This window comes from Leuresthes tenuis, unplaced genomic scaffold (assembly GCF_036924035.1).
Source record: "Leuresthes tenuis unplaced genomic scaffold, fLeuTen1.0.hap1 SCAF_104, whole genome shotgun sequence".
In the NCBI taxonomy this organism is placed as follows: Eukaryota; Metazoa; Chordata; class Actinopteri; order Atheriniformes; family Atherinopsidae; genus Leuresthes; species Leuresthes tenuis.
In genome coordinates this window covers 88,039-160,127 of record NW_027325458.1, presented here as the reverse complement: position 1 = coordinate 160,127, position 72,089 = coordinate 88,039, and the positions used below count along the sequence as shown (strand labels likewise).

Below are 72,089 nucleotides of genomic sequence, written 5' to 3'. Positions count from 1 at the left end.
TGTTTCAGATAAAAAACATGCTTCAAAATGTGATTCTGTGGTAGGAATTAAGTCCACAGTTCTTTGACAATGCATTGTACTCAAAAATGTTTTTTTGTATGCTGACAATCGTTCAGAAAACATCAAATTTGGATCAGTAGGTGAAACAGTCCACTCCATTTATTTCTGACATGTAGCAACAAACTCTCCCACACCTTGTCACTGCCAGTGTGTACGTTTGGCCAAGGAAATGTGAGGGCGAGTACCACAAACATTAAAAAAATCGAAGTGCTCTGGAGTGAGCGACACAGCCAATAAAGTAGGCGCACATATTTTTTCACTTCTTCTCATAGTCATTGTCAGGCCCCAAAGAAATGTGTGATGTGCAGTGCAAATCAGTAGGTTGCATGAAATCAGAAAGGGGTGAAACTAACACTTTTGCTTCTTCCACTAGTTGTTGTGAAAAAGGAGAGCTGGGAAGTTTCCACTCATAAGCATATGTAAGTGCCGATGAATCAAACTGCACTGCTGTGAAAACTTTGTCAGGCTGTAACATAACCTTAACACCCTCTGGTGTAGAAGTTAAAATAATGCCTAATTTACACATGAGATCACAGCCCATCAGGTTAATGGGACACAACTCTGATAACAAAAATGAGTGTTTGAAGGAGAGCTCATCGGGAGTGACAACACGCAATGGGCATTGTCATTTTCTCCTTCACAACCTGGCCTGAGGCAGACATAGAGTAAACGTGGTTTCCACTTAACTTTGGAGGACAATAAAACTCCCCTGACGTCACTACTGATGAACATAAGTTCCCATAATCTGAGAGAAATATCTTTGCTCTAGGACGGAAATAGCATGCAAAACTTTACTACGTGAATCACAGTCGGCAAGCGTTTCTTCACTACACAGAGCAGGAAAAATGTGTGAGTGTGTTTGTGCTATCACCCATTAGTGGAGGCTCCGCTGCCGCGTGACGTCCAGAACCTGCCTCCCACCCTCAGTCAGCCTTTTGCCCAATTTCATCACTTTTCAGCTGTGGACAGTCCTTCTTCCAGTGTCCAGTCTGGCCACAGTAAAAACAAATATTCGGATCATAGCTCTGATCCCACACATCCACGTCTTCGACTTCGGCCTCGTCCTCTGTTTACACCAACTGCGTAATACATGGTCATGGCTGCCAAATGCAGCTCCTTTTCACACTTGTCCCTTTTGGTTGTCTTACGCGTCTCAACTTGGTTATGAGCATGGCGAGCATATCGGCGAACCTCAGCCAAACGAGGACCCTCACACCATCCCACGTAAATGTTCTTTACTTCAGTGGCGACATCTGGCATGAGGCCTTTAATTATTGCATTGCATGCAATACTCTCCCATGGCCCTGATTCATTACCCAAATCCCTTGGTCTCTGATGACCGCTGTGCTTGCTGACTTCCTCAAGGATGCGGTGTACAAAATCATCAGTCCCTTCACCGGGTTTCTGTTTGCAGGTGTAAATGTGGGACATATTGATTTTGGTTGGAAATTGAGTGGTGATGGCTTGACACAGTCTTTGGATGGCTGCTTCATATTGAGCGTTATCATTATGTCCTCGTTCACTGTTGGTAGGTCGCAAATCCAGTTGTAGCATACTGGCCTCTATTTTGCAGAGGTCGGTCAGTTTGAACTTTTTTGCCAATATGCGACGCAATTCAACCCCGGTCGGGCAGAATTGTGCGCAGAAATCTCGCAGCAAAATGGGGTCCAGAAATCTCTGGATCTGGTAAGCATTGTTATGCTTCCATGATGTCAGTCTCAGTCCAGGGTCGATAAACCAGTAATGGTCCAGTGGGAACTGCAACTTTAACCATAGGCATGGTTTGAATCTGGTTTTGTTTTTTCTCACGTTTAGATCTCTGAAGTCCAGATTGTGGGTAAAGGATTTTTGTCACTTGCGTTAAAAGTTCTTGGGCAGGTACGCTGGAGAACCAAACGTCTTCCTTTTCCTCATCATCAGACCTATGTAACTGATGTTGTGAGAATGATGGAATTTCTTCCCGAGGGAGGATGGAAGAAGTCCCTTCTTCCCGAGAGCCAGAGGCTTGTGGCAGGGCTGGCTGTTGTTGTTGCAGGCGTCGTGGAGGGCAGGAGTCCAGGTCTGGATCCGGCACAGCGAGAGCGCTCAGGGTGGGGTAAAGAGGTGCAGAAGGAGAAAAAGTGTTATCAGTGGAATATGGTGGTGGTTTAAAAGAAGATTCAGTCTTAATCAGAGCTGAATTATGTTTTCGTCCACATACTAAATTATTATCATCATTCCGTCATGGCATTTGTTTAACATTTTCCTTTCTTTCTCTTAATACACTTTATTTTTTCCAACATTCTATACCTTTCTTACTTCTTATTTAAACTTAATTTTCTTTTTTTTGCTTCATCTCTTTCTCATATTTGCAAAACTTTTCTTCTAATTTTCTTATTTCTAACATACTAAAAGAACCTTCAGGTGGAAAACCTCTGGACCATATTTCTTTTTCATTTCAACATGCTTAGGTCCCCCGGTAGGGTCAAAAGTCTGAGACCTACTGTTTCCCATTCTCAGACTTGGAATGGGGAAATATATTCCTTCACTCAAAGGACGTCTCCAATGAGGACCTTTAATCTGTACTCACACTTCTTCGGAGTACTTCACACTTCTTCGGACTGCTTCAAAAGTTTCACTTACCCATGAAATCTCTGTCTCACTAATGACACAACCGGGAAACCCTCTTTTATTCAAATAAAAACTAAAAAGCAGTCCTATCGTCTCAGACTATCATATTTAAAAAATGATCCCAGCGCTGGTATTCAGGAAAAGGACCTGCCAGTCCTCTCTCTCAGAAAAGGCCTTGGAGGTATGAGGCTGGAACAGCTACTTCAGTCCAGGCTGGCCATGCACTGCGGTCCGGTCCAGAGACACCAGTCGAGGGATCCTGTTCGTGACGCCAAAATTGTGGACATTGAAGGGCATGTTGAAGGTGTGAATGTCCGACCATAGTTGGTAAAAAGCGGGTAAGAAAAGGTTAAAATACCCGACTCTACACAATCAATAGCGGGAGCGGAGTTGTTCGGCTAAAAGAAGGTGTGAAAGTCCGACCATGGTTTGTAAAAAGCGGGTAAGAAAAGGTTCGAATGCCAAAATATACACCATCAAAAGCGGAAGCCGAGGTGTTCGGCTGCAAGTAGGTGTGAATGTCAGATCATAATTTGCAAAAAGCTGATGAGAAAGGTGTGAATGACCAACAAAAGTTGCTGAAAAATGTGATTCTGTGGTAGGAATTAATTCCACAGTTCTTTGACAATGCATTGTACTCAAAAATGTTTTTTTGTATGCTGACAATCGTTCAGAAAACATCAAATTTGGATCAGCAGGTGAAACGGTCCAATCTGTTTCTTTCTGACATGTAGCAACAAACTCTCCCACACCTTGTCAATGCCAGTGTGTAGGTTTGGCCAAGGAAATGTGAGGGCGAGCACCACAAACATTAAAAAAATCTAATTGCTCTGGAGTGAGCGACACAGCCAATAAAGTAGGCGCACATATTTTTTCACTACTGTTTCCCATTCTCAGACTTGGAATGGGGAAATATATTCCTTCACTCAAAGGACGTCTCCAATGACGGTGTGAATGACCGACAATAATTGCTGGAAAATGTGTTAGAAAAGGTAAGAATGCCAGACCATTCATCATCAAAAGCGGGAGTAGAGGTGTTCCGCTGTAAGATGGTGCGAATGTCCGACCATAGTTGGTAAAAAGCGGGTAAAAAAAGGTTCGAATGCCCGAATATATACCATCAAAAGCGGAAGCGGAGGTGTTCGGCTGCAAGAAGGTGTGAACGTCCGACCAAAGTTTGTAAAAAGCAGGTAAGAAAAGGTGCGAATGCCCGAACATACACCATCAAAAGAGGGAGCGGAGGTGTTCCGCTGTAAGATGGTGCGAATGTCCGACCATAGTTGGTAAAAAGCGGGTAAGAAAAGGTTCGAATGCCCGAATATATACCATCAAAAGCGGAAGCGGAGGTGTTCGGCTGCAAGAAGGTGTGAATGTCCGACCAAAGTTTGTAAAAAGCAGTTAAGAAAAGGTTCGAATATCCAACCAAACAATCAAAAGTGGGAGCAGAGCTGTTCGACTGCAAGTAGGTGTGAATGTCCACCCATAATTCCTGAAAAATGGGTAAGAAAAGGTGCGAATGCCCAACCATACATCATCAAAAGAAGAAGTGGATGTGTTCTGCTACAAGAAGGTTTGAATGTCCGACCATAGTTTGTAAAAAGTGGGTAAGAAAAAGTTCGAATGCCCGAACATACACCATCAAAAGAGGGAGCGGAGGTGTTCCGCTGTAAGACGGTGTGAATGTCCGACCATAATTGGTAAAAAGCGGGTAAGAAAAGGTTAAAATACCCGACTGTACACAATCAATAGCGGGAGCGGAGTTGTTCGGCTACAAGAAGGTGTGAAAGTCCGACCATGGTTTGTAAAACGCGGGTAAGACAAGGTGCGAATGCCCGACAATGTATGATCAAAAGAGGGAGCGGAGGTGTTCGGCTGCAAGGTCTGAATTTCCAACAATAATTTGTAAACACCGTTGAAGAAAAGCCTCGAAAGCCCGACTATACACCATCAAAAGCGGGAGCAGAGGTGTTCAGCTGCAAGAAGGTCTGAATGTCCACCAATAATTACTGAAAAATGGGTAAGAAAAGGTGTGAATGCCCAACTATACATCATAAAAAGCAGAAGTGGATGTGTTCGGCCACAAGAAGGTTTGAATGTCCGACCATAGTTTGTAAAAGGCGGGTAAGAAAAGGTTTGAATGCCCGAACATACACAATCAAAAGAGGGAGCGGAGGTGTTTCGCTGCAAGAAGGTGTGAATGTCCGAGCATAGTTTGTAAAAAGTCGGTAAGAAAAGGTTCGAATGCCAGAACATACACCATCAAAAGAGGGAGCGGAGGTGTTCCGCTGTAAGAAGGTGTGAATGTCCGACCATAGTTGGTAAAAAGCGGGTAAGAAAAGGTTAAAATACCCGACTGTACACAATCAATAGCGGGAGCGGAGTTATTCGGCTAAAAGAAGGTGTGAAAGTCCGACCATGGTTTGTAAAAAGCGGGTAAGAAAAGGTTCGATTGCCAAAATATACACCATCAAAAGCGGAAGCCGAGGTGTTCGGCTGCAAGTAGGTGTGAATGTCCGACCATAGTTTGTAAAAAGCGGGTAAGAAAAGGTTGAAATGCCCGAACATACACCATCAAAAGAGGCAGCGGAGATGTTCCGCCATAAGAAGGTGTGAATGTCCGACCGTAGTTGGTAAAAAGTGGGTAAGAAAAGGTTAAAAAACCCGACTGTACACAATCAATAGCGGGAGCGGAGTTGTTCGGCTACAAGAAGGTGTGAAAGTCCGACCATGGTTTGTAAAACGCGGGTAAGACAAGGTGCGAATGCCCCACAATGTATGATCAAAAGAGGGAGCGGAGATTTTAGGCTGCAAGGTCTGAATTTCCAACCATAATTTGTAAACACCGTTGAAGAAAAGCCTCCAAAGCCCGACTATACACCATCAAAAGCGAGAGCGGAGGTATTCAGCTGCAAGAAGGTCTGAATGTCCACCAATAATTACTGAAAAATGGGTAAGAAAAGGTATGAATGCCCAACTATACATCATCAAAAGCAGAAGTGGATGTGTTCGGCCACAAGAAGGTTTGAATGTCCGACCATAGTTTGTAAAAGGCGGGTAAGAAAAGGTTCGAATGCCCGAACATACACAATCAAAAGAGGGAGCGGAGGTGTTTCGCTGTAAGAAGGTGTGAATGTCCGACCATAGTTGGTAAAAAGCGGGTAAGAAAAGGTTAAATTACCCGACTCTACACAATCAATAGCAGGAGCGGAGTTGTTCGGCTAAAAGAAGGTGTGAAAGTCCGACCATGGTTTGTAAAAAGCGGGTAAGAAAAGGTTCGAATGCCAAAATATACACCATCAAAAGCGGAAGCCGAGGTGTTCGGCTGCAAGTAGGTGTGAATGTCAGATCATAATTTGCAAAAAGCTGATGAGAAAGGTGTGAATGACCGACAATAATTGCTGAAAAATGTGTTAGAAAAGGTAAGAATGCCGGACAATTCATCATCAAAAGCGGGAGAAGAGGTGTTCGGCTGCAAGAAGCTGTGAATGTCCAGCCATAATTACCTAAAAACGGGTAAGAAAAGGTAGTATTGCCAGACCATAAATGATCAAAACAGGGAGCGGAGGTGTTCCGCCGAAAGAAGGTGTGAATGTCCGACCATAATTGGTAAAAAGCGGGTAAGAAAAGGTTAAAATACCCGACTGTACACAATCAATAGCGGGAGCGGAGTTGTTTGGCTACTAAAAGGTGTGAAAGTCCGACCATGGTTTGTAAAAAGCGGGTACGAAAAGGTGCGAATGTCCGACAATATATGATCAAAAGAGAGAGCGGAGGTTTTCGGATACAAGAAGGTTTGAATGTCCCACCATAGTTTGTAAAAAGCGGGTAAGAAAAGGTTCGAAAGCCCGACTATACACCATCAAAAGCGGGAGCAGAGGTGTTCCGCTGTAAGACGTTGTGAATGTCCGACCATAGTTGGTAAAAAGCGGGTAAGAAAAGGTTAAAATACCCGACTGTACAAAATCAATAGCGGGAGCGGAGTTGTTTGGCTACAAGAAGGTGTGAAAGTCACACCATGGTTTGTAAAAACCGGGAAGAAAAGGCTCGAAAGCCCGACTATACACAATCAAAAAGAAGGTTTGAATGTCCATCAATAATTGCTTTAAAACAAGAAAGTAAATTTTCGAATATCAAACCGTACATGATCATAAGCGGGAGAGGAGGTGTTCCGCTGTAAGACGGTCTGAATGTCCGACCATAGTTGGTAAAAAGCGGGTAAGAAAAGGTTAAAATACCCGACTGTACACAATCAATAGCGGGAGCGGAGTTGTTCGGCTACTAAAAGGTGTGAAAGTCCGACCCTGGTTTGTAAAAGCGGGTAAGAAAAGGTTCGAATGCCCGAACATACACCATCAAAAGAGGGAGCGGAGGTGTTCCGCTGTAAGACGGTGTGAATGTCCGATCATAGTTGGTAAAAAGCGGGTAAGAAAAGGTTAAAATACCCGACTGTACACAATCAAAAGAGGGAGCGGAGTTGTTCAGCTAAGAGAAGGTGTGAAAGTCCGACCATGGTTTGTAAAAAGCGGGTAAGAAAAGGTTCGTATGTCCGAATATACACTATCAAAACCGGAAGCGTAGGTGTTCGGCTGCAAGAAGGTGTGAACGTCCGACCAAAGTTTGTAAAAAAGCAGTTAAGAAAAGGTTCGAATATCTAACCAAACATAATCAAAAGCGGGAGCAGAGCTGTTTGACTGCAAGTAGGTGTGACTGTCAGAGAATAATTTGCAAAAAGCTGATGAGAAAGGGTGAGAAATCCCGACTATACACCATCAAATGCGGTAGCGGAGTTGTTCGACTGTGAGTAGGTGTGATTCTCCAACCATAATTGCTGAAAAATGTGTTAGAAAAGGTAAGAATGCCGGTCCATACATCATCAAAAGCGGGAGAGGTGGTGTTCGGCTGCAAGTAGGTGTGAATGTCCATTAATAATTGCTTTAAAACATGAAAGAAAATTTTCGAATATCAAACCTTACATGATCATTAGCGGGAGAGGAGGTGTTCAGCTGCAAGAAGATGTGAATATCCACCCATAATTACTGAAAAATGGGTAGGAAAAGATGCGAATGTCCAACCATAAATCATCAAAAGCAGGAGTGGAGTTGTTCAGCTACAAGAAGGTATGAAAGTCCAACCATGGTTTGTAAAAAGCGGGTAAGAGAAGGTTCGAATACTGAAAAATGTGTTAGAAAAGGTAAGAATGCCGGACCATATATCATCAAAAGCGGGAGAGGTTGTGTTCGGCTGCAAGAAGGTGTGAATGTCCAGCCATAATTACTCACAAACGGGTAAGAAAAGGTACTATTGCCAGACCATATATGATCAAAACAGGGAGCGGAGGTGGTTCAGCTGCAAGAAGGTTTGAATGTCCGACTAAAGTTTGTAAAAAGCGGGTAAGACAAGGTGTGAATGCCCGACAATGTATGATCAAAAGAGGTGCGGAGGTTTACAGCTGCAAGAAGGTCTGAATATCCACCCATAATTACTGAAAAATGGGTAAGAAAAGGTGCGAAAGCCCAACCGCACATGATCATAAGTGGATGAGAAGGTGTTCGACTGCAAGTAGGTGTGAATGTAAGATCATAATTTGTAAAAAGCGGGTAAGAAAAGGTAAGAATGCCCAACCATAAATTATCAAAAGTGGCAGCAGAGTTTCGGCTGGTATTTATCAATGTCTAGATAGATTTCAACAAAAAACAACGTTGTACTTTGCAGTAAAAGAAAGTGCAAATCAAAAGTTTTAGGAATCCGAGAATAAGCTTATTTTCATGAGTTCTGCACGATTTCGGATTTTATGTATAAAATGAATTTCTTCACGCAAACTAAGTTAACACTGCTTTGTCCTTCATATGTACCCATTTCTACATATATTTCAAGCATAAACTTCCTCATATTACCCTGAATGAGAAAGAGCCACACTTGTGATTAAGCCATACCTCCCTTTTGAGGAGTTCTGCATGATTTGGGATTTTATCTATAAAATTAATTCCTTCACTCAAACTATGTTAAAACGGCTTTTACCTTCATATTTATCAATGTCTCGATAGATTTAAACAAAAAAACCACGTTGTACTTTTCAATAAAAGAAAGAGCCAATCAAAAGTTTTAGGAATCCGAGAATAAGCTTATTTTCATGAGTTCTGCACGATTTCGGATTTTATGTATAAAATGAATTCATTCACTCAAACCAAGTTAAAACTGCTTTTTCCTTCATATTTATCAATGTCTAGATTGACTTCAACAAAGAACAACATTGTATTTTGCAGTAGAAGAAAGAGCAAAACTGAAGGATCAGGAATCCGAGAATAAGCTTCTTTTCATACGTTCTGCATGATTTGGGATTTTATGTATAAAATGAATTCCTTCACTCAAACTAAGTTAACACTGCTTTGTCCTTCATATGTACCCATTTCTACATATATTTCAAGCATAAACTTCCTCATACTACCCTGAATGAGAAAGAACCACACTTGTGATTAAGCCATACGCCCCTTTTGAGGAGTTCTGCATGATTTGGGATTTTATCTATAAAATCAATTCCTTCACTCAAACTATGTTAAAACGGCTTTTACCTTCATATTTATCAATGTCTCGATAGATTTAAACAAAAAAACAACGTTGTTTAAATATTTCTAGACATGGTAAATATGAAGGACAAATCAGTTTTAACATAGTTTGAGTGAAGTAATGCATTTTATAAGCAAAATCCCAAATCATGCAGAACTCACGAAATGCTTTTTCTCACTTTTCACTGCTTTTTACAAACTTTGGTCGGACGTTCACACCTTCTTGCATCCGAACACCTCCGCTTCCGCTTTTGATGATGTATATTCGGGCATTCGAACCTTTTTTTACCCGCTTTTTACAAACCATTGTCGGACTTTCACACCTTCTTGCAGCCGAACACCACCTCTCCCGCTTTTAATGATGTATGGTCCAGTATTCTTACCTTTTCTAACACATTTTTCAGCAATTATGGTCGGACATTCACACCTACTCACAGCTGGACACCTCCGCTCTCGCTTTTGATTATACAATGAAGGGACATCGCTCCTTGTCTTACCAGCTTTTTACAAACTTTAGTCGAACATTCACACCTTCTTGCAGCTGAACACCTCCGCTCCCGCTTTTGATGATGTATAGTCGGGCTTTCGAGCCTTTTCTTACCCGGTTTTTACAAATTATGGTTGGACATTCAGACCTTGCAGCCGAACACCTCCGCTCTCTCTTTTGATCATACATTGTTGGGCATTCGCACCTTGTCTTACCCGCTTTTTACAAACTATAGTCAGACATTCACACCTTGCAGCTGAACCTCCGCTCCCTGTTTTGATCATGTATGGTCTGGTAATACTACCTTTTCTTCCCCCGTTTGTGAGTAATTATGGCTGGACATTCACATCTACTTGCAGTCGAACAGCTCTGCTCCCGCTTTTGATTATGTTTGGTTGGATATTCGAACCTTTTCTTAACTGCTTTTTACAAACCATGGTCGGACTTTCACACCTTCTTGTAGCCGAACAACTCCGCTCCCGCTATTGATTGTGTACAGTCGGGTATTTTAACCTTTTCTTACCCGCTTTTTACCAACTATGGTCGGACATTCACACCGTCTTACAGCGGAACACCTCCGCTCCCGCTTTTTATGGTGTATAGTCGGGCATTCGAACCTTTTCTTACCCGCTTTTTCCAAACTATGGCCTTCTTGCAGCCCAACACCTCTGATCTCGCTTTTGATGATGTAAGGTTGGGAATTCAGACCTTGCTTCACCTGCTTTTCACCAAATATAGTCGGACATTCACACCCACTTGCATCCGAAGACCTCCGCCCCAAATTTTGTTGATATTTAGTCGGACATTCGCACCTTACCCGCTTTTGGCAAACTATGGCCTTCTTGCAGCCAAACACCTCTGATCTCGCTTTTGATGATGTAAGGTTGGGCATTCAGACCTTGCTTCACCTGCTTTTCACCAAATATAGTCGGACATTCACACCTTCTTGCAGCCGAACACTTCCGCTTTTAGTGTTCTATGAGGCATTCACATATTTTCTTTCACCGTATTTTATAGATTATGGTTGGAAATTCTCACCCACTCTCATCCGAAGACCTCTCCTCCCGCTTTTGTTAATATATAGTCGGGCATTCGAACCTTTTCTTACCCGCTTTTTACAAATTATGGTCGAACATTCACACCTACTTGCAGCTGAATACTTCCGCTCCACCTTTTAGGTATGTATGGTTGGCATTTGCACCTCTTTTTATACTGATTGCTGAAGATTAAGTTGTTCTTTCTCAAACTACAAATTTTTTTTAATTGTTGAAACTTGATTTGAAGTGGATAAATAAGGAGGACAAACAGTTTTAAGTCAGGCTGATAGAAGGAATTAATTTTATAGCAAAATCTGTACTTCGTCATATGTCGAGAGATGCTTATTGCTGAAGAAGTTCTTTCTCATTCTACAAAGTACAACGTTGTTTATCGTTGAAACTTGATTAGACATGAATAAATATGAAGGACAAAGCAGTCTTAACTTGGTTTGAGTTAAGGAATTCGTTTTATAGGAGAATCCGAATTCGTGCATAACTCATAAAATAGAGCTTATTTTCGGATTCCTGTAGAATGATTCTGGTTCTTTCTCATAATACAAAGTTTGTTGTTTATTGTTGAAACTTCATCAGAAGTGAAGAAATAAATGAATGCCTATCAACAAATTGACCTTCTGTTGACCTTCGGGGAGGTGAGTATCTTCACTAGACTCACCTGTCTGCTCTTCCTCCTCATTTAGCGTAGCTCCACCCTCTGCCTTTGAATTCTCACAGACTTCAACACTGAGTGGTGAGGCCTCTACAGGCCCCTCCCCTTTTTGCTCCTCACTTCCAATCCAAGCTTTTGGCGGGAAGTTTGAATTTATTGGGTCAACCTCTTCACTTTGTTCACCAACTGCCACCTTTGGTCCTTCTCTTTGTTGGCTTGACTGTGGCTTTACCGTCTTTAATTTGTTGGCAAAAGATTTAGGGCAATCTCTGAAGAGGTGATTTAATTCTCCACAGAGATTACATTTCCTGCCATTTGGACACTCTCCAAAAGTTTGCCCAATTTCTCTGCTCTTCCCACATAACACCTTGGTACAAGCCTCAACCAGGTGTCCATGCTCACCACACTTGCGGCAGAACTTGGGCTGACCCTGGTAGTGGATGTAACCTCGGTTTTCAAGGTGGCCAAAGTGTCGCCCACCCGCTGCACTGAGCACTCTTCAGCCCTTTTAAATGGTATAACTTTGCACTCCCGCACGCTCCAGCAAGCACCATTCAAGCAACAACTTTGCACTCCAGCTTCGAACATCGGCACAGTCGCAACAAGTAAGGCGACTCTACTCAGAGAAGTCACTCTGCACAGTAAGAAGATTTCTTTTGCACAGACAGAAAGGGCTTCACCCGCAAAGGTAAAGCCTGCCAAAAATAGAAACAACTCATTAGTGCTGCTCTCCACAGAAATCTTTAGTAAAAGGCGAAAGACTTATGAGAAAGAGTTATGAAGAGAAACCAGAGTACGATTATCCGTCACTGCGGGAGCAGGGCATCAGGCTAGTTGGCATAGCCACCTTCCCCATGGTGAGCTTTGCTTGGTTGAGACGCTTGCCCCCCCCCCTTGCTCCTCGGCTGACCAAGTAGGAACAATCGGGCCCTATTCGATGGCTGCCTTGTCTTTTACTCTGTGCAAAAGACAAGGCAGCAACAAAAACACCACGAGAATCCCGTATTGAGGCTTTGTTCTGATCGCTCATTCGGTGTCGCGTTTCTTTCAAGCAATTCTCCCGGTTAGCCCACACTCGGCTCGCTCCCATAGCCGTGTTAAAGTCTACTTCGCATTCACTCTCTTTTCTCAGCAGACTCTTGGGATTTTATCTATAAAATTAATTCCTTCACTCAAACTATGTGAAAACTGCTTTGTCCTTAATATTTACCATGTCTAGAAAGATTTAAACAAAAAAAACAACGTTGTACTTTGCAGTAAAAGAAAGAGCAAATCTAAAGTTTCAGGAATCCGAGAATAAGCTTACTTTCATGAGTTCTTCACGATTTCGGATTTTGCTATAAAATGAATTCCTTCACTCAAACTAAATTAAAACTGCTAAACCGCTAATCTGTTATATGTAAGGCAGATGTCAAATTCACCGAAATAGGATCAAAGGGTATTCGGCCAATCGAGCTGTAGCAGCTTCGGTAAAAGAGTATAAGTTGAAGAGTTTGTGAATAAAGGTGTGCGCACACATAGTGTGCTGTACGAAAATAGGCAGGGAGCAATGCCGGCTGGGGTATATGTTCTTGTATGTTGTCTGACTGTTTGATTTGAATGTGTTGTGTAAGTGTCCTGTTGAATGTTACATGTTTGGGCTTTGACACGCTTCACTGTGGTTGTTAACTGTGTGGTGTGTCCTGAAATGTTATATGTTTGGGCTGTGTGACATGCTTAATGCTTGTCAGTAGCTACCCACTTATTCATATATAGCAACTGACAACATAAGAAGTCCGGACATACTTTGATAGTAGTTGTAGAAGTATCCTTATTGATAATAGATCACTAATTCATAGTGATAGAACAGTAGATGAACAGGTGCTTGCACATGTCTCACGAAAATAAAATGGGTGTATGATTGCTGACGGCAGAGCAATACTGCCAAACTTATGAGTTCTTGTGGCAAACTTGATTCAGTGTCTTGACGTGTATACGCTGTTTCGCTGACTTGATTGTCACAAGAAACAAAGTGTGTTTGATAAGATCCGACCATTTTATTACGGGAGGATCAGTATGTATGGATTCTGATGTGACTGATAAACCCATTCGTATCTTAAGCATAATCTAATACGTGAGACAACGCCCTGGCACACGATAAAAAAAAAAAAGAGAGAGAGCGGTTTTGTGTCCCACTCTAAAACTATCAGGCAGTCGGTCGAGTTTTTCAAAATCTTTAAAAACATCTAAAATGTCTGATGATAAAAGGTCCCAATAGGTCAGATAGAATTCTGCAGGAAGCCCGTCTAAACCCGGAGCTCGACTTCTCTTAAAACCTGTTAGGCATTTTTTTTACTCTAAAGCAGTAAAATTCTGTTTCAAGTGTGCATTCTCTTTTACGGTTTTGTCAACGAATTTTAAGATTTCTGCCGATGTTTCCAAGTGCACTGGTTTCTCTTTGTACATGTTACTATAAAAGGTATGTACAGTTTCAATCATCTCTTGTGTGGATTTTGTTAAAAACCCATCTTCTCTTTTTAGATTTTGAATACACTCCTTTTTATTTATAACTTTCTTTCTTTTTCACCTTCCTCAATTTCCTGCTCCCTGCTTCTTACAAAAATTCCTTTACTCTTTATTTCTGCTAAAACTGACATTTCCTTTTTGACATCTTTGATTTCTTCTTTAAAGTCTATGCCACACTGATTTAGTTTAAAGTAGCGCTGTAAGCGTTTATGTAGTCCCATCATACATCTATTCTCTTTCCTTTTTTTACGTTTACCTTGCTGTTTAAAAAAAGTCTGGGTCGTTTCCTTCACCATTTCCCACCATTGTGCATGTGTTTCGTAGAGGTCTTGAAGGGTCTGCCACTCTTTATAACATTCCCTGTACTGACTGACTATGATTTCATCCTCCAACAGGGAACAGTTGAGTTTCCACAGACCACTTCCTACCGTCACACCAGAAGGGGGTGAAAGGGTGCAGGAGAGCATAAGGTGGTCTGAAAAGAAAACAGGGGTTAATCTAACATCAGTGGGTGGGCAATCTCTAGTAAAGAAATAATCAATGCGAGAGGCTCTGGTGCCATCATGACTAAACCAGGTGAAGCCCTCCTCTCTGGGATGCATGGTTTTAAAACAGTCAGTAAGCTTAAAATCCCTGCATATGCCCTGAAATAAAATCGAAGTCTTATCCACTTTAAAATCTACCCCTGCTCTTTTTCTATCTTTCCTGCTCAAGATACAGTTAAAATCCCCTCCTACAACTAAAGGTACTTGCCCTAGCATGTAAAGCTGTATATCTTCTAAAAGGTCATACCTTTCATTTTTTCCATTGAAACCATAAATATTTAAGAGGTTAAAGTCTTGCCCCATAAAATTCAAGTGTGCTAAAAGTGCCCGTCCGTCTCTCACCACTGTGCTACCTTTCACCAGAACATGCGGATTTTTAATTAGAATGGCCACACCATCATTTTTATTTTGATTTGAGCCACTCCATATCGATAAATGGGGCCACATTTCCTCCCATTGTCTATGGTTTTTTAAAAAAGGTAGTCCACATTCTTGTATTAAAAACACATCTGATTTTATGGAGTCTAAGAAGGATAAAATACTCTGGGCTCTTGTCTTTGATTTCACACTTCTCACATTTAGTGTTGAGAAGGTGAGAACCATTAAAAGCATAAAGGAAAGTAGGTATGTCATTTTCGTTTTTCTAAGTTATCAAAACAAATTACACACAGGTTATTTCTTGGGAAACTAGCTCTTCCTTCATTTCTTTAGGTGAAAAGTGAGTAGGGTGATCTATATTTCCTTTTCGGACTCTCGGTGTTGGCCTCTGACGCAATGTTGCATTTAACTTTGAGTCCCTGGGGGTTGATTGCAGAGCTGAAGTTAAAAAGGAGACCTCATTTGGTGAGTCGGAGGGGAAGACTCTAGGTTCTTCCACTGAAGAACTGTCTGAAAGGGACCTAACCCTTCCCCTCTTCTCTGATACCACTGGGGAATCAGAGGCTCAGATGCCGTCCTCTTCGGCTGTTGACCTTCGGGGAGGTGAGTATCTTCACTAGACTCACCTGTCTGCTCTTCCTCCTCATTTAGCGTAGCTCCACCCTCTGCCTGTGAATTCTCACAGACTTCAACACTGAGTGGTGAGGCCTCTACAGGCCCCTCCCCTTTTTGCTCCTCACTTCCAATCCAAGCTTTTGGCGGGAAGTTTGAATTTATTGGGTCAACCTCTTCACTTTGTTCACCAACTGCCACCTTTGGTCCTTCTCTTTGTTGGCTTGACTGTGGCTTTACCGTCTTTAATTTGTTGGCAAAAGATTTAGGGCAATCTCTGAAGAGGTGATTTAATTCTCCACAGAGATTACATTTCCTGCCATTTGGACACTCTCCAAAAGTTTGCCCAATTTCTCTTCTCTTCCCACATAACACCTTGGTACAAGCCTCAACCAGGTGTCCATGCTCACCACACTTGCGGCAGAACTTGGGCTGCCCCTGGTAGTGGATGTAACCTCGGTTTTCAAGGTGGCCAAAGTGTCGCCCACCCGCTGCACTGAGAACTCTTCAGCCCTTTTAAATGGTATAACTTTGCACTCCCGCACGCTCCAGCAAGCACCATTCAAGGAACAACTTTGCACTCCAGCTTCGAACATCGGCACAGTCGCAACAAGTAAGGCGACTCTACTCAGAGAAGTCACTCTGCACAGTAAGAAGATTTCTTTTGCACAGACAGAAAGGGCTTCACCCGCAAAGGTAAAGCCTGCCAAAAATAGAAACAACTCATTAGTGCTGCTCTCCACAGAAATCTTTAGTAAAAGGCGAAAGACTTATGAGAAAGAGTTATGAAGAGAAACCAGAGTACGATTATCCGTCACTGCGGGAGCAGGGCATCAGGCTAGTTGGCATAGCCACCTTCCCCATGGTGAGCTTTGCTTGGTTGAGACGCTTGCCCCCCCCCCTTGCTCCTCGGCTGACCAAGTAGGAACAATCGGGCCCTATTCGATGGCTGCCTTGTCTTTTACTCTGTGCAAAAGACAAGGCAGCAACAAAAACACCACGAGAATCCCGTATTGAGGCTTTGTTCTGATCGCTCATTCGGTGTCGCGTTTCTTTCAAGCAATTCTCCCGGTTAGCCCACACTCGGCTCGCTCCCATAGCCGTGTTAAAGTCTACTTCGCATTCACTCTCTTTTCTCAGCAGACTCTTGGGATTTTATCTATAAAATTAATTCCTTCACTCAAACTATGTGAAAACTGCTTTGTCCTTAATATTTACCATGTCTAGAAAGATTTAAACAAAAAAAACAACGTTGTACTTTGCAGTAAAAGAAAGAGCAAATCTAAAGTTTCAGGAATCCGAGAATAAGCTTACTTTCATGAGTTCTTCACGATTTCGGATTTTGCTATAAAATGAATTCCTTCACTCAAACTAAATTAAAACTGCTAAACCGCTAATCTGTTATATGTAAGGCAGATGTCAAATTCACCGAAATAGGATCAAAGGGTATTCGGCCAATCGAGCTGTAGCAGCTTCGGTAAAAGAGTATAAGTTGAAGAGTTTGTGAATAAAGGTGTGCGCACACATAGTGTGCTGTACGAAAATAGGCAGGGAGCAATGCCGGCTGGGGTATATGTTCTTGTATGTTGTCTGACTGTTTGATTTGAATGTGTTGTGTAAGTGTCCTGTTGAATGTTACATGTTTGGGCTTTGACACGCTTCACTGTGGTTGTTAACTGTGTGGTGTGTCCTGAAATGTTATATGTTTGGGCTGTGTGACATGCTTAATGCTTGTCAGTAGCTACCCACTTATTCATATATAGCAACTGACAACATAAGAAGTCCGGACATACTTTGATAGTAGTTGTAGAAGTATCCTTATTGATAATAGATCACTAATTCATAGTGATAGAACAGTAGATGAACAGGTGCTTGCACATGTCTCACGAAAATAAAATGGGTGTATGATTGCTGACGGCAGAGCAATACTGCCAAACTTATGAGTTCTTGTGGCAAACTTGATTCAGTGTCTTGACGTGTATACGCTGTTTCGCTGACTTGATTGTCACAAGAAACAAAGTGTGTTTGATAAGATCCGACCATTTTATTACGGGAGGATCAGTATGTATGGATTCTGATGTGACTGATAAACCCATTCGTATCTTAAGCATAATCTAATACGTGAGACAACGCCCTGGCACACGATAAAAAAAAAAAAAGAGAGAGAGCGGTTTTGTGTCCCCACAGTCCATAATGTAGAAAAGAGAGAAAAAAGCCTTTCTGATTTGGTGTGTGTGCTCATAGTGCAGAGTGTAGAGAAAAGAAAGCCGTTTTGGTGTCACGGGTGTTGTGACTTACACACACACATTTCTAAATTGAGAAAGGAAATTATTTTAGAGGAAGCAGTAGAGTTTAGATCCCACATTTGTTGATAGGCATTCATTTATTTCTTCACTTCTGATGAAGTTTCAACAATAAACAACAAACTTTGTATTATGAGAAAGAACCAGACTCATTCTTCAGGAATCCGAAAATAAGCTCTATTTTATGAGTTATGCACGAATTCGGATTCTCCTATAAAACGAATTCATTAACTCAAACCAAGTTAAGACTGCTTTGTCCTTCATATTTATTCATGTCTAATCAAGTTTCAACGATAAACAACGTTGTACTTTGTAGAATGAGAAAGAACTTCTTCAGCAATAAGCATCTCTCGACATATGACGAAATACAGATTTTGCTATAAAATTAATTCCTTCTATCAGCCTGACTTAAAACTGTTTGTCCTCCTTATCTATCCACTTCAAATCAAGTTTCAACAATTAAAAAAAAATTGTAGTTTGAGAAAGAACAACTTAATCTTCAGCAATCAGTATAAAAAGAAGTGCAAATGCCAACCATACATACCTAAAAGGTGGAGCGGAAGTATTCAGCTGCAAGTAGGTGTGAATGTTTGACCATAATTTGTAAAAAGCGGGTAAGAAAAGGTTCGAATGCCCGACTATATATTAACAAAAGCGGGAGGAGAGGTCTTCGGATGAGAGTGGGTGAGAATTTCCAACCATAATCTATAAAATACGGTGAAAGAAAATATGTGAATGCCTCATAGAACACTAAAAGCGGAAGTGTTCGGCTGCAAGAAGGTGTGAATGTCCGACTATATTTGGTGAAAAGCAGGTGAAGCAAGGTCTGAATGCCCAACCTTACATCATCAAAAGCGAGATCAGAGGTGTTTGGCTGCAAGAAGGCCATAGTTTGCCAAAAGCGGGTAAGGTGCGAATGTCCGACTAAATATCAACAAAATTTGGGGCGGAGGTCTTCGGATGCAAGTGGGTGTGAATGTCCGACTATATTTGGTGAAAAGCAGGTGAAGCAAGGTCTGAATGCCCAACCTTACATCATCAAAAGCGAGATCAGAGGTGTTTGGCTGCAAGAAGGCCATAGTTTGCCAAAAGCGGGTAAGGTGCGAATGACCGACTAAATATCAACAAAAGTGGGGGCGGAGGTCTTCGGATGCAAGTGGGTGTGAATATCCCACCATACAAGTATGGTGGAGAGGAAGCTGTGAATGGCCGACCATAGTAAAAGGCGGGTGAGAGAAGGTGCGAATGTCAAACCATACATAATCAAAAAAGGGAGCAGAGGTGTTATGCTGTAAGAAGGTGTGAATGTCCAACCATAGTTGGTAAAAAGCGGGTAAGAAAAGGTTAAATTACCCGACTGTACACAATCAAAAGAGGGAGCGGAGTTGTTCAGCTAAGAGAAGGTGTGAAAGTCCGACCTTGGTTTGTAAAAAGCGGGTAAGAAAAGGTTCGTATGCCCGAATATACACCATCAAAAGCGGAAGCGGAGGTGTTCGGCTGCAAGATATTGTGAACGTCCGACCAAAGTTTGTAAAAAGCAGTTAAGAAAAGGTTCGAATATCTAACCAAACATAATCAAAAGCGGGAGCAGAGCTGTTCGACTGGAAGTAGGTGTGAATGTCAGATCATAATTTGCAAAAAGCTGATGAGAAAGGGTGAGAATGCCCGACTATATACTATCAAATGCGGTAGCGGAGTTGTTCGGCTGTGACTAGGTGTGAATCTCCAACCATAATTGCTGAAAAATGTGTTAGAAAAGGTAAAAATGCCGGTCCATACATCATCAAAATCGGGAGAGGTGGTGTTCAGCTGCAAGAAGGTCTAAATGTCCATCAATAATTGCTAGAAAACATGAAAGAAAATTTTCGAAAATCAAACCACACATGATCATAAGTGGGAGGGGAGGTGTTCAGCTGCAAGAAGGTGTGAATGTCCACCCATAATACCTGAAAAATGGGTAAAAAAAAGGTGCGAATGCCCAACCATACATCATCAAAAGCAGGAGTGCATGTGTTCGGCTAGAAGAAGGTGTGAACGTCCAACCAAAGTTTGTAAAAAGCAGTTAAGAAAAGGTTCGAATATCCAACCATACATAATCAAAAGCGGGAGCAGAGCTGTTCGACTGCAAGTAGGTGTGAATGTCTGATCATAATTTGCAAAAAGCTGATGAGAAAGGGTGAGAATGCCCGACTATACACCATCAAATGCGGTAGCGGAGTTGTTCGGCTGTGAGTAGGTGTGAATCTCCGACCATAATTGCTGAAAAATGTGTTAGAAAAGGTAAAAATGCCGGTCCATACATAATCAAAATCGGGAGAGGTGGTGTTCAGCTGCAAGAAGGTCTAAATGTCCATCAATAATTGCTAGAAAACATGAAAGAAAATTTTCGAAAATCAAACCACACATGATCATAAGTGGGAGAGGAGGTGTTCAGCTGCAAGAAGGTGTGAATGTCCACCCATAATACCTGAAAAATGGGTAAAAAAAAAGGTGCGAATGCCCAACCATACATCATCAAAAGCAGGAGTGCATGTGTTCGGCTACAAGAAGGTGTGAACGTCCAACCAAAGTTTGTAAAAAGCAGTTAAGAAAAGGTTCGAATATCCAACCATACATAATCAAAAGCGGGAGCAGAGCTGTTCGACTGCAAGTAGGTGTGAATGTCAGATCATAATTTTCCAAAAGCTTATGAGAAAGGGTGAGAATGCCCGACTATACACCATCAAATGCGGGAGCGGAGTTGTTCGGCTGTGAGTAGGTGTGAATCTCCGACCATAATTGCTGGAAAATGTGTTAGAAAAGGTAAGAATGCCGGTCCATACATCATCAAAAGCGAGAGAGGTTGTGTTCGGCTGCAAGTAGGTGTGAATGTGCAGCCATAATTACTCACAAACGGGTAAGAAAAGGTAGTATTGCCAGACCATATATGATCAAAACAGGGAGCGGAGGTGGTTCAGCTGCAAGAAGGTTTGAATGTCCGACTAAAGTTCAAATATATTAACAAAAGCGGGAGGAGAGGTCTTCGGATGAGAGTGGTTGAAAATTTCCAACCATAATGTATAAAATGCGGTGAAAAAAAGGTGTGATAGAACACTAAAAGGTGGAGCGGAAGTGTTCGGCTGCAAGAAGGTGTGACTGTCCGACTATATTTGGTGAAAAGCAGGTGAAGCAAGGTCTGAATGCCCAACCTTACATCATCAAAAGCGAGATCAGAGGTGTTTGGCTGCAAGAAGGCCATAGTTTGCCAAAAGCGGGTAAGGTGCGAATGACCTACTAAATATCAACAAAAGTGGGGGCGGAGGTCTTCGGATGCAGGTGGGTGTGAATATCCCACCATACAAGTATGGTGGAGAGGAAGCTGTGAATGGCCGACCATAGTAAAAGGCGGGTGAGAGAAGGTGCGAATGTCAAACCATACATAATCAAAACAGGGAGCGGAGGTGTTCTGCTGTAAGAAGGTGTGAATGTCCAACCATAGTTGGTAAAAAGCGGGTAAGAAAAGGTTAAAATACCCGACTGTACACAATCAATAGCGGGAGTGGAGTTGTTCGGCTACTAAAAGGTGTGAAAGTCCGACCATGGTTTGTAAAAAGCGGGTAAGAAAAGGTGCGAATGCCCGACAATGTATGATCAAAAGAGGGAGTGGAGGTTTTCGGCTGCAAGAAGGTCTGAATGTCCAACCATAATTTGTAAAAACCGGGGAAGAAAAGGCTCGAAAGCCCGACTATACACCATCAAAAGTGGGAGCGGAGGTGTTCAGCTGCAAGACGGTCTGAATGTCCATCAATAATTGCTAGAAAACATGAAAGAAAATTTTCGAATATCAAACTGCACATGATCATAAGCGGGAGAGGAGGTGTTCAGCTGCAAGAAGGTGTGAATGTCTACCCATAATTACTGAAAAATGGGTAAGAAAAGGTGCGAATGCCTAACCATACATCATCAAAAGAGGGAGCGGAGGTGTTCCGCTGTAAGACGGTGTGAATGTCCGACCATAGATGGTGAAAAAGCGGGTAAGAAAAGGTTAAATTACCCGACTGTACACAATCAAAAGAGGGAGCGGAGTTGTTCAGCTAAGAGAAGGTGTGAAAGTCCGACCTTGGTTTGTAAAAAAGCGGGTAAGAAAAGGTTCGTATGCCCGAATATACACCATCAAAAGCGGGAGCGGAGGTGTTCGGCTGCAAGATATTGTGAACGTCCGACCAAAGTTTGTAAAAAGCAGTTAAGAAAAGGTTCGAATATCTAACCAAACATAATCAAAAGCGGGAGCAGAGCTGTTCGACTGGAAGTAGGTGTGAATGTCAGATCATAATTTGCAAAAAGCTGATGAGAAAGGGTGAGAATGCCCGACTATACACCATCAAATGCGGTAGCGGAGTTGTTCGGCTGTGAGTAGGTGTGAATCTCCAACCATAATTGCTGAAAAATGTGTTAGAAAAGGTAAAAATGCCGGTCCATACATCATCAAAATCGGGAGAGGTGGTGTTCAGCTGCAAGAAGGTCTAAATGTCCATCAATAATTGCTAGAAAACACGAAAGAAAATTTTCGAAAATCAAACCACACATGATCATAAGTGGGAGGGGAGGTGTTCAGCTGCAAGAAGGTGTGAATGTCCACCCATAATACCTGAAAAATGGGTAAAAAAAAGGTGCGAATGCCCAACCATACATCATCAAAAGCAGGAGTGCATGTGTTCGGCTACAAGAAGGTGTGAACGTCCAACCAAAGTTTGTAAAAAGCAGTTAAGAAAAGGTTCGAATATCCAACCAAACATAATCAAAAGCGGGAGCAGAGCTGTTCGACTGCAAGTAGGTGTGAATGTCAGATCATAATTTGCAAAAAGCTGATGAGAAAGGGTGAAAATGCCCGACTATACACCATCAAATGCGGGAGCGGAGTTGTTCGGCTGTGAGTAGGTGTGAATCTCCGACCATAATTGCTGAAAAATGTGTTAGAAAAGGTAAGAATGCCGGTCCATACATCATCAAAAGCGAGAGAGGTTGTGTTCGGCTGCAAGTAGGTGTGACTGTTCGACTAAAGTTTGTAAAAAGTGGGTAAGACAAGGTGCGAATGCCTGACAATGTATGATCAAAAGCGGGAGCGGAGGTGTTCAGCTGCAAGAAGGTCTACATGTCCATCAATAATTGCTAGAAAACATGAAAGAAACTTTTCGAAAATCAAACCACACATGATCATAAGTGGGATAGGAGGTGTTCAGCTGCAAGGTGTGAATGTCCACCAATAATTCCTGAAAAATGGGCAAAAAAAAGGTGTGAATGCCCAACCATACATCATCAAAAGCAGGAGTGGAAGTGTTCGGCTACAAAAAGGTGTGAACGTCCAACCAAAATATGTAAAAAGCAGTTAAGAAAAGGTTCGAATATCCAACCAAACATAATCAAAAGTGGGAGCAGAGCTTTTCGACTGCAAGTAGGTGTGAATGTCAGATCATAATTTGCAAAAAGCTGATGAGAAAGGGTGAGAATGCCCGACTTTACATCATCAAATGCGGGAGCGGAGTTGTTCGGCTGTGAGTAGGTGTGAATCTCCAACCATAATTGCTGAAAAATGTGTTAGAAAAGGTAAAAATGCCGGTCCATACATCATCAAAATCGGGAGAGGTGGTGTTCAGCTGCAAGAAGGTCTAAATGTCCATCAATAATTGCTAGAAAACATGAAAGAAAATTTTCGAAAATCAAACCACACATGATCATAAGTGGGAGAGGAGGTGTTCAGCTGCAAGAAGGTGTGAATGTCCACCCATAATACCTGAAAAATGGGTAAAAAAAAGGTGCGAATGCCCAACCATACATCATCAAAAGCAGGAGTGCATGTGTTCGGCTACAAGAAGGTGTGAACGTCCAACCAAAGTTTGTAAAAAGCAGTTAAGAAAAGGTTCAAATATCCAACCATACATAATCAAAAGCGGGAGCAGAGCTGTTCGACTGCAAGTAGGTGTGAATGTCAGATCATAATTTGCAAAAAGCTGATGAGAAAGGGTGAGAATGCCCGACTATACACCATCAAATGCGGGAGCGGAGTTGTTCGGCTGTGAGTAGGTGTGAATCTCCGACCATAATTGCTGAAAAATGTGTTAGAAAAGGTAAGAATGCCGGTCCATACATCATCAAAAGCGAGAGAGGTTGTGTTCGGCTGCAAGTAGGTGTGAATGTCCAGCCATAATTACTCACAAACGGGTAAGAAAAGGTAGTATTGCCAGACCATATATGATCAAAACAGGGAGCGGAGGTGGTTCAGCTGCAAGAAGGTTTGAATGTCCGACTAAAGTTCAAATATATTAACAAAAGCGGGAGGAGAGGTCTTCGGATGAGAGTGGTTGAAAATTTCCAACCATAATGTATAAAATGCGGTGAAAAAAAGGTGTGATAGAACACTAAAAGGTGGAGCGGAAGTGTTCGGCTGCAAGAAGGTGTGAATGTCCGACTATATTTGGTGAAAAGCAGGTGAAGCAAGGTCTGAATGCCCAACCTTACATCATCAAAAGCGAGATCAGAGGTGTTTGGCTGCAAGAAGGCCATAGTTTGCCAAAAGCGGGTAAGGTGCGAATGTCCGACTAAATATCAACAAAATTTGGGGCGGAGGTCTTCGGATGCAAGTGGGTGTGAATGTCCGACTATATTTGGTGAAAAGCAGGTGAAGCAAGGTCTGAATGCCCAACCTTACATCATCAAAAGCGAGATCAGAGGTGTTTGGCTGCAAGAAGGCCATAGTTTGCCAAAAGCGGGTAAGGTGCGAATGACCGACTAAATATCAACAAAAGTGGGGGCGGAGGTCTTCGGATGCAAGTGGGTGTGAATATCCCACCATACAAGTATGGTGGAGAGGAAGCTGTGAATGGCCGACCATAGTAAAAGGCGGGTGAGAGAAGGTGCGAATGTCAAACCATACATAATCAAAACAGGGAGCGGAGGTGTTCTGCTGTAAGAAGGTGTGAATGTCCAACCATAGTTGGTAAAAAGCGGGTAAGAAAAGGTTAAAATACCCGACTGTACACAATCAATAGCGGGAGCGGAGTTGTTCGGCTACTAAAAGGTGTGAAAGTCCGACCATGGTTTGTAAAAACCGGGTAAGAAAAGGTGCGAATGCCCGACAATGTATGATCAAAAGAGGGAGTGGAAGTTTTCGGCTGTAAGAAGGTCTGAATGTCCAACCATAATTTGTAAAAACCGGGGAAGAAAAGGCTCGAAAGCCCGACTATACACCATCAAAAGTGGAAGCGGAGGTGTTCAGCTGCAAGACGGTCTGAATGTCCATCAATAATTGCTAGAAAACATGAAAGAAAATTTTCAAATATCAAACTGCACATGATCATAAGCGGGAGAGGAGGTGTTCAGCTGCAAGAAGGTGTGAATGTCTACCCATAATTACTGAAAAATGGATAAGAAAAGGTGCGAATGCCTAACCATACATCATCAAAAGAGGGAGCGGAGGTGTTCCGCTGTAAGACGGTGTGAATGTCCGACCATAGATGGTAAAAAGCGGGTAAGAAAAGGTTAAATTACCCGACTGTACACAATCAAAAGAGGGAGCGGAGTTGTTCAGCTAAGAGAAGGTGTGAAAGTCCGACCTTGGTTTGTAAAAAGCGGGTAAGAAAAGGTTCGTATGCCCGAATATACACCATCAAAAGCGGAAGCGGAGGTGTTCGGCTGCAAGATATTGTGAACGTCCAACCAAAGTTTGTAAAAAGCAGTTAAGAAAAGGTTCGAATATCTAACCAAACATAATCAAAAGCGGGAGCAGAGCTGTTCGACTGAAAGTAGGTGTGAATGTCAGATCATAATTAGCAAAAAGCTGATGAGAAAGGGTGAGAATGCCCGACTATACACCATCAAATGCGGTAGCGGAGTTGTTCGGCTGTGAGTAGGTGTGAATCTCCAACCATAATTGCTGAAAAATGTGTTAGAAAAGGTAAAAATGCCGGTCCATACATAATCAAAATCGGGAGAGGTGGTGTTCAGCTGAAAGAAGGTCTAAATGTCCATCAATAATTGCTAGAAAACATGAAAGAAAATTTTCGAAAATCAAACCACACATGATCATAAGTGGGAGAGGAGGTGTTCAGCTGCAAGAAGGTGTGAATGTCCACCCATAATACCTGAAAAATGGGTAAAAAAAAGGTGCGAATGCCCAACCATACATCATCAAAAGCAGGAGTGCATGTGTTCAGCTACAAGAAGGTGTGAACGTACAACCAAAGTTTGTAAAAAGCAGTTAAGAAAAGGTTCGAATATCCAACCATACATAATCAAAAGCGGGAGCAGAGCTGTTCGACTGCAAGTAGGTGTGAATGTCAGATCATAATTTGCAAAAAGCTGATGAGAAAGGGTGAGAATGCCCGACTATACACCATCAAATGCCGTAGCGGAGTTGTTCGGCTGTGAGTAAGTGTGATTCTCCAACCATAATTGCTGAAAAATGTGTTAGAAAAGGTAAGAATGCCGGTCCATACATCATCAAAAGCGGGAGAGGTGGTGTTCGGCTGCAAGTAGGTTTGAATGTCCATTAATAATTGCTTTAAAACATGAAAGAAAATTTTCGAATATCAAACCTTACATGATCATTAGCGGGAGAGGAGGTGTTCAGCTGCAAGAAGATGTGAATATCCACCCATAATTACTGAAAAATGGATAGGAAAAGATGCGAATGTCCAACTATAAATCATCAAAATTAGGAGTGGAGTTGTTCAGCTACAAGAAGGTATGAAAGTCCAACCATGGTTTGTAAAAAGCGGGTAAGAGAAGGTTCGAATACCCGAATATATACCATCAAAAGCGGAAGCGGGGGTGTTCGGCTGCAAGAAGGTGTGAACGTCCGACCAAAGTTTGTAAAAAGCAGTTAAGAAAAGGTTTTAATATCCAACCGAACATAATCAAAACCGGGAGCAGAGCTGTTCGACTGCAAGTAGGTGTGAATATCAGATCATAATTGCTGAAAAATGTGATAGAAAAGACTAGAATGCCGGACCATATATCATCAAAAGCGGGAGAGGTTGTGTTCGGCTGCAAGAAGGTGTGAATGTCCAGCCATAATTACTCACAAACGGGTAAGAAAAGGTACTATTACCAGACCATATATGATCAAAACAGGGAGCGGAGGCGGTTCAGCTGCAAGAAGGTTTGAATGTCCGACTAAAGTTTGTAAAAAGCGGGTAAGACAAGGTGTCAATTTCCGACAATGTATGATCAAAAGAGGAGCGGAGGTTTTCGGCTGCAAGAAGGTCTGAATGTCCACCCATAATTACTGAAAAATGGGTAAGAAAAGGTGCGAAAGCCCAACCGCACATGATCATAAGTGGATGAGAAGTTGTTCGACTGCAAGTAGGTGTGAATGTAAGATCATAATTTGTAAAAAGCGGGTAAGAAAAGGTAAGAATGCCCAACCATAAATTATCAAAAGCGGCAGCAGAGTTTCGGCTGGTGTTTATCAATGTCTAGATAGATTTCAACAAAAAACATCGTTGTACTTTGCAGTAAAAGAAAGTGCAAATCAAAAGTTTTAGGAATCCGAGAATAAGCTTATTTTCATGAGTTCTGCACGATTTCGGATTTTATGTATAAAATGAATTTCTTCACGCAAACTAAGTTAACACTGCTTTGTCCTTCATATGTACCCATTTCTACATATATTTCAAGCATAAACTTCCTCATATTACCCTGAATGAGAAAGAGCCACACTTGTGATTAAGCCATACCTCCCTTTTGAGGAGTTCTGCATGATTTGGGATTTTATCTATAAAATTAATTCCTTCACTCAAACTATGTTAAAACGGCTTTTACCTTCATATTTATCAATGTCTCGATAGATTTAAACAAAAAAAACACGTTGTACTTTGCAATAAAAGAAAGAGCCAATCAAAAGTTTTAGGAATCCGAGAATAAGCTTATTTTCATGAGTTCTGCACGATTTCGGATTTTATGTATAAAATGAATTCATTCACTTAAACCAAGTTAAAACTGCTTTTTCCTTCATATTTATCAATGTCTAGATCGACTTCAACAAAGAACAACATTGTATTTTGCAGTAGAAGAAAGAGCAACACTGAAGGATCAGGAATCCGAGAATAAGCTTATTTTCTTATGGGCAAGTGGGAACTGCTTTGTCCTTCATATTTATCAATGTGTAGATGGATTTCAACTTCTTCTACTGCAAAGTCCAATGTTTTTCTTTGTTGAAGTCGATCTAGACATTGATGAATATGGAAGGACAAAGCAGTTTTAACATAGTTTGAGTGAAGTAATGCATTTTATAAGCAAAATCCCAAATCATGCAGAACTCACGAAATGCTTTTTCTCGCTTTTCACTGCTTTTTACAAACTTTGGTCGGACGTTCACACCTTCTTGCATCCGAACACCTCCACTTCCGCTTTTGATGATGTATATTCGGGCATTCGAACCTTTTTTTACCCGCTTTTTACAAACCATTGTCGGACTTTCACACCTTCTTGCAGCCGAACACCACCTCTCCCGCTTTTGATGATGTATGGTCCAGTATTCTTACCTTTTCTAACACATTTTTCAGCAATTATGGTCGGACATTCACACCTACTCACAGCTGGACACCTCCGCTCCCGCTTTTGATCATACAATGTCGGGACATCGCTCCTTGTCTTACCAGCTTTTTACAAACTTTAGTCGAACATTCACACCTTCTTGCAGCTGAACACCTCCGCTCCCGCTTTTGATGATGTATAGTCGGGCTTTCGAGCCTTTTCTTACCCGGTTTTTACAAATTATGGTTGGACATTCAGACCTTGCAGCCGAACACCTCCGCTCTCTCTTTTGATCATACATTGTTGGGCATTCGCACCTTGTCTTACCCGCTTTTTACAAACTATAGTCAGACATTCACACCTTGCAGCTGAACCTCCGCTCCCTGTTTTGATCATCTATGGTCTGGCAATACTACCTTTTCTTCCCCCGTTTGTGAGTAATTATGGCTGGACATTCACACCTACTTGCAGTCGAACAGCTCTGCTCCCGCTTTTGATTATGTTTGGTTGGATATTCGAACCTTTTCTTAACTGCTTTTTACAAACCATGGTCGGACTTTCACACCTTCTTGTAGCCGAACAACTCCGCTCCCGCTATTGATTGTGTACAGTCGGGTATTTTAACCTTTTCTTACCCGCTTTTTACCAACTATGGTCGGACATTCACACGTCTTACAGCGGAACACCTCTGCTCCAGCTTTTGATGGTGTATAGTCGGGCATTCAAAGCTTTTCTTACCCGCTTTTTACAAACTATGGTCGGACATTCAAACCTTCTTGTATCCGAAAACCTCCGCTCTCTCTTTTGATCATACATTGTCGGACATTCGCACCTTTTCTTACCCGCTTTTTACAAACCATGGTCGGACTTTCACACCTTCTTGTAGCCGAACACATCCGCTCCCGCTATTGATTGTGTACAGTTGGGTATTTTAACCTTTTCTTACCCGCTTTTTACCAACTATGGTCGGACATTCACACCTTCGTACAGCGGAACACCTCCGCTCCCTCTTTTGATGGTGTATGTTCGGGCATTCAAACCTTTTCTTACCCGCTTTTTCCAAACTATGGTCGGCTATTCACAGCTTCCTCTCCACCATACTTGTATGGTGGGATATTCACACCCACTTGCATCCGAAGACCTCCGCCCCAAATTTTGTTGATATTTAGTCGGACATTCGCACCTTACCCGCTTTTGGCAAACTATGGCCTTCTTGCAGCCAAACACCTCTGATCTCGCTTTTGATGATGTAAGGTTGGGCATTCAGACCTTGCTTCACCTGCTTTTCACCAAATATAGTCGGACATTCACACCTTCTTGCAGCCGAACACTTCCGCTCCACCTTTTAGTGTTCTATCACACCTTTTTTTCACCGCATTTTATACATTATGGTTGGAAATTTTCAACCACTCTCATCCGAAGACCTCTCCTCCCGCTTTTGTTAATATATTTGAACTTTAGTCGGACATTCAAACCTTCTTGCAGCTGAACCACCTCCGCTCCCTGTTTTGATCATATATGGTCTGGCAATACTACCTTTTCTTACCCGTTTGTGAGTAATTATGGCTGGACATTCACACCTACTTGCAGCCGAACACAACCTCTCTCGCTTTTGATGATGTATGGACCGGCATTCTTACCTTTTCTAACACATTTTTCAGCAATTATGGTCGGAGATTCACACCTACTCACAGCCGAACAACTCCGCTCCCGCATTTGATGGTGTATAGTCGGGCATTCTCACCCTTTCTCATCAGCTTTTTGCAAATTATGATCTGACATTCACACCTACTTGCAGTCGAACAGCTCTGCTCCCGCTTTTGATTATGTATGGTTGGATATTCGAACCTTTTCTTAACTGCTTTTTACAAACTTTGGTTGGACGTTCACACCTTCTTGTAGCCGAACACATGCACTCCTGCTTTTGATGATGTATGGTTGGGCATTCGCACCTTTTTTTTACCCATTTTTCAGGTATTATGGGTGGACATTCACACCTTCTTGCAGCTGAACACCTCCTCTCCCACTTATGATCATGTGTGGTTTGATTTTCGAAAATTTTCTTTCATGTTTTCTAGCAATTATTGATGGACATTTAGACCTTCTTGCAGCTGAACACCACCTCTCCCGATTTTGATGATGTATGGACCGGCATTTTTACCTTTTCTAACACATTTTTCAGCAATTATGGTTGGAGATTCACACCTACTTGCAGCCGAACAACTCCGCTACCGCATTTGATGGTGTATAGTCGGGCATTCTCACCCTTTCTCATCAGCTTTTTGCAAATTATGATCTGACATTCACACCTACTTCCAGTCGAACAGCTCTGCTCCCGCTTTTGATTATGTTTGGTTAGATATTCGAACCTTTTCTTAACTGCTTTTTACAAACTTTGATCGGACGTTCACAATATCTTGCAGCCGAACACCTCCGCTTCCGCTTTTGATGGTGTATATTCGGGCATACGAACTTTTTCTTACCCGCTTTTTACAAACCAAGGTTGGACTTTCACACCTTCTCTTAGCTGAACAACTCCGCTCCCTCTTTTGATTGTGTACAGTCGGGTAATTTAACCTTTTCTTACCCGCTTTTTACCATCTATGGTCGGACATTCACACCGTCTTACAGCGGAACACCTCCGCTCCCTCTTTTGATGATGTATGGTTAGGCATTCGCACCTTTTCTTACCCTTTTTTCAGTAATTATGGGTAGACATTCACACCTTCTTGCAGCTGAACACCTCCTCTCCCGCTTATGATCATGTGCAGTTTGATATTCGAAAATTTTCTTTCATGTTTTCTAGCAATTATTGATGGACATTCAGACCGTCTTGCAGCTGAACACCTCCGCTCCCACTTTTGATGGTGTATAGTCGGGCTTTCGAGCCTTTTCTTCCCCGGTTTTTACAAATTATGGTTGGACATTCAGACCTTCTTGCAGCCGAAAACTTCCACTCCCTCTTTTGATCATACATTGTCGGACATTCGCACCTTTTCTTACCCGCTTTTTACAAACCATGGTCGGACTTTAACACCTTTTAGTAGCCAAACAACTCCGCTCCCGCTATTGATTGTGTACAGTCGGGTATTTTAACCTTTTCTTACCCGCTTTTTACCAACTATGGTTGGACATTCACACCTTCTTACAGCAGAACACCTCCGCTCCCTGTTTTGATTATGTATGGTTTGACATTCGCACCTTCTCTCACCCGCCTTTTACTATGGTCGGCCATTCACAGCTTCCTCTCCACCATACTTGTATGGTGGGATATTCACACCCACTTGCATCCGAAGACCTCCGCCCCCACTTTTGTTGATATTTAGTCGGTCATTCACACCTTACCCGTTTTCTTGCCGCCAAACACCTCTGATCTCGCTTTTGATTATGTAAGATTGGGCATTCAGACCTTGCTTTTCCTGCTTTTCACCAACTATATATATAACATTCACACCTTCTTGCAGCCGAACACTTCCGCTCCACCTTTTAGGTATCTATCACACCTTTTTTTTTCACCGCATTTTATAGATTATGGTTGGAAATTCTCGACCACTCATCCGAAGACCTCTCCTCCCGCTTTTGTTAATATATTTGAACTTTAGTCAGACATTCACACCTACTTGCAGCCGAACACCACCTCTTTAGCTTTTGATGATGTATGGTCCGGCATTCTTACCGTTTCTAACACATTTTTCAGCAATTATGGTAGGACATTCACACCTTCTTGCAGCTGAACACCTCCTCTCCCACTTATGATCATGTGCGGATTGATTTTCGAAAATTTTCTTTCATGTTTTCTATTAATTAAAAATGGACATTTAGACCTTCTTGCAGCTGAACACCTCCGCTCCCGCTTTTGATCATACATTGTCAGGCATTCGCACCTTGTCTTACCCGCTTTTTACAAAATTTAGTCGAACATTCACACCTTTTTGCAGCCGAACACAGTTTTTTGCAGCCGAATTTGGGCATTCGAACCTTTTCATACCCACTTTTTACCAACTATGGTCGGACATTCACACCGTCTTACAGCGGAACACCTCCGCTCCCTCTTTTGATGGTGTATGTTCGGGCATTCGAACCTTTTCTTACCCGCTTTTTACAAACTATGCTCGGACATACAAACCTTCTTGTAGCCGAACACATCCACTCCTACTTTTGATGATGTATGGTTGGGCATTCGAACCTACTTGTTGCCCGCTTTTCATTAATTATGGGTGGACATTCACACCTTCTTGCAGCGAAACACCTCCGCTCCCTCTTTTGATTGTGTATGTACAGGCATTCGAACCTTTTCTTACCTGCCTTTTACAAACTATGCTCGGACATTCAAACGTTCTTGTGGCCGAACACATCCACTTCTGCTTTTGATGATGTATAGTTGGGCATTCACACCTTTTCTTACCCATTTTTCAGTAATTATTGGTGGACTTTCACACCTTCTTGTAGCCGAACAACTCCGCTTCCGCTATTGATTGTGTACAGTCGGGTTTTTTAACCTTTTCTTACCCGCTTTTTACCAACTATGGTCGGACATTCGCAGCATCTTACAGCGGAACACCTCCGCTCCCTCTTTTGATGGTGTATGTTCGGGCATTCGAACTTTTTCTTACCAACTTTTTACAAACTATGGTCGGACATTCAAACCTTCTTGTAGCAGAACACATCCACTTCTTCTTTTGATGATGTATGGTTGGGCATTCGCACCTTTTCTTACCCATTTTTCAGGAATTATGGGTGGACATTCACACCTACTTGCAGTCGAACAGCTCTGCTCCCACTTTTGATTATGTTTGGTTGGATATTCGAACCTTTTCTTAACTGCTTTTTACAAACTTTGGTCGGACGTTCACAACTTCTTACAGCCGAACACCTCCGCTTCCGCTTTTGATGGTATATATTCGGGCATTCGAACCTTTTCTTACCCGCTTTTTACCAACTATGTTCGGACATTCACACCGTCTTTCAGCGGAACACCTCCGCTCCCTCTTTTGATGGTGTATGTTCAGGCATTCGCACCTTTTCTTACCCGCTTTTTACAAACTATGCTCGGACATTCAAACCTTCTTGTAGCCAAACACATCCACTCCTGCTTTTGTTGATGTATGGTTGGGCATTCGAACCTACTTGTTGCCCGCTTTTCATTAATTATGGGTGGATATTCACACCTTGTCGCAGCCAAACACCTCCGCTCCCTGTTTTGATCATGTATGGTTGGACATTCGCACCTTTTCTCACCCGCTTTTTGCAAACTATGGTCGGCCATTCACAGCTTCCTCTCCACCATACTTGTATGGTGGGATATTCACACCCACTTGCATCCGAAGACCTCCGCCCCCACTTTTGTTGATATTTAGTCGGTCATTCACACCTTACCCGTTTTCTTGCCGCCAAACACCTCTGATCTCGCTTTTGATTATGTAAGATTGGGCATTCAGACCTTGCTTTTCCTGCTTTTCACCAACTATATATATAACATTCACACCTTCTTGCAGCCGAACACTTCCGCTCCACCTTTTAGGTATCTATCACACCTTTTTTTTTCACCGCATTTTATAGATTATGGTTGGAAATTCTCGACCACTCATCCGAAGACCTCTCCTCCCGCTTTTGTTAATATATTTGAACTTTAGTCAGACATTCACACCTACTTGCAGCCGAACACCACCTCTTTAGCTTTTGATGATGTATGGTCCGGCATTCTTACCGTTTCTAACACATTTTTCAGCAATTATGGTAGGACATTCACACCTTCTTGCAGCTGAACACCTCCTCTCCCACTTATGATCATGTGCGGATTGATTTTCGAAAATTTTCTTTCATGTTTTCTATTAATTAAAAATGGACATTTAGACCTTCTTGCAGCTGAACACCTCCGCTCCCGCTTTTGATCATACATTGTCAGGCATTCGCACCTTGTCTTACCCGCTTTTTACAAAATTTAGTCGAACATTCACACCTTTTTGCAGCCGAACACAGTTTTTTGCAGCCGAATTTGGGCATTCGAACCTTTTCATACCCACTTTTTACCAACTATGGTCGGACATTCACACCGTCTTACAGCGGAACACCTCCGCTCCCTCTTTTGATGGTGTATGTTCGGCCATTCGAACCTTTTCTTACCCGCTTTTTACAAACTATGCTCGGACATACAAACCTTCTTGTAGCCGAACACATCCACTCCTGCTTTTGATGATGTATGGTTGGGCATTCGAACCTACTTGTTGCCCGCTTTTCATTAATTATGGGTGGACATTCACACCTTGTCGCAGCCAAACACCTCCGCTCCCTGTTTTGATCATGTATGGTTGGACATTCGCACCTTTTCTCACCCGCTTTTTGCAAACTATGGTCGGCCATTCACAGCTTCCTCTCCACCATACTTGTATGGTGGGATATTCACACCCACTTGCATCCGAAGACCTCCGCCCCCTTTTGGCAAACTATGGCCTTCTTGCAGCCAAAAACCTCTGATCTCGCTTTTGATGATGTAAGGTTGGGCATTCAGACCTTGCTTCACCTGCTTTTCACCAAATATAGTCGGACATTCACACCTTCTTGCAGCCGAACACTTCCGCTCCACCTTTTAGTTTTCTATGGGGCATTCACACCTTTTTTTACACCGCATTTTATAAAAACACCACAGGAACACCGTATTGAGGCTTTGTTCTGACCGCTCATTCGGTGTCGCGTTTCTTTCAAGCAATTCTCCTGGTTAGCCCGCACTCGGCTCGCTCCCAGAGCCGTGTTAAAGTCTGCTTTGCATTCACTCTCTTTTCTCAGCAGATTAAAAGAAACTTCCATCCTGCACCGCTGTTTGCTTTTTCACAAGAGCAGAGGAGAGCGCACCGTTCCCAGCGGCACTGCAGTACCGGGTCGATGCTTGGAGTGAACGGAGCAAGCTCCTTTTTCAACTCCTATTGATAAAAATCCATTTAATATGTAGTCCTTGCATAGACATATCACATATTAAACTGATAAGAACAGATACTACACTTGATCTTAGCCAAAAGGCCGAGAAGCGATATCTGTCCACTGGTTCACGTCCGAGGGCCCTTCCTGGCACAATGCGCACTTGTAGCGGTGTTCTTTTTATGGCCATAGTGTCACTTTGCACCTCCGCCCACCCGCTGCACTGAGCACTCTTCAGCCCTTTTAAATGGTATAACTTTACACTACCACACGCTCCAGCGAGCACCATTCAAGCAACAACTTTGCACTCCAGCTTCAAACATCGGCACAGTCGCAACAAGTAAGGCGACTCTACTCAGAGAAGTCACTCTGCACAGTAACAAGATTTCTTTTGCACAGACAGAAAGGGCTTCACCCGCAAAGTTAAAGCCTGCCAAAAATAGAAACAACTCATTAGTGCTGCTCTCCACGGAAGTCTTTAGCAAAAGGCGAAAGACTTGTACATTATGAAGAGAAACCAGTGTATGATTATCCATCACTGCAGGAGCAGGGCATCAGCCTAGTTGGCATAGCCACCTTCCCCATGGTGAGCTTTGCTTGGTTGAGACGCTTGCCCCCCCCCCCTTGCTCCTCGGCTGACCAAGTAGGAACAATCAGGCCCTATTCGATGGCTGCCTTGTCTTTTAATCTGTGCAAAAGACAAGGCAGCCACAAACAACACGGGAACACCGTATTGAGGCTTTGTTCTGACTGCTCATTCGTATCTTAAGCATAATCTAATACGTGAGACAACGCCCTGGCACACAATCAAAAAAAAAAAGAGAGAGAGCGGTTTTGTGTCCCCACAGTCCATAATGTAGAAAAGAGAGAAAAAAGCCTTTCTGATTTGGTGTGTGTGCTCACAGTGCAGAGTGTAGAGAAAAGAGAGAAAAGAAAGCCGTTTTGGTGTCACGGATGTTGTGACTTACACACACACATTTCTGAATTGAGAAAGGAAATTATTTTAGAGAAAGCACTAGAGTTTAGATCCCACATTTGTTGATAGGCATTCATTTAATTTATCTTTTAATCAGTTTTAAAGTGAATACTAACTGAGAAATGAAAAAGGTGAAGAGTTTAGAAGCTTGGTTCAAGAGCAAAACTTGGTTTATGATCAGCTGAGTCTCTAAACAGAACAGCAAAGGGCTTCATCGAACATTTAAAAAAGATTCAGATTGTTAGAATATCCAGAATTTATAGGAATGGTGGTGATTACTCTTATTTTCTAGAATGGAAATAACTGCACCATGTCTGTTTTATGAATTTAAGGGGCTAAAAAGTTTTGTTCTCGTTTTTCTATGATTAACCGAATGTATGTGAGAGTCCAAACAGACAGAAGGGTTACGGCCGAGCGCTGGACCTTCCAAAAAAGATGAGACAGGCTGGACCTGTGCCATACTAGTTAAGACCTGCCTGTGGATAACAGGTTCATTAAACTCTCACATACACAAACTCACACACGTTCGCACACATACACCCATTCACACACACATTCTTGAACTTGCTGCAAGATTAAACATTTGCATTAACTGACTCCAGCAACTCTGAGTCTCATTGAGAGACTTTTCTCAACAATTGGGTTCTCAAACCAGATCTCAACGTTTTTTCCGCTTTCCAGGGTCGGAGCTGAAACCGTGCACGGGGGAGTCCAGTACTCCTAATGAAAGACCCCCTGCTGAATTGCGGTAATTAGGGGCCAGTGTCCACTGAAAGGGGGAAAAAGGGACGAGATCGTACTTTTGAATCAATGGCCAGAAGCCATTGGCAGTGCAGGCATCAACAATAATGGTGTTATTTCACCCATTAACACTTAAGGTACCTCATGCAGTGGCTGTGATATGGTTACTTAACAAAATATCTTTACCAGACATCTCTCCTACATAACAGTTCTTCTTTCACAGCCACACCTTGTTGTCGAGAGATGTGCTACACTTAATCCATCCACACTGCTACCTACCCCACAGATGGAAAGCCTCATGATTGCATGTCAGAAATAACCATCAGTGTTTTACCCAGGCCAGACTTAACTGATATACGTTATGAAAATGCAGAAATAACTATATTTATTCAACAGGTCAAGCAAAAAACCCTGATGGCACAAATGCTACAGGATTTGCAGTAGTAACAGAAACTGAAGTTTTCTTAAAACAACCACTACCAAAAAATTACTCGAATTGGTAGCTTTAACTGAAGCTTGTAAATTAAATAACAAAAAGGTTGTTAACCTTTACACTGACAGTCAGTATGCCTTCTCAACTGTACATGTGTTAACACAGCATTGGAAAAACAGGTATGTAGACATCCACAGCTAAATGTATAAACTACAAATATTTTAGCATTATTAGATGTTATTCAATTGCCATCTACAATAGACTCGTATGAATGACCGGAAGGAAAACCATACTGCCAAAGAATTTGTTTAAATATGCTGCAGTATTGAGCCACGGACCATGTCATGTCTCAACAGGAGGGATGGAAGCAATAATGAACCAGGTTTTTACAGCATATGGTTTTACTAATTATTGAATTTTTTTTTTAGAATAAATAAATTAATAAAGTTTTGTCTAGCAGGTCAAATATGTGCAAAATACATTCCACAGGGCAATCTAAGACCAAAACGAAGATAATTCCCTAAGCCAGTGTATCTTTTTCAACATATTTGTTTGGATTTCATTATTTCATTATTGTGTAGATTTCATTGAACTAAATAAATGTTAAGGGAAACGATTCTGCTCAGTGACAACAGAGGTTTTTACCAAATGGTCTGAAATATTTCCATGTGCACAAGCAGATGCACTCTCAGTAGCAAAATCACGCGTAAAATAACTCATTTCTAGATTTGAAATTCCTGAAAAGATCTTCAGTGATAATTTGACACACTTTGTAAACAATGTCATCTCACTGATGGCAAAGAACTTAAAATAGACCTTAGAAACCACTGTGATATAGAAGGTTTCGCTAACACATTGGAAATGTTTTACTATTTACATATGCATGTGCAGTGAAGAATTGCTTGCTGCTGATAAATGCAAAGAAGAACAGCTTACACATAGATGCTCACATATAGGCTGCTGAATGCAATGAAGACCTGCTTATCCAGTAAAGTTCAATGTCAATGTGTAATATTCAATTAGGATTTGCAAAACAGTGAAGTTAAACAATGAATGGGTCCATAGTCGGTATGAGAAGACTACAGGAATATTTACCTGGGTGTACGTTCAAACAGAGATGAGAAAATTGCGATAAATTATTGTTTGTTTGTTTGTTAGTATGTATATGAATGTTATGTGTATAAACTGTGTTGAGTTATAGTTACTCAGTAGTGTCTCAGTGAAACAACCGACGGGGGAAGCCTTGCGGTGACAACAAAAGCAGTGTTTTACTGATCAGTCAAGTTGCTCCAGTGTACTCCATACAAACTGGTTGGCTACTGAAGGGATAGAAAATGGGGAATACTTGTTTTAAAGCAAACAAGGAATTAGATGGGAAAAATACATGTTTTAACGGGACCCAGACAATATTATATAGATGTCGCCACTGAAGTAAAGAACATTTACGTGGGATGGTGTGAGGGTCCTCGTTTGGCTGACGTTCGCCGATATGCTCGCCATGCTCAGAACCAAGTTGAGACGCGTAAGACAACCAAAAGGGACAAGTGTGAAAAGGAGCTGCATTTGGCAACCATGACCATGTATTACGCAGTTGGTGTAAACAGAGGACGAGGCCGAAGTCGAAGACGTGGACGTGTGGGAGAGGAGGTCAAAATGGGCCACGCCAGAGCTATGATCCGAATATTTGTTTTTACTGTGGCCAGACTGGACACTGGAAGAAGGACTGTCCACAGCTAAAAAGTGATGAAATTGGGCAAAAGGCTGACTGAGGGTGGGAGGCAGGTTCTGGACGTCACACGGCAGCGGAGCTTCCACTAATGGGTGATAGCACAAACACACTCACACATTTTTCCTGCTCTGTGTAGTGAAGCAACGCTTGCCGACTGTGATTCACGTAGTAAAGTTTTGCATGCTATTTCCGTCCTAGAGCAAAGATATTTCTCTCAGAATATAGGAACTTATGTTCATCAGTAGTGACGTCAGGGGAGTTTGATTGTCCTCCAAAGTTAAGTGGAAACCACGTTTACTGTATGTCTGCATCAGGCCAGGTTGTGAAGGAGAAAATGACAATGCCCATTGCGTGTTGTCACTCCCGATGAGCTCTCCTTCAAACACTCATTTTTGTTATCAGAGTTGTGTCCCATTAACCTGATGGGCTGTGATCTCATGTGTAAATTAGGCATTATTTTAACTTCTACACCAGAGGGTGTTAAGGTTATGTTACAGCCTGACAAAGTTTTCACAGCAGTGCAGTTTGATTCATCGGCACTTACATATGCTTATGAGTGGAAACTTCCCAGCTCTCCTTTTTCACAACAACTAGTGGAAGAAGCAAAAGCGTTAGTTTCACCCCTTTCTGATTTCATGCAACCTACTGATTTGCACTGCACATCACACATTTCTTTGGGGCCTGACAATGAAGAAGAATGAGAAGAAGTGAAAAAATATGTGCGCCTACTTTATTGGCTGTGTCGCTCACTCCAGAGCACTTCGATTTTTTTAATGTTTGTGGTACTCGCCCTCACATTTCCTTGGCCAAACGTACACACTGGCAGTGACAAGGTGTGGGAGAGTTTGTTGCTACATGTCAGAAAGAAATGGAGTGGACTGTTTCACCTGCTGATCCAAATTTGATGTTTTCTGAACGATTGTCAGCATACAAAAAAATATTTTTGAGTACAATGCATTGTCAAAGAACTGTGGACTTAATTCCTACCACAGAATCACATTTTGAAGCATGTTTTTTATCTGAAACAGATTTGTCTTCGATACCCATGTTGGCTGAAGTGCCCAATGATCTTTGGGCTAAGAGCAAATATGATGTGGGGTTGATAAAAGGCTGTGAACCAGTAATTGTCACCCCTAAATCAGACTTTTGTCCATGTAAAAAACAATACCCTTTTAAGCCTGAAGCAATTAAAGGGATTAAACCTGTTTTTCAATCTTTTCAGAAAACAGGCGTTATTGTTCCTTTTGAAAATTCACCTGTGCTTACTCCATTGTTTCCTGTTAAAAAGATTAAAGATGCTGGCCAGCCAGATGAATGGCGTTTTGTACAGGACCTCCAAGCGGTGAATGCTGCAGTTCAGCCACATGCTCCTACTGTGCCCAACCCACACACTATTTTGTCTCAAATTACATCAGATGCACAGTTTTTCTCAGTGGTTGACTTGTCGCCAGTGCACCCTGATAGCCCATTTTGGTTTGCTTTTTAGTTTGAAGGGAGATCTTGGACTTTTACCCGGTTATGCCAGGGGTACTGTGAAAGTCCCACTATTTACAATGCTGCCCTCAAAGCTAGTCTGGATTAACTTCAATCAACCACAGGCTCTGCTCTTTTGCAGTATGTGGATGACATCCTTTTATGTAGTCCATCTAAACAACAGTGTGAAAAAGACCAAATGACTCAAATAACTTTCTTGCTTTCAAAATTTTTCCTCTAGTGACGCTGACTTAGAGAGGGATGAAGATAATCATGTTTAATTGTTCATGTTTTGATTGTTTATCATTGGACCCTTTATTACTATGATGCCTGCATTTTAAACTCACGTTGTGTGCAAATGCAGGCTGATGTTTTACAGATAAAGTTATTATTTTCCTTGTTTCTTTTGGGTTGATTAATATAATGGTATTATTATAATCAAAAGGGAGGAATGTAATGGAAAATAATTCTTATATGCATTGTATTGAGTGTTACTGTGTATAACCTGCAAATGACCGAGCTGCAAGGTACCACCCTGCCCTGTTTTCTTAAATTCCTCTTTACAATGGTGGGCTTGTTATAATGAGATAGGTGCACTTTAGGGGGGACAGGGTTAGGCTGGTATTTACGAGTGTGTCTGGGTAACCTCAACTGATGGTTGGGGAGGAAAGTTAGAAGAACAATCAATTATACCCAAAAACAGATGACGTGATGAGCGGGCAATATAACTGTGTGTTTTTGCTTCAGTGGTCAGAGCAACTCTGTATTCTGTACTGTGTTGTTCTCTCTTGCAAGATATTATTATTAAAGCCTCTTATCTCCTCACAAGAAAATAACTGACTCCCCAAATGCAAGTGTCAGGACAAATGATCAAACTTCTCCAAGCTTCAGTCTGCAGAGAGGTACAAGACAGGGTTGCCCACTTTCTCCCTCACTTTTTGCTATTTTCATCGAACCTTTAGCAGCTGCTATCAGACAAGATAGAAATATTAAAGGCATCCAACCCCAAAATATTGAGCATAAAATAAGTCTTTATGCTGATGATGTATTACTTTTCCTTCAGAACTCACAGACGTCTCTCACTCACACGATCACACTCATAAATAAATTCTCAGCACTTTCTGACTACTCTATCAATTGGTCTAAGACCACAGTTCTGCCCATTAACTGTAGGGTCCAGAATATACCTGCGATCACTTTACAGTCAGGAAATATTAGATATTTAGGCATAAACATTTCCTCCAGGCTCTCAGAGCTAACAAAGCTAATTTATGTGCAATTATTAAAGACAGTAGAGGACAATCTCTCTCGTTGGAAGTCCTTACCTATATCACTTATGGGGAGAGTTACAACCATTAAAATGATGATACTACCAAAAGTTAACTATTTGTTCTCAATGATCCCCATAAAACCAACCTGCTACTTGGTTTAAGTCACTAGATTCATGCATCTCCAAATTTCTGTGGAAAAACAAACCACCGCGTATTAGTTTAAAAACCCTACAGAAGACCAAGGACAGTGGTGGATTAGATTTACCTAATTTTCAGCACTATTCCTTAGCCAATAGGTTACGGTATATATCAAAATGGTTTAAACCTAGCCCAATAGATGAACATGGATAAATATAGAACAAGCATTGTGTGATAATCTGTAAATCTCTGACCTGCCACTTATTAGTCAAAACGTAAAAAATCACAAATGTTTCAAAAGCATTAACATCAGCACCTCTCTGACAGCCTGGTGGGAATTTCTTAAAATAACAAAGTCTTCACTTGTCCCGTGTAAGCTTACACCCATCTGGAACAATCCTGACATCCTGCAAAACAAAAAAATGCTAAACTTTACTCTATGGAAGATCAAAGGAATCAAACATCTGGAACATATAATCCAAAATGGACATTTTATTTCATTTGATGAGCTCATATCACAACATGAGATAGGCAGCAATAAATTCCTAGAATATCAACAACTTAAGTCTATAATAACAAAGAAATATATCCTCCACCAACCAGACTTACAACTCCCAATTAGGGTAGCAGAATTTCTAAGCATCTGCACCCCAAAACTACTATCAAAAATATATAAATTATTGTCTAAGATAGATGACACAATGTCTCTACCGTCCTCAAAATGGGAGGCAGATTTATCCATCAGTTCTAGTCATAGCTTCTGGCCACAAATATGTTTGAACACCTTCAGAATGACTCAAAATCCTAATTTACAGCTCATACAATACAAAATTCTTCATAGAACACACTATACAGGACAAAGGATGTTCAGGATGGGTCTAACACACTCAAACATCTGCTCACATTGCACAGATAACACACCTGATGATTATGCACACGCTTTGTGGTTTTGTGCGCCTGTCCAGAAGTTCTGGCTTGAAGTCTGTGCGGACCTGTCAACATGGCTAAAGTGTAGCATTCCTGCATGCCCCACACTGTGCATACTGGGTGACTTAGACAACATCAACGTGGAATTTAGCTTAGCACACATGATCCTCACAGTGTTATGTATAGCAAAGAAAACTATTCTCATGAACTGGAAAGCGAAGAACAATCTGTGTATTAACCAGTTTAGAAATCGCTCTGGGCGGTTGGGTGTGTGCTGGGGGGGGCTGTGTGGCTTCGGGCGTCTGGTGGTCTCTCGGGTCGTGGGGACCGGGTTGGTCATTGTTGGGGGGGACTGTGTGTCGGGCTTGGAGGGCAGTTTTGGGGGCTTGCGGGTGGGGCTGTCTTGCGGTGTGGGGCGGGGTCCCTTAGGGGCCTTGGGGTGGTGGCTGCTGGCTCTGTACCGGGTGACCGGGCCGCTCTGGCGTGGGTGGTGGAGCTGGGCCTGGACCTGGTGGCTTGCCGCTGCCTTGCGCCCGGGGCGGGGCCCTGCCTGTGCCTGGGGGGTCTGGGTTGCCCTGGACATGCCACAGTATGCGTGGGTTGGTGCAGGTCCTGGTGCCGGCCTTGTTGCTCTGGGAACTCCAAGGTGTCCGCAGGTGGTTGTTTTTTTTAGGGTGTTGGGGCGTGCGGTGAGGAGGAGGGGGTCTGTATGGGGGTGTGCTTTTCCCCAGTTGGGGGGGGCCTGGGGGGTTCTGGGTGATGGTGGGTCTCAGGCCCGGGCTGCTGCGACTGGTGTAACCGGGTGATTTGTTTGTTTGTTTGTTTGATTTTTGTTGTTGTTTGTTTGTTTTTGTAGAGGTCCTCCGGGATGGGGTTGGGTTGAGTGGGGTGGGGCGGGATGGGTTCCTTCTGGGGGTACAGTAGCTCCCGGAATATGGTGACTGCAGGCCCCGAGCCTGGTGGACATCAGGCCCTCCTGCCCTGTGTTGGGTCCCAGGTAGCGGGGATGCCTATTGCAGCCAGTCTCTGGCTGCCCTCTCTGGGGTGGGAGGGACAAGGAGGATGAATTAATTATTCTGCTAGTTTATATATTGTAAACATAAACAATAAACATTTATAAAACTTCCCTTGGCAAAGCAAATCTGTTTGGCATAAAGGTATTCAGACTACAATTCTAGTGCAGCAAGTTCAAGAATGTGTGTGTGTATGGGTGTATGTGTGCGAACGTGTGTGAGTTTGTGTGTGTGAGAGTTTAAAGAACCTGTTATCCACAGGCAGGTCTTAACTAGTATGGCACGGGTCCAGCCTGTCTCATCTTTTTTGGAAGGTTCAGCGCTCGGCCGTAACCCTTCTGTCTGTTTGGACTCTCACATACATTCGGTTAATCATAGAAAAACGAGAACAAAACTTTTTAGCCCCTTAAATTCATAAAACAGATATGGTGCAGTTATTTCCATTCTAGAAAATAAGAGTAATCACCACCATTCCTATAAATTCTGGATATTCTAACAATCTGAATCTTTTTTAAATGTTCGATGAAGCCCTTTGCTGTTCTGTTTAGAGACTCAGCTGATCATAAACCAAGTTTTGCTCTTGAACCAAGCTTCTAAACTCTTCACCTTTTTCATTTCTCAGTTAGTATTCACTTTAAAACTGATTAAAAGAAAAATTAAATGAATGCCTATCAACAAATGTGGGATCTAAACTCTAGTGCTTCCTCTAAAATAATTTCCTTTCTCAATTCAGAAATGTGTGTGTGTAAGTCACAACACCCGTGACACCAAAACGGCTTTCTTTTCTCTCTTTTCTCTACACTCTGCACTGTGAGCACACACAACAAATCAGAAAAGCTTTTTTCTCTCTTTTCTACATTATGGACTGTGGGGACACAAAACCGCTCTCTCTTTTTTTTTTTTTGATTGTGTGCCAGGGCGTTGTCTCACGTATTAGATTATGCTTAAGATACGAATGGGTTTATCAGTCACATCAGAATCCATACATACTGATCCTACCGTAATAAAATGGTCGGATCTTATCAAACACACTTTGTTTCTTGTGAAAAGTCAGCCAAACAGCGTATACACGTCAAGACACTGAATCAAGTTTGCCACAAGAACTCATAAGTTTGGCAGTATTGCTCTGCCGTCAGCAATCATACACCCATTTTATTTTCATGAGACATGTGCAGGCACCTGTTCATCTACTGTTCTATCACTATGAATTAGTTTATCTATTATCAATAAGGATACTTCTACAACTACTATCAAAGTATGTCCGGACTTCTTATGTTGTCAGTTGCTATATATGAATAAGTGGGTTGCTACTGAAAAGCATTAAGCATGTCACACAGCCCAAACATATAACATTTCAGGACACACCACACAGTTAACAACCACAGTGAAGCATGTCAAAGCCCAAACATGTAACATTCAACAGGACACTTACACAACACATTCAAATCAAACAGTCAGACAACATACAAGAACCTATACCCCAGCCGGCATTGCTCCCTGCCTATTTTCCTACAACTCACTATGTGTGCGCACACCTTTATTCACAAACTCTTCAACTTATACTCTTTTACCGAAGCTGCTACAGCTCGATTGGCCAAATACCCTTAGATCCTATTTCGGTGAATTTGACATCTGCCTTGTATGTAACAGATTAGCGGTTTAGCAGTTTTAATTTAGTTTGAGTGAAGGAATTCATTTTATAGCAAAATCCGAAATCGTGAAGAACTCATGAAAGTAAGCTTATTCTCGGATTCCTGAAACTTTAGATTTGTTCTTTCTTTTACTGCAAAGTACAACGTTGAGCAGCACTAATGAGTTGTTTCTATTTTTGGCAGGCTTTACCTTTGCGAATGAAGCCCTTTCTGTCTGTGCAAAAGAAATCTTGTTACTGTGCAGAGTGACTTCTCTGAGTAGAGTCGCCTTACTTGTTGCGACTGTGCCGACGTTCGAAGCTGGAGTGCAAAGTTGTTGCTTGAATGGTGCTCGCTGGAGCGTGTGGTAGTGTAAAGTTATACCATTTAAAAGGGTTGAAGAGTGCTCAGTGCAGCGGGTGGGTGGAGGTGCAAAGTGACACTATGGCCATAAAAAGAACACCGCTACAAGTGCGCATTGTGCCAGGAAGGGCCCTCGGACGTGAACCAGTGGACAGTTATCGCTTCTCGGCCTTTTGGCTAAGATCAAGTGTAGTATCTGTACTTATCAGTTTAATATGTGATATGTCTATGCAAGGACTACATATTAAATGGATTTTTATCAATAGGAGTTGAAAAAGGAGCTTGCTCCGTTCACTCCAAGCATCTACAAGAAGGTGTGAATGGCCGACCATTTTTTGTAAATAGCGGGTAAGAAAAGGTGCGAATGCCCGACAATACACCATCAAAAGCGGGAGCAGAGGGGTTCAGCTGCAAGAAGGTCTGAATTTCCAACCATAATTTGTAAAAACCGGGGAAGAAAAGGCTCGAAAGCCCGACTATACACCATCAAAAGCGGGAGCAGAGGGGTTCAGCTGCAAGAAGGTCTGAATTTCCATCAATAATTGCTAGAAAACATGAAAGAAAATTTTCGAATATCCAACCGCACATGATCATAAGTGGGAGAGGAGGTGTTCAGCTGCAAGAAGGTGTGAATGTCCACCCATAATTCCTGAAAAATGGGTAAAAAAAGGTGCGAATGCCCAACCATACATCATCAAAAGCATGTGTGAATGTCAGATCATAATTTGCAAAAACCTGATTGTGTGCAGCTGAACACCTCTGCTCCCGCTTTTGATGGTGTATAGTCGGGCTTTCGAGGCTTTTCTTCAACGGTGTTTACAAATTATGGTTGGAAATTCAGACCTTGCAGCCGAACACCTACGCTCCCTCTTTTGATCATACATTGTCGGGCATTCGCACCTTGTCTTACCCGCGTTTTACAAACCATGGTCGGACTTTCACACCTTCTTGTAGCTGAACAACTCCGCTCCCGCTATTGATTGTGTACAGTCGGGTATTTTAACCTTTTCTTACCCGCTTTTTACCAATTATGGTCGGACATTCACACCGTCTTACAGCGGAACACCTCCGCTCCCTCTTTTGATGATGTATGGTCCGGCATTCTTACCGTTTCTAACACATTTTTCAGCAATTATGGTAGGACATTCACACCTTCTTGCAGCTGAACACCTCCTCTCCCACTTATGATCATGTGCGAATTGATTTTCGAAAATTTTCTTTCATGTTTTCTATTAATTAAAAATGGACATTTAGACCTTCTTGCAGCTGAACACCTCCGCTCCCGCTTTTGATCATACATTGTCAGGCATTCGCACCTTGTCTTACCCGCTTTTTACAAAATTTAGTCGAACATTCACACCTTTTTGCAGTCGAACACAGTTTTTTGCAGCCGAATTTGGGCATTCGAACCTTTTCATACCCACTTTTTACCAACTATGGTCGGACATTCACACCGTCTTACAGCGGAACACCTCCGCTCCCTCTTTTGATGGTGTATGTTCGGGCATTCGAACCTTTTCTTACCCGCTTTTTACAAACTATGCTCGGACATTCAAACCTTCTTGTAGCCGAACACATCCACTCCTGCTTTTGATGATGTATGGTTGGGCATTCGAACCTACTTGTTGCCCGCTTTTCATTAATTATGGGTGGACATTCACACCTTGTCGCAGCCAAACACCTCCGCTCCCTGTTTTGATCATGTATGGTTGGACATTCGCACCTTTTCTCACCCGCTTTTTGCAAACTATGGTCGGCCATTCACAGCTTCCTCTCCACCATACTTGTATGGTGGGATATTCACACCCACTTGCATCTGAAGACCTCCGCCCCCACTTTTGTTGATATTTAGCCGATCATTCGCACCTTACCCGCTTTTGGCAAACTATGGCCTTCTTGCAGCCAAAAACCTCTGATCTCGCTTTTGATGATGTAAGGTTGGGCATTCAGACCTTGCTTCACCTGCTTTTCACCAAATATAGTCGGACATTCACACCTTCTTGCAGCCGAACACTTCCGCTCCACCTTTTAGTTTTCTATGGGGCATTCACACCTTTTTTTACACCGCATTTTATAAAAACACCACAGGAACACCGTATTGAGGCTTTGTTCTGACCGCTCATTCGGTGTCGCGTTTCTTTCAAGCAATTCTCCTGGTTAGCCCGCACTCGGCTCGCTCCCAGAGCCGTGTTAAAGTCTGCTTTGCATTCACTCTCTTTTCTCAGCAGATTAAAAGAAACTTCCATCCTGCACCGCTGTTTGCTTTTTCACAAGAGCAGAGGAGAGCGCACCGTTCCCAGCGGCACTGCAGTACCGGGTCGATGCTTGGAGTGAATGGAGCAAGCTCCTTTTTCAACTCCTATTGATAAAAATCCATTTAATATGTAGTCCTCGCATAGAGGACATATCAGACATTAAACTGATAAGAACAGATTTTTTTTTTTTTTATTTTTTATTACAAAACTTCCAAGAAACATTTAGAACAACATGACAAACCAATCAAAGCAATGCTTTACATGTCCGACACAAAAACCATACAAACATAAGAAACAACCACAAAGAAACACTACCCGCTCATGAAAATAAAGTCTTCCATCGCTCTCTTGCAGCGTGATACCCGTACTTTTCCTCCTCCATTCTTCTCATGCGTCCAATCTCTGCCCTCACCCTTGCCACCACCCTTCCCACCTGCCAGTCCACATTGTTTTTAATCAACGCCGTCCTTGCATCCCACAGCGCCACCTTTCCCATAGACAGAACCAACCATAACAGAAAACCCTCCCTACCTTTCCCCCTTAAACCCAAGCCCAGCATTATCATGTCATACTTTAAAGACCCCAATCTTGGAAAAAAAAGAACCAACTCAACCCACACTTTTGTTGCAAACCCACATTCCCAAAACACATGCTCAATTGTCTCATCAGCCCCACACCCCTCCCTTGGGCACAAACTCCCCCGTGTCAACCCGTGTCTATTTAAAACTTCCCTGACTGGCAACCTCCTGTGTAAGGCGAGCCAATTTATATCCCTCGCCCTGTTTGTGAGACCTTTCTGCTGTGTGAAAACCCACCCTTGTTGCCCCACCCCATACACCCCCACCGGCCCCCTTTTTTCCACCAGAGCCCTGTACAGGCGCCGGTGACTGAAGCACAGGTCCCCCTCCTGACACTCTGGGTGCTTTTTCCCCCAGCATACCACCTGCCTATAATACGGGGGTAAGACATCCCCCTTTGGCTTTCGATTGTCCCATAACACCAATCTCCTGAAGGGGAATGACAACCAAAACAGCAAAAGTGCCTGAAAATGATGGCCACTGGTCTGTTGCACAGACCTGCACAAAAAGGAAAAGAAAACCACATCCAACTTAAGTGGGATGTCCGGCACACCCCTCCCTCCCATCCGAACTTCCTGGTACATCCACTCCCTTCTCACATATTCATACCCCCCCCATACAAAGGAAAAAACATCTCTCATGAAACTTCTCCTATATTGAGGAGGTAAAGGAAAAACATACGCTAGGTATACCAAAAATGGCAAAATATCAGCCTTCAAAACCAGCACTCTACCACTTAAGGAAAGTTGCCGGGATTTCCACAGCCCCATCCGCGAACGGGCTGCAGCCAGACGCCTTCCCCAATTTAATGCTGCACTCCCTTCTCCCTGAAACTCTACCCCCAGGACTCTCACTGGGCCCTGGCACTGGGGCAGACCAGCTAGGCCTCCCACCCTACCAGCCCATGGTCCAAAAAACTTAATGGTGGACTTCCCTAAGTTCACCTTGGCCCCCGACACTATTGAAAAACTCTCCACCACTTTCAACAGCCGTGTGACCGACCTCTCTGTTGTCAAAAAAAAGGTCATGTCATCCGCATACTGCATCACTGTCAACTTGTCCGGACCTGCTCCAGGAAGGTGCAGACCCACCACACCCGGGTCCCCCCGCACCACCGAACCCAGCGGCTCCATGTAAGCCACAAAGAGCAGCGGGGAGAGTGGGCATCCCTGCCTCACCCCAGTTCTCTGTGCCACCACTGTACCCAAGTGCCCGTTCACCATAACTCTGCTCCCCACCCCCTTGTACATGATCTCCAACCACTCTATAAAACGGGGCCCAAATCCCATCCTCTCCAAAACTGCAAAAAGAAACCTGTGGTTCACCCTGTCAAACGCTTTCTCCATATCTAACCCCACCAAACTCATATTGATCCCCCGCTCCTCCACCCAATGAATACAGTCCCTCACCAATCCCAGATTCCACTGTATTAGCCTTCCCTCCACCCCACACGTCTGATCCTCATGGATTACATGAGGTAGAGCCTTCCGAAGACGACCAACTAGGACTCGAGCCACAATTTTGTAGTCCACACAGAGCAACGTGATCGGCCTATAGCTTTCCATTCGCTCCCTGTTTTGATCATGTATGGTTGGACATTCGCACCTTTTCTCACCCGCTTTTTGCAAACTATGGTCGGCCATTCACAGCTTCCTCTCCACCATACTTGTATGGTGGGATATTCACACCCACTTGCATCCGAAGACCTCCGCCCCCACTTTTGTTGATATTTAGCCGATCATTCGCACCTTACCCGCTTTTGGCAAACTATGGCCTTCTTGCAGCCAAAAACCTCTGATCTCGCTTTTGATGATGTAAGGTTGGGCATTCAGACCTTGCTTCACCTGCTTTTCACCAAATATAGTCGGACATTCACACCTTCTTGCAGCCGAACACTTCCGCTCCACCTTTTAGTTTTCTATGGGGCATTCACACCTTTTTTTACACCGCATTTTATAAAAACACCACAGGAACACCGTATTGAGGCTTTGTTCTGACCGCTCATTCGGTGTCGCGTTTCTTTCAAGCAATTCTCCTGGTTAGCCCGCACTCGGCTCGCTCCCAGAGCCGTGTTAAAGTCTGCTTCGCATTCACTCTCTTTTCTCAGCAGATTAAAGAAACTTCCATCCTGCACCGCTGTTTGCTTTTTCACAAGAGCAGAGGAGAGCGCACCGTTCCCAGCGGCACTGCAGTACCGGGTCGATGCTTGGAGTGAACGGAGCAAGCTCCTTTTTCAACTCCTATTGATAAAAATCCATTTAATATGTAGTCCTTGCATAGACATATCACATATTAAACTGATAAGTACAGATTTTTTTTTTTTTTTTTTTTTTTTTTTTTTTTATTACAAAACTTCCAAGAAACATTTAGAACAACATGACAAAACAGTCAAAGTAATGCTTTACATGTCCGACACAAAAACCATACAAACATAAGAAACAACCACAAAGAAACACTACCCGCTCATGAAAATAAAGTCTTCCATCGCTCTCTTGCAGCGTGATACCCGTACTTTTCCTCCTCCATTCTTCTCATGCATCCAATCTCTGCCCTCACCCTTGCCACCACCCTTCCCACCTGCCAGTCCACATTGTTTTTAATCAACGCCGTCCTTGCATCCCACAGCGCCACCTTTCCCATAGACAGAACCAACCATAACAGAAAACCCTCCCTACCTTTCCCCCTTAAACCCAAGCCCAGCATTATCATGTCATACTTTAAAGACCCCAATCTTGGAAAAAAAAGAACCAACTCAACCCACACTTATGTTGCAAACCCACATTCCCAAAACACATGCTCAATTGTCTCATCAGCCCCACACCCCTCCCTTGGGCACAAACTCCCCCGTGTCAACCCGTGTCTATTTAAAACTTCCCTGACTGGCAACCTCCTGTGTAAGGCGAGCCAATTTATATCCCTCGCCCTGTTTGTGAGACCTTTCTGCTGTGTGAAAACCCACCCTTGTTGCCCCACCCCATACACCCCCACCAGCCCCCTTTTTTCCACCAGAGCCCTGTACAGGCGCCGGTGACTGAAGCACAGGTCCCCCTCCTGACACTCTGGGTGCTTTTTCCCCCAGCATACCACCTGCCTATAATACGGGGGTAAGACATCCCCCTTTGGCCTTCTATTGTCCCAGGACACCAATCTCCTGAAGGGGAATGACAACCAAAACAGCAAAAGTGCCTGAAAATGATGGCCACTTGTCTGTTGCACAGACCTGCACAAAAAGGAAAAGAAAACCACATCCAACTTAAGTGGGATGTCCGGCACACCCCTCCCTCCCATCCGAACTTCCTGGTACATCCACTCCCTTCTCACATATTCATACCCCCCCCATACAAAGGAAAAAACATCTCTCATGAAACTTCTCCTATATTGAGGAGGTAAAGGAAAAACATACGCTAGGTATACCAAAAATGGCAAAATATCAGCCTTCAAAACCAGCACTCTACCACTTAAGGAAAGTTGCCGGGATTTCCACAGCCCCATCCGCGAACGGGCTGCAGCCAGACGCCTTCCCCAATTTAATGCTGCACTCCCTTCTCCCTGAAACTCTACCCCCAGGACTCTCACTGGGCCCTGGCACTGGGGCAGACCAGCTAGGCCTCCCACCCTACCAGCCCATGGTCCAAAAAACTTAATGGTGGACTTCCCTAAGTTCACCTTGGCCCCCGACACTATTGAAAAACTCTCCACCACTTTCAACAGCCGTGTGACCGACCTCTCTGTTGTCAAAAAAAAGGTCATGTCATCCGCATACTGCATCACTGTCAACTTGTCCGGACCTGCTCCAGGAAGGTGCAGACCCACCACACCCGGGTCCCCCCGCACCACCGAACCCAGCGGCTCCATGTAAGCCACAAAGAGCAGCGGGGAGAGTGGGCATCCCTGCCTCACCCCAGTTCTCTGTGCCACCACTGTACCCAAGTGCCCGTTCACCATAACTCTGCTCCCCACCCCCTTGTACATGATCTCCAACCACTCTATAAAACGGGGCCCAAATCCCATCCTCTCCAAAACTGCAAAAAGAAACCTGTGGTTCACCCTGTCAAACGCTTTCTCCATATCTAACCCCACCAAACTCATATTGATCCCCCGCTCCTCCACCCAATGAATACAGTCCCTCACCAATCCCAGATTCCACTGTATTAGCCTTCCCTCCACCCCACACGTCTGATCCTCATGGATTACATGAGGTAGAGCCTTCCGAAGACGACCAACTAGGACTCGAGCCACAATTTTGTAGTCCACACAGAGCAACGTGATCGGCCTATAGCTTTCCATTCGCTCCCTGTTTTGATCATGTATGGTTGGACATTCGCACCTTTTCTCACCCGCTTTTTGCAAACTATGGTCGGCCATTCACAGCTTCCTCTCCACCATACTTGTATGGTGGGATATTCACACCCACTTGCATCCGAAGACCTCCGCCCCCACTTTTGTTGATATTTAGCCGATCATTCGCACCTTACCCGCTTTTGGCAAACTATGGCCTTCTTGCAGCCAAAAACCTCTGATCTCGCTTTTGATGATGTAAGGTTGGGCATTCAGACCTTGCTTCACCTGCTTGTCACCAAATATAGTCGGACATTCACACCTTCTTGCAGCCGAACACTTCCGCTCCACCTTTTAGTTTTCTATGGGGCATTCACACCTTTTTTTACACCGCATTTTATAAAAACACCACAGGAACACCGTATTGAGGCTTTGTTCTGACCGCTCATTCGGTGTCGCGTTTCTTTCAAGCAATTCTCCTGGTTAGCCCGCACTCGGCTCGCTCCCAGAGCCGTGTTAAAGTCTGCTTCGCATTCACTCTCTTTTCTCAGCAGATTAAAGAAACTTCCATCCTGCACCGCTGTTTGCTTTTTCACAAGAGCAGAGGAGAGCGCACCGTTCCCAGCGGCACTGCAGTACCGGGTCGATGCTTGGAGTGAACGGAGCAAGCTCCTTTTTCAACTCCTATTGATAAAAATCCATTTAATATGTAGTCCTTGCATAGACATATCACATATTAAACTGATAAGTACAGATTTTTTTTTTTTTTTTTTTTTTTTTTTTTTTTATTACAAAACTTCCAAGAAACATTTAGAACAACATGACAAAACAGTCAAAGTAATGCTTTACATGTCCGACACAAAAACCATACAAACATAAGAAACAACCACAAAGAAACACTACCCGCTCATGAAAATAAAGTCTTCCATCGCTCTCTTGCAGCGTGATACCCGTACTTTTCCTCCTCCATTCTTCTCATGCATCCAATCTCTGCCCTCACCCTTGCCACCACCCTTCCCACCTGCCAGTCCACATTGTTTTTAATCAACGCCGTCCTTGCATCCCACAGCGCCACCTTTCCCATAGACAGAACCAACCATAACAGAAAACCCTCCCTACCTTTCCCCCTTAAACCCAAGCCCAGCATTATCATGTCATACTTTAAAGACCCCAATCTTGGAAAAAAAAGAACCAACTCAACCCACACTTATGTTGCAAACCCACATTCCCAAAACACATGCTCAATTGTCTCATCAGCCCCACACCCCTCCCTTGGGCACAAACTCCCCCGTGTCAACCCGTGTCTATTTAAAACTTCCCTGACTGGCAACCTCCTGTGTAAGGCGAGCCAATTTATATCCCTCGCCCTGTTTGTGAGACCTTTCTGCTGTGTGAAAACCCACCCTTGTTGCCCCACCCCATACACCCCCACCAGCCCCCTTTTTTCCACCAGAGCCCTGTACAGGCGCCGGTGACTGAAGCACAGGTCCCCCTCCTGACACTCTGGGTGCTTTTTCCCCCAGCATACCACCTGCCTATAATACGGGGGTAAGACATCCCCCTTTGGCCTTCTATTGTCCCAGGACACCAATCTCCTGAAGGGGAATGACAACCAAAACAGCAAAAGTGCCTGAAAATGATGGCCACTTGTCTGTTGCACAGACCTGCACAAAAAGGAAAAGAAAACCACATCCAACTTAAGTGGGATGTCCGGCACACCCCTCCCTCCCATCCGAACTTCCTGGTACATCCACTCCCTTCTCACATATTCATACCCCCCCCATACAAAGGAAAAAACATCTCTCATGAAACTTCTCCTATATTGAGGAGGTAAAGGAAAAACATACGCTAGGTATACCAAAAATGGCAAAATATCAGCCTTCAAAACCAGCACTCTACCACTTAAGGAAAGTTGCCGGGATTTCCACAGCCCCATCCGCGAACGGGCTGCAGCCAGACGCCTTCCCCAATTTAATGCTGCACTCCCTTCTCCCTGAAACTCTACCCCCAGGACTCTCACTGGGCCCTGGCACTGGGGCAGACCAGCTAGGCCTCCCACCCTACCAGCCCATGGTCCAAAAAACTTAATGGTGGACTTCCCTAAGTTCACCTTGGCCCCCGACACTATTGAAAAACTCTCCACCACTTTCAACAGCCGTGTGACCGACCTCTCTGTTGTCAAAAAAAAGGTCATGTCATCCGCATACTGCATCACTGTCAACTTGTCCGGACCTGCTCCAGGAAGGTGCAGACCCACCACACCCGGGTCCCCCCGCACCACCGAACCCAGCGGCTCCATGTAAGCCACAAAGAGCAGCGGGGAGAGTGGGCATCCCTGCCTCACCCCAGTTCTCTGTGCCACCACTGTACCCAAGTGCCCGTTCACCATAACTCTGCTCCCCACCCCCTTGTACATGATCTCCAACCACTCTATAAAACGGGGCCCAAATCCCATCCTCTCCAAAACTGCAAAAAGAAACCTGTGGTTCACCCTGTCAAACGCTTTCTCCATATCTAACCCCACCAAACTCATATTGATCCCCCGCTCCTCCACCCAATGAATACAGTCCCTCACCAATCCCAGATTCCACTGTATTAGCCTTCCCTCCACCCCACACGTCTGATCCTCATGGATTACATGAGGTAGAGCCTTCCGAAGACGACCAACTAGGACTCGAGCCACAATTTTGTAGTCCACACAGAGCAACGTGATCGGCCTATAGCTTTCCATTCGCTCCCTGTTTTGATCATGTATGGTTGGACATTCGCACCTTTTCTCACCCGCTTTTTGCAAACTATGGTCGGCCATTCACAGCTTCCTCTCCACCATACTTGTATGGTGGGATATTCACACCCACTTGCATCCGAAGACCTCCGCCCCCACTTTTGTTGATATTTAGCCGATCATTCGCACCTTACCCGCTTTTGGCAAACTATGGCCTTCTTGCAGCCAAAAACCTCTGATCTCGCTTTTGATGATGTAAGGTTGGGCATTCAGACCTTGCTTCACCTGCTTTTCACCAAATATAGTCGGACATTCACACCTTCTTGCAGCCGAACACTTCCGCTCCACCTTTTAGTTTTCTATGGGGCATTCACACCTTTTTTTACACCGCATTTTATAAAAACACCACAGGAACACCGTATTGAGGCTTTGTTCTGACCGCTCATTCGGTGTCGCGTTTCTTTCAAGCAATTCTCCTGGTTAGCCCGCACTCGGCTCGCTCCCAGAGCCGTGTTAAAGTCTGCTTCGCATTCACTCTCTTTTCTCAGCAGATTAAAGAAACTTCCATCCTGCACCGCTGTTTGCTTTTTCACAAGAGCAGAGGAGAGCGCACCGTTCCCAGCGGCACTGCAGTACCGGGTCGATGCTTGGAGTGAACGGAGCAAGCTCCTTTTTCAACTCCTATTGATAAAAATCCATTTAATATGTAGTCCTTGCATAGACATATCACATATTAAACTGATAAGTACAGATTTTTTTTTTTTTTTTTTTTTTTTTTTTTTTTATTACAAAACTTCCAAGAAACATTTAGAACAACATGACAAAACAGTCAAAGTAATGCTTTACATGTCCGACACAAAAACCATACAAACATAAGAAACAACCACAAAGAAACACTACCCGCTCATGAAAATAAAGTCTTCCATCGCTCTCTTGCAGCGTGATACCCGTACTTTTCCTCCTCCATTCTTCTCATGCATCCAATCTCTGCCCTCACCCTTGCCACCACCCTTCCCACCTGCCAGTCCACATTGTTTTTAATCAACGCCGTCCTTGCATCCCACAGCGCCACCTTTCCCATAGACAGAACCAACCATAACAGAAAACCCTCCCTACCTTTCCCCCTTAAACCCAAGCCCAGCATTATCATGTCATACTTTAAAGACCCCAATCTTGGAAAAAAAAGAACCAACTCAACCCACACTTATGTTGCAAACCCACATTCCCAAAACACATGCTCAATTGTCTCATCAGCCCCACACCCCTCCCTTGGGCACAAACTCCCCCGTGTCAACCCGTGTCTATTTAAAACTTCCCTGACTGGCAACCTCCTGTGTAAGGCGAGCCAATTTATATCCCTCGCCCTGTTTGTGAGACCTTTCTGCTGTGTGAAAACCCACCCTTGTTGCCCCACCCCATACACCCCCACCAGCCCCCTTTTTTCCACCAGAGCCCTGTACAGGCGCCGGTGACTGAAGCACAGGTCCCCCTCCTGACACTCTGGGTGCTTTTTCCCCCAGCATACCACCTGCCTATAATACGGGGGTAAGACATCCCCCTTTGGCCTTCTATTGTCCCAGGACACCAATCTCCTGAAGGGGAATGACAACCAAAACAGCAAAAGTGCCTGAAAATGATGGCCACTTGTCTGTTGCACAGACCTGCACAAAAAGGAAAAGAAAACCACATCCAACTTAAGTGGGATGTCCGGCACACCCCTCCCTCCCATCCGAACTTCCTGGTACATCCACTCCCTTCTCACATATTCATACCCCCCCCATACAAAGGAAAAAACATCTCTCATGAAACTTCTCCTATATTGAGGAGGTAAAGGAAAAACATACGCTAGGTATACCAAAAATGGCAAAATATCAGCCTTCAAAACCAGCACTCTACCACTTAAGGAAAGTTGCCGGGATTTCCACAGCCCCATCCGCGAACGGGCTGCAGCCAGACGCCTTCCCCAATTTAATGCTGCACTCCCTTCTCCCTGAAACTCTACCCCCAGGACTCTCACTGGGCCCTGGCACTGGGGCAGACCAGCTAGGCCTCCCACCCTACCAGCCCATGGTCCAAAAAACTTAATGGTGGACTTCCCTAAGTTCACCTTGGCCCCCGACACTATTGAAAAACTCTCCACCACTTTCAACAGCCGTGTGACCGACCTCTCTGTTGTCAAAAAAAAGGTCATGTCATCCGCATACTGCATCACTGTCAACTTGTCCGGACCTGCTCCAGGAAGGTGCAGACCCACCACACCCGGGTCCCCCCGCACCACCGAACCCAGCGGCTCCATGTAAGCCACAAAGAGCAGCGGGGAGAGTGGGCATCCCTGCCTCACCCCAGTTCTCTGTGCCACCACTGTACCCAAGTGCCCGTTCACCATAACTCTGCTCCCCACCCCCTTGTACATGATCTCCAACCACTCTATAAAACGGGGCCCAAATCCCATCCTCTCCAAAACTGCAAAAAGAAACCTGTGGTTCACCCTGTCAAACGCTTTCTCCATATCTAACCCCACCAAACTCATATTGATCCCCCGCTCCTCCACCCAATGAATACAGTCCCTCACCAATCCCAGATTCCACTGTATTAGCCTTCCCTCCACCCCACACGTCTGATCCTCATGGATTACATGAGGTAGAGCCTTCCGAAGACGACCAACTAGGACTCGAGCCACAATTTTGTAGTCCACACAGAGCAACGTGATCGGCCTATAGCTTTCCATTCGCTCCCTGTTTTGATCATGTATGGTTGGACATTCGCACCTTTTCTCACCCGCTTTTTGCAAACTATGGTCGGCCATTCACAGCTTCCTCTCCACCATACTTGTATGGTGGGATATTCACACCCACTTGCATCCGAAGACCTCCGCCCCCACTTTTGTTGATATTTAGCCGATCATTCGCACCTTACCCGCTTTTGGCAAACTATGGCCTTCTTGCAGCCAAAAACCTCTGATCTCGCTTTTGATGATGTAAGGTTGGGCATTCAGACCTTGCTTCACCTGCTTTTCACCAAATATAGTCGGACATTCACACCTTCTTGCAGCCGAACACTTCCGCTCCACCTTTTAGTTTTCTATGGGGCATTCACACCTTTTTTTACACCGCATTTTATAAAAACACCACAGGAACACCGTATTGAGGCTTTGTTCTGACCGCTCATTCGGTGTCGCGTTTCTTTCAAGCAATTCTCCTGGTTAGCCCGCACTCGGCTCGCTCCCAGAGCCGTGTTAAAGTCTGCTTCGCATTCACTCTCTTTTCTCAGCAGATTAAAGAAACTTCCATCCTGCACCGCTGTTTGCTTTTTCACAAGAGCAGAGGAGAGCGCACCGTTCCCAGCGGCACTGCAGTACCGGGTCGATGCTTGGAGTGAACGGAGCAAGCTCCTTTTTCAACTCCTATTGATAAAAATCCATTTAATATGTAGTCCTTGCATAGACATATCACATATTAAACTGATAAGTACAGATACTACACTTGATCTTAGCCAAAAGGCCGAGAAGCGATAACTGTCCACTGGTTCACGTCCGAGGGCCCTTCCTGGCACAATGCGCACTTGTAGCGGTGTTCTTTTATGGCCATAGTGTCACTTTGCACCTCCGCCCACCCGCTGCACTGAGCACTCTTCAGCCCTTTTAAATGGTATAACTTTACACTACCACACGCTCCAGCGAGCACCATTCAAGCAACAACTTTGCACTCCAGCTTCGAACATCGGCACAGTCGCAACAAGTAAGGCGACTCTACTCAGAGAAGTCACTCTGCACAGTAACAAGATTTCTTTTGCACAGACAGAAAGGGCTTCACCCGCAAAGGTAAAGCCTGCCAAAAATAGAAACAACTCATTAGTGCTGCTCAACGTTGTACTTTGCAGTAAAAGAAAGAGCAAATCTAAAGTTTCAAGAATCCGAGAATAAGCTTACTTTCATGAGTTCTTCACGATTTTGGATTTTGCTATAAAATGATTTCCTTCACTCAAACTAAATTAGAACTGCTAAACCGCTAATCTGTTACATACAAGGCAGATGTCAAATTCACCGAAATAGGATCTAAGGGTATTTGGCCAATCGAGCTGTAGCAGCTTCGGTAAAAGAGTATAAGTTGAAGAGTTTGTGAATAAAGGTGTGCGCACACATAGTGAGTTGTAGGAAAATAGGCAGGGAGCAATGCCGGCTGGGGTATATGTTCTTGTATGTTGTCTGACTGTTTGATTTGAATGTGTTGTGTAAGTGTCCTGTTGAATGTTACATGTTTGGGCTTTGACATGCTTCACTGTGGTTGTTAACTGTGTGGTGTGTCCTGAAATGTTATATGTTTGGGCTGTGTGACATGCTTAATGCTTTTCAGTAGCAACCCACTTATTCATATATAGCAACTGACAACATAAGAAGTCCGGACATACTTTGATAGTAGTTATAGAAGTATCCTTATTGATAATAGATAAACTAATTCATAGTGATAGAACAGTAGATGAACAGGTGCCTGCACATGTCTCATGAAAATAAAATGGGTGTATGATTGCTGACGGCAGAGCAATACTGCCAAACTTATGAGTTCTTGTGGCAAACTTGATTCAGTGTCTTGACGTGTATACGCTGTTTCGCTGACTTGTCACAAGAAACAAAGTGTGTTTGATAAGATCCGACCATTTTATTACGGGAGGATCAGTATGTATTGATTCTGATGTGACTGATAAACCCATTCGTATCTTAAGCATAATCTAATACGTGAGACAACGCCCTGGCACACAATCAAAAAAAAAAAGAGAGAGAGCGGTTTTGTGTCCCCACAGTCCATAATGTAGAAAAGAGAGAAAAAAGCCTTTCTGATTTGGTGTGTGTGCTCACAGTGCAGAGTGTAGAGAAAAGAGAGAAAAGAAAGCCGTTTTGGTGTCACGGGTGTTGTGACTTACACACACACATTTCTGAATTGAGAAAGGAAATTATTTTAGAGAAAGCACTAGAGTTTAGATCCCACATTTGTTGATAGGCATTCATTTAATTTTTCTTTTAATCAGTTTTAAAGTGAATACTAACTGAGAAATGAAAAAGGTGAAGAGTTTAGAAGCTTGGTTCAAGAGCAAAACTTGGTTTATGATCAGCTGAGTCTCTAAACAGAACAGCAAAGGGCTTCATCGAACATTTAAAAAAGATTCAGATTGTTAGAATATCCAGAATTTATAGGAATGGTGGTGATTACTCTTATTTTCTAGAATGGAAATAACTGCACCATGTCTGTTTTATGAATTTAAGGGGCTAAAAAGTTTTGTTCTCGTTTTTCTATGATTAACCGAATGTATGTGAGAGTCCAAACAGACAGAAGGGTTACGGCCGAGCGCTGGACCTTCCAAAAAAGATGAGACAGGCTGGACCTGTGCCATACTAGTTAAGACCTGCCTGTGGATAACAGGTTCATTAAACTCTCACATACACAAACTCACACACGTTCGCACACATACACCCATTCACACACACATTCTTGAACTTGCTGCAAGATTAAACATTTGCATTAACTGACTCCAGCAACTCTGAGTCTCATTGAGAGACTTTTCTCAACAATTGGGTCCTCAAACCAGATCTCAACGTTTTTTCCGCTTTCCAGGGTCGGAGCTGAAACCGTGCACGGGGGAGTCCAGTACTCCTAAAGAAAGACCCCCTGCTGAATTGCGGTAATTAGGGGGCAGTGTCCACTGAAAGGGGGAAAAAGGGACGAGATCGTACTTTTGAATCAATGGCCAGAAGCCATTGGCAGTGCAGGCATCAACAATAATGGTGTTATTTCACCCATTAACACTTAAGGTACCTCATGCAGTGGCTGTGATATGGTTACTTAACAAAATATCTTTACCAGACATCTCTCCTACATAACAGTTTTTCTTTCACAGCCACACCTTGTTGTCGAGAGATGTGCTACACTTAATCCATCCACACTGCTACCTACCCCACAGATGGAAAGCCTCATGATTGCATGTCAGAAATAACCATCAGTGTTTTACCCAGGCCAGACTTAACTGATATACGTTATGAAAATGCAGAAATAACTATATTTATTCAACAGGTCAAGTAAAAAACCCTGATGGCACAAATGCTACAGGATTTGCAGTAGTAACAGAAACTGAAGTTTTCTTAAAACAACCACTACCAAAAAATTACTCGAATTGGTAGCTTTAACTGAAGCTTGTAAATTAAATAACAAAAAGGTTGTTAACGTTTACACTGACAGTCAGTATGCCTTCTCAACTGTACATGTGTTAACACAGCATTGGAAAAACAGGTATGTAGACATCCACAGCTAAATGTATAAACTACAAATATTTTAGCATTATTAGATGTTATTCAATTGCCATCTACAATAGACTCGTATGAATGACCGGAAGGAAAACCATACTGCCAAAGAATTTGTTTAAATATGCTGCAGTATTGAGCCACGGACCATGTCATGTCTCAACAGGAGGGATTGAAGCAATAATGAACAAGGTTTTTACAGCATATGGTTTTACTAATTATTGAATTTTTTTTTTTAGAATAAATAAATGAATAAAGTTTTGTCTAGCAGGTCAAATATGTGCAAAATACATTCCACAGGGCAATCTAAGACCAAAACGAAGATAATTCCCTAAGCCAGTGTATCTTTTTCAACATATTTGTTTGGATTTCATTATTTCATTATTGTGTAGATTTCATTGAACTAAATAAATGTTAAGGGAAACGATTCTGCTCAGTGACAACAGAGGTTTTTACCAAATGGTCTGAAATATTTCCATGTGCACAAGCAGATGCACTCTCTGTAGCAAAATCACGCGTAAAATAACTCATTTCTAGATTTGAAATTCCTGAAAAGATCTTCAGTGATAATTTGACACACTTTGTAAACAATGTCATCTCACTGATGGCAAAGAACTTAAAATAGACCTTAGAAACCACTGTGATATAGAAGGTTTCGCTAACACATTGGAATTGTTTTACTATTTACATATGCATGTGCAGTGAAGAATTGCTTGCTGCTGATAAATGCAAGGAAGAACAGCTTACACATAGATGCTCACATATAGGCTGCTGAATGCAATGAAGACCTGCTTATCCAGTAAAGTTCAATGTCAATGTGTAATATTCAATTAGGATTTGCAAAACAGTGAAGTTAAACAATGAATGGGTCCATAGTCGGTATGAGAAGACTACAGGAATATTTACCTGGGTGTACGTTCAAACAGAGATGAGAAAATTGCGATAAATTATTGTTTGTTTGTTTGTTAGTATGTATATGAATGTTATGTGTATAAACTGTGTTGAGTTATAGTTACTCAGTAGTGTCTCAGTGAAACAACCGACGGGGGAAGCCTTGCGGTGACAACAAAAGCAGTGTTTTACTGATCAGTCAAGTTGCTCCAGTGTACTCCATACAAACTGGTTGGCTACTGAAGGGATAGAAAATGGGGAATACTTGTTTTAAAGCAAACAAGGAATTAGATGGGAAAAATACATGTTTTAACGGGACCCAGACAATATTATATAGATGTCGCCACTGAAGTAAAGAACATTTACGTGGGATGGTGTGAGGGTCCTCGTTTGGCTGACGTTCGCCGATATGCTCGCCATGCTCAGAACCAAGTTGAGACGCGTAAGACAACCAAAAGGGACAAGTGTGAAAAGGAGCTGCATTTGGCAACCATGACCATGTATTACGCAGTTGGTGTAAACAGAGGACGAGGCCGAAGTCGAAGACGTGGACGTGTGGGAGAGGAGGTCAAAATGGGCCACGCCAGAGCTATGATCCGAATATTTGTTTTTACTGTGGCCAGACTGGACACTGGAAGAAGGACTGTCCACAGCTAAAAAGTGATGAAATTGGGCAAAAGGCTGACTGAGGGTGGGAGGCAGGTTCTGGACGTCACACGGCAGCGCAGCCTCCACTAATGGGTGATAGCACAAACACACTCACACATTTTTCCTGCTCTGTGTAGTGAAGCAACGCTTGCCGACTGTGATTCACGTAGTAAAGTTTTGCATGCTATTTCCGTCCTAGAGCAAAGATATTTCTCTCAGAATATAGGAACTTATGTTCATCAGTAGTGACGTCAGGGGAGTTTGATTGTCCTCCAAAATTAAGTGGAAACCACGTTTACTGTATGTCTGCATCAGGCCAGGTTGTGAAGGAGAAAATGACAATGCCCATTGCGTGTTGTCACTCCCGATGAGCTCTCCTTCAAACACTCATTTTTGTTATCAGAGTTGTGTCCCATTAACCTGATGGGCTGTGATCTCATGTGTAAATTAGGCATTATTTTAACTTCTACACCAGAGGGTGTTAAGGTTATGTTACAGCCTGACAAAGTTTTCACAGCAGTGCAGTTTGATTCATCGGCACTTACATATGCTTATGAGTGGAAACTTCCCAGCTCTCCTTTTTCACAACAACTAGTGGAAGAAGCAAAAGCGTTAGTTTCACCCCTTTCTGATTTCATGCAACCTGCTGATTTGCACTGCACATCACACATTTCTTTGGGGCCTGACAATGACTATGAGAAGAAGTGAAAAAATATGTGCGCCTACTTTATTGGCTGTGTCGCTCACTCCAGAGCACTTCGATTTTTTTAATGTTTGTGGTACTCGCCCTCACATTTCCTTGGCCAAACGTACACACTGGCAGTGACAAGGTGTGGGAGAGTTTGTTGCTACATGTCAGAAAGAAATGGAGTGGACTGTTTGACCTGCTGATCCAAATTTGATGTTTTCTGAACGATTGTCAGCATACAAAAAAATATTTTTGAGTACAATGCATTGTCAAAGAACTGTGGACTTAATTCCTACCACAGAATCACATTTTGAAGCATGTTTTTTATCTGAAACAGATTTGTCTTCGATACCCATGTTGGCTGAAGTGCCCAATGATCTTTGGGCTAAGAGCAAATATGATGTGGGGTTGATAAAAGGCTGTGAACCAGTAATTGTCACCCCTAAATCAGACTTTTGTCCATGTAAAAAACAATACCCTTTTAAGCCTGAAGCAATTAAAGGGATTAAACCTGTTTTTCAATCTTTTCAGAAAACAAGCGTTATTGTTCCTTTTGAAAATTCACCTGTGCTTACTCCATTGTTTCCTGTTAAAAAGATTAAAGATGCTGGCCAGCCAGATGAATGGCGTTTTGTACAGGACCTCCAAGCGGTGAATGCTGCAGTTCAGCCACATGCTCCTACTGTGCCCAACCCACACACTATTTTGTCTCAAATTACATCAGATGCACAGTTTTTCTCAGTGGTTGACTTGTCGCCAGTGCACCCTGATAGCCCATTTTGGTTTGCTTTTTAGTTTGAAGGGAGATCTTGGACTTTTACCCGGTTATGCCAGGGGTACTGTGAAAGTCCCACTATTTACAATGCTGCCCTCAAAGCTAGTCTGGATTAACTTCAATCAACCACAGGCTCTGCTCTTTTGCAGTATGTGGATGACATCCTTTTATGTAGTCCATCTAAACAACAGTGTGAAAAAGACCAAATGACTCAAATAACTTTCTTGCTTTCAAAATTTTTCCTCTAGTGACGCTGACTTAGAGAGGGATGAAGATAATCATGTTTAATTGTTCATGTTTTGATTGTTTATCATTGGACCCTTTATTACTATGATGCCTGCATTTTAAACTCACGTTGTGTGCAAATGCAGGCTGATGTTTTACAGATAAAGTTATTATTTTCCTTGTTTCTTTTGGGTTGATTAATATAATGGTATTATTATAATCAAAAGGGAGGAATGTAATGGAAAATAATTCTTATATGCATTGTATTGAGTGTTACTGTGTATAACCTGCAAATGACCGAGCTGCAAGGTACCACCCTGCCCTGTTTTCTTAAATTCCTCTTTACAATGGTGGGCTTGTTATAATGAGATAGGTGCACTTTAGGGGGGACAGGGTTAGGCTGGTATTTACGAGTGTGTCTGGGTAACCTCAACTGATGGTTGGGGAGGAAAGTTAGAAGAACAATCAATTATACCCAAAAACAGATGACGTGATGAGCGGGCAATATAACTGTGTGTTTTTGCTTCAGTGGTCAGAGCAACTCTGTATTCTGTACTGTGTTGTTCTCTCTTGCAAGATATTATTATTAAAGCCTTTTATCTCCTCACAAGAAAATAACTGACTCCCCAAATGCAAGTGTCAGGACAAATGATCAAACTTCTCCAAGCTTCAGTCTGCAGAGAAGTACAAGACAGGGTTGCTCACTTTCTCCCTCACTTTTTGCTATTTTCATCAAACCTTTAGCAGCTGCTATCAGACAAGATAGAAATATTAAAGACATCCAACCCCAAAATATTGAGCATAAAATAAGTCTTTATGCTGATGATGTATTACTTTTCCTTCAGAACTCACAGACGTCTCTCACTCACACGATCACACTCATAAATAAATTCTCAGCACTTTTTGACTACTCTATCAATTGGTCTAAGACCACAGTTCTGCCCATTAACTGTAGGGTCCAGAATATACCTGCGATCACTTTACAGTCAGGAAATATTAGATATTTAGGCATAAACATTTCCTCCAGGCTCTCAGAGCTAACAAAGCTAAATTATGTGCAATTATTAAAGAGAGTAGAGGACGATCTCTCTCGTTGGAAGTCCTTACCTATATCACTTATGGGGAGAGTTACAACCATTAAAATGATGATACTACCAAAAGTTAACTATTTGTTCTCAATGATCCCCATAAAACCATTTGCTACTTGGTTTAAGTCACTAGATTCATGCATCTCCAAATTTCTGTGGAAAAACAAACCACCACGTATTAGTTTAAAAACCCTACAGAAGACCAAGGACAGTGGTGGATTAGATTTACCTAATTTTCAGCACTATTCCTTAGCCAATAGGTTACAATATATATCAAAATGGTTTAAACCTTGTTGTTGTCACAGTTCCCAGAGACGTTGTAATCGTTGAGGATTCTATATTCACCCCCTCATTAGAGGCACGTGTTGCAGATTGATGACACTGAATCTTCTTCTCTGTTCATTGCTGGCATCATTCCCAGCATCGTAAGTGTTCGTGGCATTGTTAGCCTCTTCTTCTGGATCTTGATATCGAGCATCCTTTTGTATTTCTGGTTTGTAAGTCCTCTCTCTTCGTTCACCGGAGTCTTCGTCTCTTTGTCCTTGAGTTTGGTGATTTTTTCTTCTTTTGATGCCTTGACACAGTGTGACAGGTGATACCACGTGGGAGATCCTTTAACTTGGACTGCTGTCCCTGTGCTGCGAAATGGCTGTGCTGCTCAAATGGTCTCTCCTTCATCATATACACAGTTATTTATACATCACCTTCCACCATGAAGTGTTGTCCCTTTTTGTTTCTCTCTTTGTTCTTAAAATGCTGTTATGCATGTCTAAACCAATCCATTAAACTAGATCATTTTGGCAGTAAAGCGATCTACAATGTGCTTGGTCGCAAAGCTGCTCATCTGTGGTAAACAGCTCTTCAGAAAGGCATTCTTCAATTGATTTCACTAATTTTATGTAATAATTTTGTGATTTCCTACAAAACTACACTTCTTCTCCCATCTGTCTGAGTATTTAATATTGTCTGGGTCCCGTTAAAACATGTATTTTTCCCATCTAATTCCTTGTTTGCTTTAAAACAAGTATTCCCCATTTTCTATCCCTTCAGTAGCCAACCAGTTTGTATGGAGTACACTGGAGCAACTTGACTGATCAGTAAAACACTGCTTTTGTTGTCACCGCAAGGCTTCCCCCGTCGGTTGTTTCACTGAGACACTACTGAGTAACTACAACTCAACACAGTTTATACACATAACATTCATATACATACTAACAAACAAACAAACAATAATTTATCGCAATTTTCTCATCTCTGTTTGAACGTACACCCAGGTAAATATTCCTGTAGTCTTCTCATACCGACTATGGACCCATTCATTGTTTAACTTCACTGTTTTGCAAATCCTAATTGAATATTACACATTGACATTGAACTTTACTGGATAAGCAGGTCTTCATTGCATTCAGCAGCCTATATGTGAGCATCTATGTGTAAGCTGTTCTTCTTTGCATTTATCAGCAGCAAGCAATTCTTCACTGCACATGCATATGTAAATAGTAAAACAATTCCAATGTGTTAGCGAAACCTTCTATATCACAGTGGTTTCTAAGATCTATTTTAAGTTCTTTGCCATCAGTGAGATGACATAGTTTACAAAGTGTGTCAAATTATCACTGAAGATCTTTTCAGGAATTTCAAATCTAGAAATGAGTTATTTTACGCGTGATTTTGCTACTGAGAGTGCATCTGCTTGTGCACATGGAAATATTTCAGACCATTTGGTAAAAACCTCTGTTGTCACTGAGCAGAATCGTTTCCCTTAACATTAATTTAGTTCAATGAAATCTACACAATAATGAAATAATGAAATACAAACAAATATGTTGAAAAAGATACACTGGCTTAGGGAATTATCTTCGTTTTGGTCTTAGATTGCCCTGTGGAATGTATTTTGCACATATTTGACCTGCTAGACAAAACTTTATTCATTTATTTATTCTAAAAAAAAAAATTCAATAATTAGTAAAACCATATGCTGTAAAAACCTTGTTCATTATTGCTTCTATCCCTCCTGTTGAGACATGACATGGTCCGTGGCTCAATACTGCAGCATATTTAAACAAATTCTTTGGCAGTATGGTTTTCCTTCCGGTCATTCATACGAGTCTATTGTAGATGGCAATTGAATAACATCTAAAAATGCTAAAATATTTGTAGTTTATACATTTAGCTGTGGATGTCAACATACCTGTTTTTCCAATGCTGTGTTAACACATGTACAGTTGAGAAGGCATACTGACTGTCAGTGTAAACGTTAACAACCTTTTTGTTATTTAATTTACAAGCTTCAGTTAAAGCTACCAATTCGACTGCTTGAACAGAGTAATTTTTTGGTAGTGGTTGTTTTAAGAAAACTTCAGTTTCTGTTACTACTGCAAATCCTGTAGCATTTGTGCCATCAGGGTTTTTTGCTTGACCTGTTGAATAAATATAGTTATTTCTGCATTTTCATAACGTATATCAGTTAAGTCTGGCCTGGGTAAAACACTGATGGTTATTTCTGACATGCAATCATGAGGCTTTCCATCTGTGGGGTAGGTAGCAGTGTGGATGGATTAAGTGTAGCACATCTCTCGACAACAAGGTGTGGCTGTGAAAGAAGAACTGTTATGTAGGAGAGATGTCTGCTAAAGATATTTTGTTAAGTAACCATATCACAGCCACTGCATGAGGTACCTTAAGTGTTAATGGGTGAAATAACACCATTATTGTTGATGCCTGCACTGCCAATGGCTTCTGGCCATTGATTCAAAAGTACGATCTCGTCCCTTTTTCCCCCTTTCAGTGGACACTGGCCCCTAATTACCGCAATTCAGCAGGGGGTCTTTCATTAGGAGTACTGGACTCCCCCGTGCACGGTTTCAGCTCCGACCCTGGAAAGCGGAAAAAACGTTGAGATCTGGTTTGAGGACCCAATTGTTGAGAAAAGTCTCTCAATGAGACTCAGAGTTGCTGGAGTCAGTTAATGCAAATGTTTAATCTTGCAGCAAGTTCAAGAATGTGTGTGTGTATGGGTGTATGTGTGCGAACATGTGTGAGTTTGTGTGTGTGAGAGTTTAAAGAACCTGTTATCCACAGGCAGGTCTTAACTAGTATGGCACAGGTCCAGCCTGTCTCATCTTTTTTGGAAGGTCCAGCGCTCGGCCGTAACCCTTCTGTCTGTTTGGACTCTCACATACATTCGGTTAATCATAGAAAAACGAGAACAAAACTTTTTAGCCCCTTAAATTCATAAAACAGACATGGTGCAGTTATTTCCATTCTAGAAAATAAGAGTAATCACCACCATTCCTATAAATTCTGGATATTCTAACAATCTGAATCTTTTTTAAATGTTCGATGAAGCCCTTTTCTGTTCTGTTTAGAGACTCAGCTGATCATAAACCAAGTTTTGCTCTTGAACCAAGCTTCTAAACTCTTCACCTTTTTCATTTCTCAGTTAGTATTCACTTTAAAACTGATTAAAAGAAAAATTAAATGAATGCCTATCAACAAATGTGGGATCTAAACTCTAGTGCTTTCTCTAAAATAATTTCCTTTCTCAATTCAGAAATGTGTGTGTAAGTCACAACACCCGTGACACCAAAACGGCTTTCTTTTCTCTCTTTTCTCTACACTCTGCACTGTGAGCACACACACCAAATCAGAAAGGCTTTTTTCTCTCTTTTCTACATTATGGACTGTGGGGACACAAAACCGCTCTCTCTCTTTTTTTTTTTGATTGTGTGCCAGGGCGTTGTCTCACGTATTAGATTATGCTTAAGATACGAATGGGTTTATCAGTCACATCAGAATCCATACATACTGATCCTCCCGTAATAAAATGGTCGGATCTTATCAAACACACTTTGTTTCTTGTGACAAGTCAGCGAAACAGCGTATACACGTCAAGACACTGAATCAAGTTTGCCACAAGAACTCATAAGTTTGGCAGTATTGCTCTGCCGTCAGCAATCATACACCCATTTTATTTTCATGAGACATGTGCAGGCACCTGTTCATCTACTGTTCTATCACTATGAATTAGTTTATCTATTATCAATAAGGATACTTCTACAACTACTATCAAAGTATGTCCGGACTTCTTATGTTGTCAGTTGCTATATATGAATAAGTGGGTTGCTACTGAAAAGCATTAAGCATGTCACACAGCCCAAACATATAACATTTCAGGACACACCACAGAGTTAACAACCACAGTGAAGCGTGTCAAAGCCCAAACATGTAACATTCAACAGGACACTTACACAACACATTCAAATCAAACAGTCAGACAACATACAAGAACATATACCCCAGCCGGGTAGGAAGGTCCAGCGCTCGGCCGTAACCCTTCTGTCTGTTTGGACTCTCACATACATTCGGTTAATCATAGAAAAACGAGAACAAAACTTTTTAGCCCCTTAAATTCATAAAACAGACATGATAGTCTGAGACGATAGGACTGCTTTTTAGTTTTTATTTGAATAAAAGAGGGTTTCCCGGTTGTGTCATTAGTGAGACAGAGATTTCATGGGTAAGTGAAACTTTTGAAGCAGTCCGAAGAAGTGTGAAGTACTCCGAAGAAGTGTGAGTACAGATTAAGGTCCTCATTGGAGACGTCCTTTGAGTGAAGGAATATATTTCCCCATTCCAAGTCTGACAATGGGAAACAGTAGGTCTCAGACTTTTGACCCTACCGGGGGACCTAAGCATGATGAAATGAAAAAGACATATGGTCCAGAGGTTTTCCACCAGAAGGTTCTTTTAGTATGTTAGAAATAAGAAAATTAGAAGAAAAGTTTTGCAAATATGAGAAAGAGATGAAGCAAAAAAAAAGAAAATTAAGTTTAAATAAGAAGTAAGAAAGGTATAGAATTTTGGAAAAAATAAAGTGTATTAAGAGAAAGAAAGGAAAATGTTAAACAAATGCCATGACGGAATGATGATAATAATTTAGTATTAGCTGTGCCGGATCCAGACCTGGACTCCTGCCCTCCACAACGCCTGCAACAACAACAGCCAGCCCTGCCACAAGCCTCTGGCTCTCGGGAAGAAGGGACTTCTTCCATCCTCCCTCGGGAAGAAATTCCATCATTCTCACAACATCAGCTACATAGGTCTGATGATGAGGAAAAGGAAGACGTTTGGTTCTCCAGCGTACCTGCCCAAGAACTTTTAACGCAAGTGACAAAAATCCTTTACCCACAATCTGGACTTCAGAGATCTAAACGTGAGAAAAAACAAAACCAGATTCAAACCATGCCTATGGTTAAAGTTGCAGTTCCCACTGGACCATTACTGGTTTATCGACCCTGGACTGAGACTGACATCATGGAAGCATAACAATGCTTACCAGATCCAGAGATTTCTGGACCCCATTTTGCTGACGAGTTGCGAGATTTCTGCGCACAATTCTGCCCGACTGGGGTTGAATTGCGTCGCATATTGGCAAAAAAGTTCAAACCGTCCGACCTCTGCGAAATAGAGGCCAGTATGCTACAACTGGATTTGCGACCTACCAACAGTGAACGAGGACATAATGATAACGCTCAATATGAAGCAGCCAACCAAAGACTGTGTCAAGCCATCACCACTCAATTTCCAACCAAAATCAATATGTCCCACATTTACACCTGCAAACAGAAACCTGGTGAAGGGACTGATGATTTTGTACACCGCATCCTTGAGGAAGTCAGCAAGCACAGCGGTCATCAGAGACCAAGGGATTTGGGTAATGAATCAGGACCATGGGAGAGTATTGCATGCAATGCAATAATT

General features: G+C 42.7%; 5 non-coding genes and 5 pseudogenes across 5 annotated transcripts; 1 reads left to right on the top strand and 9 right to left on the bottom strand.

The window, feature by feature from the left end:
• Nucleotides 1–12,101: 12,101 nt before the first annotated feature.
• Nucleotides 12,102–12,221, bottom strand: LOC140287033 (U5 spliceosomal RNA). Its single transcript, XR_011911406.1, has one exon. It is a non-coding gene; the product is annotated as a U5 spliceosomal RNA (small nuclear RNA).
• Nucleotides 12,222–16,149: 3,928 nt separating this feature from the next.
• LOC140287032 (U5 spliceosomal RNA) lies at nucleotides 16,150–16,269 on the bottom strand. The gene has a single exon (XR_011911405.1). It is a non-coding gene; the product is annotated as a U5 spliceosomal RNA (small nuclear RNA).
• An 18,848-nt stretch (nucleotides 16,270–35,117) lies between these two features.
• On the bottom strand, nucleotides 35,118–35,305 carry LOC140287029 (U2 spliceosomal RNA). The gene has a single exon (XR_011911402.1). It is a non-coding gene; the product is annotated as a U2 spliceosomal RNA (small nuclear RNA).
• A 298-nt stretch (nucleotides 35,306–35,603) lies between these two features.
• LOC140287031 (U5 spliceosomal RNA) lies at nucleotides 35,604–35,717 on the bottom strand. The gene has a single exon (XR_011911404.1). It is a non-coding gene; the product is annotated as a U5 spliceosomal RNA (small nuclear RNA).
• A 10,326-nt stretch (nucleotides 35,718–46,043) lies between these two features.
• LOC140287018 (U2 spliceosomal RNA) lies at nucleotides 46,044–46,211 on the top strand (annotated as a pseudogene).
• A 1,955-nt stretch (nucleotides 46,212–48,166) lies between these two features.
• LOC140287019 (U2 spliceosomal RNA) lies at nucleotides 48,167–48,367 on the bottom strand (annotated as a pseudogene).
• Nucleotides 48,368–50,880: 2,513 nt separating this feature from the next.
• Nucleotides 50,881–51,089, bottom strand: LOC140287025 (U2 spliceosomal RNA; annotated as a pseudogene).
• A 2,513-nt stretch (nucleotides 51,090–53,602) lies between these two features.
• Nucleotides 53,603–53,811, bottom strand: LOC140287024 (U2 spliceosomal RNA; annotated as a pseudogene).
• Nucleotides 53,812–56,324: 2,513 nt separating this feature from the next.
• On the bottom strand, nucleotides 56,325–56,533 carry LOC140287023 (U2 spliceosomal RNA; annotated as a pseudogene).
• Nucleotides 56,534–59,046: 2,513 nt separating this feature from the next.
• LOC140287035 (U2 spliceosomal RNA) lies at nucleotides 59,047–59,234 on the bottom strand. The gene has a single exon (XR_011911408.1). It is a non-coding gene; the product is annotated as a U2 spliceosomal RNA (small nuclear RNA).
• Nucleotides 59,235–72,089: the final 12,855 nt, after the last annotated feature.